Genomic DNA, 72,089 nt, shown 5'->3' on the forward strand with positions numbered 1-72,089 from the left:
CAAAACTGTTTGCCAACCTTACGATTAAATTTCATATTTGAAATCACCAATGAAATCTAACAACAACCGGCTCAGAAATGTAGTTTCTAAATGCTCGAATCATGACAAAAAAACTATTTTTCAGGCTGGATCAAGCTGAAAGACTGTTTCTATAGAAACCGGTGATTCTAACGGCCGCTGCAGTGACGCGATGACTTTACCAGTCGGCGATTGGCTCTTATTTAGAAGGCGGGACTTATTCCGCCATATTGCGCGTTACACTTTCTCCAAAACAATACGAGTGACACGTCTTGTGTTATTCTATAGTCTTTGGTAATACATATCAAAACATGTGGCATCTGCTATCAAATAATTCTAGATCTTTTCCTAAAACTAATTTCACTGTTCTGAACTGCAAATAGTCCTAATTATATTACTTTTGTGAATTGTTTGTTTAAAAAGTGTGCTTGTGCTATATTTCTAAACATTTCTAAAATAAGTGCCACTGGATTTGATCTTTTTTCTACCTATGCAATGACATTCATACATTAAACTTTTGAAGACACTGTAATTCAGTCTAGCAACTGAACATAAATAAACAAATAGAAGAAAGAAGAAGAAAAAAAAAACAGAACAATGCATTGAAAAGCTTTACAGTAAAATAGACCATGTCAGAATAAATTAAACTCAATTTTAAATCATAATTTTCTTTTTTATATCTACTGTACTACAAGGCTGACAGCAAAAATTGCATCAGTTCTTTTTTATTTGATTATTTTATGTTTTCATTGTTGTCAGCTATGCAAAGAAAGCAGACATATAGTGCATAAGCAGGATTTCCATGGCTTGTCTTGCATGCAGTTGTGCAGCCTCCACAAACCTTTTTGCTGACTTTGATTAATACGTTTCAGAAAATATAGTTTCTTGTATTATCATGAAAGTTAATAATGTTCTGAAAAGGGATGTGTATTTAGTGGAATGCCTTTGAAAAATGCAGTATGACCATTAATATCTCATAGTTCAGTTTATCGTTTACATATGCTTATAGATGGAAGAGCTTGGATGGAGTTTATGTTTGGTTGAATATATAGAAATTAACCATTTTATTAATGAAAAACTTATTAAATTGAATATGGATTTCATAAAAAAAACAAAAAAAACAATCCACAATGTGCCTGATTTTTTTCTTTTTTTTGCACAATACCTGTGATGAAGACATTTCATTGCTTACATGGATGTCGAGATGATTGTTTGAAATGTGCACTTTACCATTGCATCACTGTAACTGATGTCTCTTTAAATGTTTATTTGGAGGAGAATAAAAAATGCTGTCAACTGATCTTTTATTTTAATACATTTATACAGTATGTGAATGCCGACATAGTAGGGTTTTAATATAGCTCAGATAACATGCATAATTCATTCTCTTTGGCCCATACATTAGATTACAGCGGTTGCTCTTCTGTTTAAATAGCATCTTACACTATTAATGAGTTGAGTGTGGAACAAAAGAAATCGAAGTACACGTAACCGAGACTTCCAACTCACGCCATGTTCTGTCTCAGAGAAAATAGATGCTTTTCAAACGGCTTGTTTATGCTGGGATTCTTAAATTGGCTCACTTTGTCTTTGTTGGGAGCTAACAGAACTTTCCTGGTTTCTGTCATGTGGGAGTAAACATCCTTCACATTATCGCTATTCTTAAACACATATGTTCACATTCACAGCAGCATTTTACAGTATACGACAAATTAATCTGACCACCCAAAACTTTGTGAACTACTTGGCTACAAATATGACATATTTTTTAATAATCTCTAACAATTAACAATTGTTAGAGATTATTAAACAATTTAATAATCTATAATATCTTTACTGGGGCATTAAAACGACACTTTGTCACAAAAACAACAACAACAACAACAAAAAAACGGCTGAACTTCAAATTCGAAATTTTTTCTCAAAAGAAAATCAAAATGTATATATACAGTATACATTTCATAATTCGTCCAGTTAAAGATTATATAAATACATTTATATATATATATATATATATATATATATATATATATATATATATATATATATATATATATATATATATATATATATATAATAAACAAATGTACTGAAAAGAGTGTGCTCTCCCTTGATGGTGTTATTTTAGTATATTATTTATATACTATTAAAATTTTTATTAATATATATATATATATATATATATATATATATATATATATATACACTTTTATTTTATTGTAGTTACAGTAAATAACCCTGATGGGTTGCCATGTTTTATAAAAAGAAAATTTAATGACGTCCTTAATGCAAATTTTATGTTATCCAGTTTAAGGAAGAACATTACATAAAAACTTTTAATGTTACTGCCACCATAAAATGTGCAATTAACAGTGGCATCATAATCAAACATAAACCTTATGTCGTTATTTTGTTATTCAGCCCTCAAGATTCAACATTTTGAATCTCTAGTTCCAGTGTACAGTGACACTTCAGCAATGTGTGTTTGAAGTCAGCGCACCATCTTTTGATTTGCTAGGTTTACTCTACTATTACTGTTAACAGGTCTTTTTTAGGTAAATCTTGGGAAAGTTCAAGGTTGTGGACCTTGTGTGTATGGCATTTTTTGTGCCACAGTCCTTGACAGCTCATGTTTAACATGCTGATATGCCGCCCTCTCGCTGGTTTGTAGTACTGTTTGATGGTCTTATCTCTACATCTAGCTTTTATGATTTGATGTGTGGTTCTAAAACAGTAAACACTTTTTATTTGAGATTAACTACCAGATCCCAAACATAAAGGGGCTTTGGGTGATAGCTACTCTCCATTGTACCATAGCGGTTCTCTGAAACACATTTCATCTGTAATTACTCAGAATGTATTAAAGATAGCGCATTCTTGCATTTCAGACCTTTTAGTTTACTTTGGCTTGGGTTTATCAAACCACATACATAGAGAAAGATTAAGCAGTCACTATATTCACTTGGACACCTCAATATGACAGCAAAAAGTATTTTTGATTAGAAATTTCATTTAAAAAAATCCATTTAAATCAGCTAAAATGGACTTCTTGTTATTAAGAAAATGGCTGTTCTGTGTGCCATGTGACTCACAAAATAGCTGAAGTGTTTGATGATAGCGTTAAGAGTTTTTTAATGGAGCCATGAACGTGTCCTTCTCACAAGGCCATCCATACCTCCCCCACCCTCCATGCTCAGAACGACTGCTCCACAAACAGCCGCCAGCCTATGGCAAAGGTTTTGTTTATTTCAGTGCTGTCTGTTGACTCAGAAGGGCCCTCTTTAGATGGAGCAACAGCCGGTAAATGATTAAGAGCTTGTTTTTAGATACATCTGCAATTAAACCGAGACGCTGGACTTCATCATGTTTTGGTCAAATTTCATCTCACATGGGGTGTGACTCATGTAAATGTCATGGCATAGAGAAGAAATTATACACTCATAGAACCTCAAATGGTCTGTCAGGCGCTTCATATAGAACCTTTTAGGGGTTCATTTTATGGATTTAGTTTTAATTAACCTTAATTAAATTTTAGGAATTAAACAGCTTGTAAACATGCTTTATCACTAGAAAAAATGTGAAATTATGCAATCATTTAAGACATTTTTCCTTATATAAAACCTTTTTGGCATATAGTGTTCTTTAAAATTGAGACAAGAACCCTTGGGTTTTATACAGAACCACATTAAACCTTTTTTTCCTAAAAGTACACCATCTACACATTTGTATACTGAAAAAAAAAGAAGAAAAAAAAATAGAAAGATTTGACTATTTTAGAACTATTTTAATTCAGAAATTGCTAGTAAAATAATGGCAAATTTACCTTTAAAAAATGCTGGGTTGTTTCAACCCATGTTTGGGTCAAATATGGACAAATCCAACTGCTGGGTTTAAAAATATAATTTAAAAATGTGACCAATGGTTGGGTTTGTCTATTTGCTCCATCAAACCCAGTATTTTTTTTGAGTGTAACATTGAATTGAATGTTAAATTTTATAGTAATTTCTTATAATCTAATAATCTTTACAATGTCAATTTTTTTTACAGTGTATTGGTGACTGCCTCAACAAAATAAAACAAGTAGAATTTTAAATTTTTTTTAAATTATTTATTTAAATCATTATTTATTTATTTAGAGGACCTAACATAGTACAAAAAGTGCATAACATTTTAGAAATATCCAATTTAGTAAGTAAGCACAAAAAGGTCACTTTTTTGATTAATATATTAATGAAAATTATGAAGTAAAAATTCCTTGGATCTGCAAAGACTGAAAACATGTTCTTATAATCTAAAGTTAGGAACACAAATTATGCAAACGCATCTTGTCAATGTGCATTTCAGTGTATATTATGGAAGTGTCTTTGAGAAGCTCTCTGTGAAACAGATCGTCTAAAGCTTAATTCCAGCAATTGACACTAGTGTCACCCTGCCATGTGTTGCCAAATGTGTCATCATGCCCGTTTATAACATCATGAGCCAAGTTGCAGTAATTGGTTATTGAGCAATTCGTCAGACCCTGAAGTAGGCTATACTGTTCTCTTCAGATCCACATAATATGTAACGTGACCAAATTGCAATGCATAACTTTGAACCAAACCATCAAAGATCAAGCTTATAATTTGAAGACAAGTATAGGATATCAAAGTTTATAGTAATGAGCCAAAATGAAAATTTCTTTCCAAAAGCTTCAAATTGCATGAGAAACTAGCATTATTCAGTAATAATTTATTTTATAGTATGTGTTTGCATTACTGGGGAATGTGTTGGGCTGTACTGGTTATCTCTCGCTATTAAGGAGGTACTGTAAAGCTGCATTTGTAGGCCTTTCAGCCAAAGTTTGGAGCTGATGGGAGAGGGAGGGACTGCTAGTACTCATGAGGAGAAGCAGATAGATAGTTTAATTAATAACCACTGTCCCTTTTCCCCATAACCCCATCTGCTCAGAGAACTGTCGTTACACAGTATCAACTTGATGCCTCTTTCTAAATACTGATGGCTTTGAATATCAAGACTGGACCTCAGAGCACACCACATCTGTTAAAGCAATAGGTAAGAAAAAATATTTCTGATATTTGTTACTAAAATAAATCAGCTATGATGGCTTATATAACTTTTGGCGATCAGGATGGGTGTCGAGATTTACGGATTTGAAATTGCACTGTTATGGAGACCCTCCGTGTGTGCGAGAATGTAGGCTCATGGGAAATTATAGACTGGATTAATTACATATAAAAATGGGAAACTGGTTGTTGTGAGTGATGTATCAATCAATATCGCTAACGATTGAGGCCTGGTCTCATTGTGACACTGTGGCTTTTTCCACGTATCATAAATCACAGCGCTGTTACTTTTCTTAAAAGAACCAGTGTTTCATCTTGTATTATTTACAAGTAAGGTGTGAACATTATAAAACTACACTGCTGATGGAAAAAGAGCATTGCTGCTGGGCTTGATGGTGTCTTACCTCCAAAGTATTCAAAGAATGTCGCTAGAACTGTTTTAAATGAACATAAGCAGACATGCTAAAAACGATATTTTAATAACTTTTAAAAACAAATCTTCCATGAATACATAATAACCTGAAAATGAATAAATAATGAGTTTGTGTTCAGTTTATGCTTTCTCAAAGTAATAGCACTGTGAATTAAAGTAATTAAAACCTAATTTCAGTGTGCAAAAAGTTAAAGTAATTAAAACCTCATTTAAATTCCCAGTGTAGTTGAACTTTGGAACATTAATCTAATATTAGATTTAGTTTTAGCCACATACTGTAGGCGAACACAAAATGATCCCTCTCTACCTGTCAGCATTATTAAAGGTTTTTATAAACACTGTGGAGTGTTAAAAAGTTGTCTGGTCTAACCTGGCCTGTAGAGAAAAATGCATCTGAGATTACTGGATGAAATATTGTGGCGTGCTATAAAAACATAATGTGAATAATGAAAAAGAAGAAGATTTAGTGATTGAAAAGCATGGAAAAAAGCAAACATCTAGAAATTTAGTCCCAGATTGTCCAGAATGACCATAGCTGGAAGTGGAGCAAAGGTCACTGCAATCGTTTGTAGCATGTCTAGCATTTCCCATTGGAGAGAAAAAAAAAAAAACACACACACAATCTTTATGTCCTGCATATCTGAAATGACTTCTGCACCATAAGATTCACAGGACATTGTCCTCCTGAATGGTTTCCCATAATCACAAAAGGAATCTGAATGAAATCTGAATGATATTGCCATATAGTATAAAAGGTTAATCACTGTTTTTTGTCCTGAGCAGCAGCACCTATATCAAAGTGTAACAATTTATGTTAAGTGTTTTACTATATTGCGTCAGTACCTTAATTTGCAATAAAACCTGCCTCTATCTGTAAGTAAAGAAATTACTTCCTCCATTTGTTATTGTCTTGAAGAAACTGGATTTCCATTCTGGACTGAGGGAACTTTGAACACCAAGACTTAACACACAGGCTTCTGAATGAATGAGTGGGTGGGCCATGACGTCAATGTGGTGGGGCCTTTACAGATCCCACCCAGCGATGCGTTCCCCCTATCAGAGGGCTCACACTTTTTTGGTGAGTATATTGGAAATTCACACTGATTTCTTTCTTGTTGTTTTGCTAACCCTATATATTTTGCCATGGGTGATGAAATAAATCTCTAAGTCGGACACTATGAAACAAACTAAAGCAAAATTCTGTTATTAGCAGATGCAAAAAAGTGAAACTGTCACCTTTAATTTTACCACCACACGTCAGCATGTTTTGTCCTAGATGACATTTATGAATCCTACCTGTAAGGAGACAGGGAACTGTGACTGTCAGGTTAATGAGCAACTATAGCAACCTTTGTTCACACTAGCACTTCTGAGGTGTTCAAGTGTTCAGGAACAGTAATACTTTGTGAAAAGAGACACAAAGACACATGCTGAGGAGCTGAATGAACACACTGTAGTTGGATGGTTAGGAATCAAAACAGCAAATGATCATCAGTACCCTTACTGGGTCACACTGAAATGGCCATGGTTCAGGAGAAGGCTTCAGGTCAGTACCATCTCATGATACTGACACAGTGCTCATTATATATTATGTTACTGAAAAAGTGTGAATATAGCTTTTTAGATGCCGTTTTACTTGAAAGTTATTGAATTGCCAGGTTGCAATGAGTTTGTTGTCAAAAATATTGTCATTGTTAGCAACTGCACTACATTTGGGCAATGTTTTTCAAATTTTGTTTTTTTGTTTTCAAAAAAAAGGAAAAGAGCAGATGACCTGATGACTGAAAGAGTTAGGCTTGAAACATACTTAATGCAAGTAACAATTTTAGGTATTCTAACTATTTCCACCTCATTGTGCTCTGAAATTGGTCAGACCACAATTTATAGAGCAATACGTAACATGCTTGTAAAATTCTCAACGTTGCTGCAAGAGACACTAGCGGTTATTAGCATAAAGTGTCTTTTTTTAATGGTCATTTTCCCATTTAGGCCAACTAGCCTACTGTCTTGGTGGACTAACAATTTGAAGAAAATCTTGCTTAGCAAGTTGCTAAGCAAGTCAGCATGTTTACAGCAATTAACCAGAATAATAACAAATGCGATTTCGCAATGTAACAGAAATAGCAACAAATCCATTTTTCTTTGTTATAATGATATATGAGTGAAACGAATTTGCAAAAATTAAAAAAACGTAGGGTGGGGACTTGGTTATAGGTACATGATTGGATGGAGGCAGATCTGTATACAAGCTTGTACACTGTAAAATAAATATTTTCATGATTTGTTAACACTTTTTTTCTTTTGTCAAATCAACTTCAATAATTATTGTGGTTCAAATGATATTTTGAGTTTCTGTTTATTAAACCAATCCCCTTCATTGTATTAACTCAAATTTTTAATTTCAATGAACTCAAAATTTTAAGGAAACCAGGTCACATACTTTTTTTAAGTTAAACCAACAATTATTTTTTACAGTGTAGTTGATCAGGTCGACTTTATCGTAATGAGCTATGACGCGGTTCGGCGGCAACCAGTCGAAATGTAGAGGTGTAAAGTAAGTATAGTGTTATTATTTTCTCCAGCTAAGCAATTTGTTCTCTGTGTTCTCTGGAATCCTTTCAAGCGGAGGACTTCTACTTTCCGATTGGTTGACAGTTACTTTGACGCTCCCGCCAGTGGCAGTCTGAATGCACAGTAAGAAAGGGGCGAGGCTTAACAGACTAAATGATTGGAGAAGTACGGCATACGACATCAGAGAGAATGCATTGATGAATCTTTCAGAATGAGTTTTCATTTTATGCTGACTAGATATTCAAAATGAACTCTAGTGCCCCCTGGAGTACAGACCAAAACATTGGCTTAGCACTTGCGTAAAAACCATTAAGCCCTGGGTATACTTCGTTTTTTAACGTGCACAGTCGAACGCATAGCCTTGGAAAGTATACTTCATTTGACTCGTATGCACACAGGCATTCGACACATGCGCAGCTTTGAGCAATCTCTTGCCATGAGTTACAACCCAAGTAAATATATTTGTATTTTTTCATGCTAGAGTTGTACAATTGAGGGTACTTTCTAACCTCTTCGCACAATCTCTCGTCTATGTAGGCCTCCATTATCGCTGTAGCTTTCATGCATTCCGGACTGTTCTATTTATGTAGTTTTTCTGTTTAAGCACAGGGCCCCCAAGTGCATGGTTGCCAACTTGTGGATAAACTAATTACTGCAAAAAAAATTAAATGCGCATGTGCGACCTGCTCATACAAGTATGCGCGGTTACAACAAACGTTAACAATACTTTGAGCTTTACTTGTCTTGTTTATTAATAGAGCCAAAAAAACCTCTCAGCAAGTGAATGCTTTTAAACTACCCACAAAAGTTGCACTCAACTGTCCAATTATCAAATAAAAACAAATCAAAATTGTAATAAAAAAAATCTCATAAAAGTCTATAATCAAAAGCCATGCCTCAGACAGATATGTGAAAAAAAGTCCTTGGTTAATGATTTCTTGTTTTGTTTCTGGGTGTGTTCGTTATATGTACATTTCACACAATTCACTGCTACTATTTGGATAGAGGCTGGTTATGTTCCTAGATAGTTTTTAATACTCACTTATCAGGTTGTGAAAATTTTAATGGCTCTGAGTATGTCTGCAAGGTAACATTACCTCAGTGTGTTGTAGTTTCACTAATCGTCCTGTTGGCATAAGACCTATTAGCACTATGTGCTGGGCTAAATCAGTAAGGTGAACTTGATCTTTGCTTCTCCATGACACATGTAAACTGACAAGCACTGCTCACTCCTGCCATCTTCTCCTCAGATATTCTGGCAGAGCAGAACAGTCCTTTGCTACATGACCAGGAGGTCTTGCCCTTCACCAGCTATCCCAGCATGCAGTACACCTCAGTGGAGCCCTCCATGTCATCACCATCATACTACTCCAATCAGCACTGCTACTCACAATATGGTGGGGAGGATTGGTACTCTACATCCACTGTGTTTGAGATGAGGAAAGGACCATTGGAGGGTGGCTTTGATAATGAGCTCGACGAGTCTTGCCCTGTAGTCCCGACTGTGTGTAGAAGGTCCAGAAACGCAGCCCACTCCGGAAGGAGCAAAGGCGAGGAACTGTGTGTGGTCTGTGGAGATAAAGCATCAGGGTATCACTACAATGCACTCACATGTGAAGGATGTAAAGGTGAATCCCATAATCTACTGTATTTTTGGTGCTGATTTCACTTACAAGGCATTTTTTGGCATGCTCAAATCTTTTCGTAGGGCTGGGAACTTAATGGTTCCATTTGGTTCTGCTAATGGTTCTCGCATATCCATGGAACACCGCTACTGAATCAACTGTCTGATTCCTAAATTAATGAATCTTTTATGCTGGTTCTTTTAAGTGGAGCTGGGTTGGACCTAAACTATGTAGGATTGTGGCCCTCAAGGAACTGAGCTTGACACCCCTGTTGTAAGCTGTATGTGTTTGATTCACTTAAAAAAACCCTGACTCATTAGATTAATTATTTTCAGGAATCGGACACTGGTTGCACTGTATGTTTTTGATTTACTAAAAAATGATGACTCATTAAAGTCATTCATTCGGGAACCTGACTACACTGGTTGAGCTGTATGGATTTGCTTGACTAAAAAGAACCAGTAAGATTCATATGTTCGGGAATCGGACTAGACTTCCTCGCGCTGCATGGTTTTCAAATGAGCCTGAAAGATTTAATTAGCTGGATCAGGCGTGTTTAATTGAAGTTAAAGCTAAACTCTGCAGGGCTGTGGCCCTCCAGGAAGTCAGTTTGTACAACTGTAAAGGTTATACTAATATAGTTACAGGTTGTTCATATGACAACATGTAGATAAAGATATACAATATGAGTTTCTCAGTAATAGTTTATATGTAAATATGAATCAAATATGCTGAAATGTTAATATGTTGTTTGGTTAGTGTTGTTGTATAATACTATTAGCCAATTATTATTGGGTTGCATCTTTGTTTTACGCTCATTTATGTAACTTTTGGCCCTCTAGCGGTTAAAAACAAAACTGCATGCATTTTACGGAAGAATAGTGTTTTGGTTAGTGCTTTGGCTCTGCATGATTGTACGGATGAATATGGTTCTTTCTCATAACTAAAAAAAGAGAGAGATTATTCATTTACAACATTTCTCAGAAGCAGAAGTCATCGTAGTTGGGTAAAATTCCATAGCGGTGAATGAGAGGGTACATTAAATATATTTTTTGTGTTCCCATTTGCTCAAATAGTAAAAGAAAAACTCAACAAAAGTCATTTCACAACTTTCAAAAACAGGAAAAAAAACACAGAGAGATTAATAACAGCAGCCAGAAGAGAAAAATATATCAATTTTACCATCACTCCCATAGCCGCTGTATTAAACAACCTAGCAGTGTTAACTAGTTTTTTGTAATTTGATGCAAAGTTAATATAATACTAAGTATAGTGTTATAAATGTACATACATTTAAAAAAACTGAAAATATAAAAAAAACTTTGCAAGATTCACGATGCTTGCTGATGACTTCTCATTTTATTACGAGCTCTGGCACGTTCTCTTTTTGCCAGCAAGCTCTGATTCCCCGGAGATTCAAGATTTAGCGAGCTCCATGTCAACCTTTCTTGCTAGTTGTGTTGTGACAACTATGGAGTCAAATTAATGCCTTAAAGTTTTGCACAAAAATAAAGTTTTGCAAAACACAAAAAAGAATTGAGCAATAAAAAAATGTTTTGCAAACAAAAATAAAGAATTGCAAAGGAAAAATAAAGTATTGAGCGGAAAAAATAAGTTTTGCAAACAAAAATAATAAATTGCAAAATAAAATAAACTAGTGCAAAAATAAAAATATAATCAATTACAAAAATCAATTACAGCTGTAATCCTATTTTATCTTTGCCACATATTTTTCATGCTCAAACCTACTAAATCATTTGCAACGCTCATTTTATTCTGCGTTTCAGTCAAGCATGCGCTCACGACACCCGTTTTCTTTTGCGCTGCACTTTTCTGTGCGGATCTCTTTGTGGCACTGGTTTGACGTGGGGGTGGAGTCAAGAAACGGGGGCACGCCCCCGCGAAATGCATTGGAGGGGAACGTAATCGGCGACATGTGAAATAATTCTTTGACATGGTGAAAAATAATGAATGGTTTGTTTTTGTTGGTTTGTTTAGCATATGGCCGATTACGACCCCCTCCAATGCATTTCTTATAGTAATATGACTCTCACTGCCTGTATCCACTTTTGTGCCCTTAAACATTCGTTTTTTGGGGTCGACAGCTTATAAAAACTTATTTCTGGGTTTTTTAGCTTGTTAGCTGTACACCTTGTCACACAACACCTTTTAGGCATTGTTCTGTTTTTTGTAATGTGTCAGAAAAGACAAGAAGGCAGCCTGGAGACGGTTGGATTGTTTTTCCCCCGGTGGGCGTGGTTTTCAGATTATAATAAATGCGCTCTGTCTCTATGCTTGCCTGCGTCTCAATGTGCATACTATCCATCCTAAATAGTATGTGACACTAGTACTATTCAATACTATTTAGGGCGGATAGGGTGGATAGTATGCACATTGGGATGCAGGACTTGATCTGTTCTGTTCCGATCTGCGTCTCCTGCCGATGACGTGTTTCGCGGAGGCGTGCCCCCGTTTCTTGACTCCACCCCCACGTCAAACCAGTGCCATAAAGAGAACCGCACAGAAAAGTGCAGCGCAAAAGAAAACCAGTATCGTGAGCACACGCTTGACTGAAACGCAGAATAAAATGAGCGTTGCAAATGATTTAGTAGGTTTGAGCATGAAAAATATGTGGCAAAGATAAAATAGGATTACAGCTGTCATTGATTTTTGTAATTGATTATATTTTTATTTTTGCACTTCATTATTTTATTTTGCAATTTATTATTTTTGTTTGCAAAACTTATTTTTTTCTGCTCAATACTTTATTTTTCCTTTGCAATTCTTTATTTTTGTTTGCAAAACATTTTTTTATTGCTCAATTCTTTTTTTGTTTTGCAAAACTTTATTTTTGTGCAAAACTTTAAGGCATTAATTTGACTCCATAGACAACTAATCATGGTTGCCAGGTTTTAACAACAAACCCACCCAATTGCTACTCAAATAGCCCAGTTGCCCAATAGGCCCAAGTTCCAGGGGGTACAGTTGGCGTTTTTGGTGGGGTTCCCCTGGTAAAATTGCTATTCAGGGGCTAAATATCATATTATTTGGGTTTGTTTCAACCCGCGGACATGAAAAACAACGTGCGGCAACAGTGTAAAAGTAGCCCAATTCTGTGGGAAAACCGGGGACTTGGCAACATTGCAACTAATCTAGAAAATAGCTGAAGCAAAATTTCTCTATTTAGAGATATGAGTGGACATGCACTTGTGAGTGACGTACGTGAAAACTATTCCGCCCGGTCTAAAATAAACACTTATTATAGGCTTACCATAGTAAATTATGGTAAGACAAAAACACGTTTTGGAAGAAAGATTGGTGATGTATTGAATCATTATTTCAATTTTGAAAAAAAAAAAAAAAAAAATCTGACCAGCTTGACATAGCAACATTGGCTCAACCAATGGCGTGAGTTTGGTCCAGGACTATCTATCTCACTTAAAGAAGACATAAAGTGAAACTGTTTGAAAACATTTATTATTGTCGAAATATGATTTCATGCAAGAGGCCTAGAAATTGCACATTTTATTTTGAAGGCCAAACATAGCTTTGCCATTTTTATTTGATTTGATACATAACATGTACATTTGCACCCTTTGTTCTGTGACCTCTTTGAACCTTCATTGCAGTGTGCCTGGTCTTACAGTGTAGCCATAGCTACATAACTTATGAAGGACACAATAAATGACACGGAACCCCATGTGCCAATTTTAGCTCTTTGGAAAATCATTGGCTGAATGACTGCAAGTGTAATTCCACCTGCGCATGGACAATGCCCAAAGGGCAGATGCTGGGCTATGTGTCCTGAGTCCCACAGGCTTGGCTGGGTTTGCACCTTCACGTTCAGTTTGGATTGGGTTCCCTCTCAGCTTTCTGCTGAATAATGATGTAGGCAACCAGAGCCACACACCGCCATGCAAAGTTAATGTGTGTCATTGTGCTCATGGGCTCATGCTAGAATAATTACCTGTTCCAAAAACAACTGCACATGTTTGTCTGCTGCCTAGAACTGAAAATCAAGCATCCAAGAGTATCGGTATTACAGTACCGAACGTAATGTCTTAAACATTACACCATATATGTTACATGTACTGGCTGCAATGAACCTATTCCTTGATCTATGTTTACAAAGTGACCTTCTTGTTTCTCCTAATAGTTTAGACTTGTAGGGTAGCCACTGTTGCTTCTAGTATTTTTACTATGGTTTTTAGAATAAGAGAATGGTTATAGAGCAAATTATTCAGCAATGAAATCTGCACCTTAATGCTTTTGTATGTCTTTCCTTGCCATTTGTGTGTCAGACAACTAATAGGGAAAAAACTAAAAATAGATATTTACTAAAACAGTGGATTTCTGGGGGTTAATTGTGACCCCAAAATGGATTTCATGTCTGTTCTGATAGGTGTATCTTCTTAGTTCAAACAGCACAAACGTAATTCAAACAGTAAAAAGGTGAAAAAAAGACATGGACTACATTAAATGCATAAAAACCACAGGAATTCACGACATTTAGAAACCAAAATGTTTGTAATTAGTCTATGTTAAAAAAATAAAATGTTATATAATCTGTTGCATATTGTTTAGGCTTTGTACAATTTGTACTTTTTGTACAATTTGGTTTTGGTTATTGAACATTTCAGTTACTCAGTTATTGATGCAATGGTCTTTTTTACAGGTTTCTTCAGAAGGAGTATCACAAAGAATGCTGTATATAAATGTAAGAGTGGAGGAAACTGTGAGATGGACATGTACATGCGAAGGAAATGCCAAGAGTGTCGACTCAGGAAGTGCAAAGAGATGGGCATGCTCGCAGAATGTGAGTAAGAGCACTGTAAACACTGTAAAACTTGTTCCTGTTAAACTAATACATCAGCCTGAGAGTCACACACATCGTGTAATCAGATGAGACACTTTGAACTGTAAAACAGCAGTTTTCAATAAATGTTATTAATCGGAATAGTCAAAAGCAACTTAATTTACTTTCCAAAGAGAATGCCTCTAAAGTGGCACAGTATTCTGCTATGAGATGGTTTGAGTTAAAATAATATTGGATAACTTGAGATAAAATATTATTAGTGTGTGGAAGAAAAAAAAGCTGTTTTTCTAAGCTTCACGCGAATAGTGTATTGATTTTTACATAAATATTGCAGACGGATGAAATGGATGAAAATACTGAATTGTTTAGTAGAATCATTCTTTTTTATTAACATACCATCAGTAGTTCAAAAGATATTGTGTCTCATTCACGAAACACGAGCAGAACAAATTTTTGTGTAAATCATGTGTAAAGTGGTTCTGGCGTAAATTTTCGGATTCATTAAAATGTTTGTATTTTCCAAATGTTAGTTGGTACGAAAGAAATCTGCACCTGCTCCCAGCCACGCGTAAATAGTGCGTTTAACATCCGAACATTTTGCTCATTAATAAGGCTGCATTTTAATTCACCTTAATAAGGTACATATTTACACAGCATTTTGAAAAAATATTATATATAGTAATTACATACATTTTTTCTTTTTACTTTTATTGTGAGAACCAGTAATAGCATCTGCAAACGGAGCACTTTAATCAAATAATGAATTGATTTCAATACGGTTGGGGAAACTAATGGCCCCTTAATTGTTTTGGAAATTGTTTCCTATAAAATGGCCAAAATCCTTCATTTGGTGTCATAATATGATGCATATATAGTCCCATTTACAACTGATTGGAATTCATTAACACACACACACACACATTTCACTATCATTTCTGACGTTTACAAAGTATTTGTGAATCAGGAGAACAGTTTTCGGGAAGGTCTCTTTACGCGCAAATCACTCACATATTTACTCGTATATTAACGAATGTTTCATGAATGAGACCCAATGTACATAAACCTTGATGAGAAACAGATTGCTTGTATCCATTAAGTCAATCTAGTTTATGCATCTATTTTGTATTTGCATCATCAGGCTTGTTAACCGAAATCCAGTGCAAATCCAAAAGGCTGAGGAAAAACACAAAAGCCTCATCTGATGAAAGTATAGGAGATGATGTTGGTGATAGTAGAGATGCTAAACAGGTTGTATCTACTACAAAACCCTCCAAGGTAAGAGCACAGGTACTGTCTGATTGGGTTATTATTATAATCAGTGGTGATTGTCTAGAAAAACAAATGATGCAAAAATGTCACTTTTTGATCTGTTCAGCTTAAAGGGATAGTTCACTCAAAAATGAAAATTCTGTCATCATTTACTCACCCTTTTGTTGTTCCAAACCCTTAAGATTTTCGTTCATGTTCGGAACACAAAAGATACACAAAAAATATTTTTAATGAAATCTGAGCGATTTCTGTCCCTCCATTGACAGCTATGCAACGACCACTTTGACGCTTCAAAAAGTTCACATAGAGAAATTTGTAAAAACTAATCCATATTAATTGAGTGGTGTAGTCCAAATTTTCTGAAGAGACTCGATCGCTTTATATGAGGTTTAATTTAGGCTTTTATTCACATATAAACATTGATCAGCGAACATAAACAGAAGCTCAACAGAACCTGCTTGACGCACGAGAACAATCCTCTTGCGGAAGCTCAAATGTGCATGCGTAACTCATGAGAATGAACCTCATTGGTTCTCACTCATCAAGCAAACATGCTTGAGCTTCCGTTATCCACAATTGATGAGTGTATTGATGAATGTCTATATGTGAATAAAAGCCTAAATTCAATCTGTTCAGCGTATAAAGCGATCAGGCCTCTTCAGAAAATTTGTACTAAACCACTCAATTCATATGGATTAGTTTTACAATCTCTTTATGAACTTTTTGAAGTGTCAAAATGGTAGTTGCGTAGGCTGTCTATGGACGGACAGAAAGCTCTCAGATTTCATTAAAAAGATCGTAATTTTTTTCCCAAAGATGAACAAAAGTCTTGCGGGTTTGGAATGACATGAGGCTGAGTAATTAATTACAAAATTTTCATTTTTGGGTGAACAAAACTTTGCTTTTTATAGTATAACTTTTCAGGTATAATTGCGAACTAAAGTTAAGGGTGTTCTTGGAAACATTTATTGAAGTGCTATAAAAGGTTAAAGGGCAACCTCAATGATTCTCTTCACCATGGCGACAAAATCTCACTCTTCTCACTTTTGCCCACATATACGGTTACTTCTGAAAGATTATATGATGAAGGGTTGTAAAAAGGCTGTGCAGGATCAAACACTGGCTACACTCAAACACTGGCTAGTTATTAAACAATGACACCACAAATAAATTAATTATTCCACGTAGCTTGATTCCCCCGGATCCAAACACAGACAAAAAAGATCATACATTTTTGATTCTTTTGATACATTTTCTCATTTCAGGAAAATATAGAACTAAGCCAAGACCAGCAGGCTTTAATAAGTTATATAGTTGACGCTCACAACAAACATCGCATCCCTCAGGATATGGCAAAAAAACTGGTATGTCTGGAAATAAAAAACATCAACCTTATGCTCTTACTTATCTTATTTTAGATCACCTTCTTTTATCTTTTTATGATTCATTAATGTGGAAAGCAGTCAAATGCTACTGTTAAAATCAGTAAAAAACTTTGCCTCTTCTTATCTCTGTTAAATCATTATGTAACCAAGGTTATTGCCACCCAATGTCATAAAACAGTGGCTTATTTGCATGCTCATATTTTTTCCCTGCTTCTAACCTGTCCACAGCTACAAGAGCAATTTAACGCAGAAGAAAACTTCCTTCTACTGACCGAAATGGCAACTAGTCATGTCCAGGTGCTGGTTGAGTTCACAAAAAACATACCAGGTACTGTTATTTCAAATTCTAGAACAACTATTACTACAGTAGTTTGGAAATGAAATAAAATTTAAAATAAAAAACAAGATCACATAGTTTACACATACTTAATATTAAACTGATGCAATAAACTCCTCCAGTTCTAAGCAAACATACTCAGGTTCTCATTTTCTGAGCAGGTTTTCAGTCTCTGGATCATGAAGATCAGATCGCTTTATTGAAAGGTTCTGCCGTAGAGGCGATGTTCCTGCGTTCGGCCCAGGTTTTCACCAAGAAACTGCCCAACGGACACACAGAGGTGCTGGAGGACAGGATCAGAAGGAGTGGTAAGCTTATTATTTGTATTGCAGCATAATTTACAGCATGATTCATGAACTGCTTCTGTGGAGTGTTCAATGGAATCATGACTGGGATTGGGTTTCAAACTAGTACGCCACATACTTGTTGAGCCTCTCAAAGCTCAGAACAAAGTCCATAAAGTTCACTAGGTACGTTATATTATTAATGTATCTGTCCGCCCTAAATAACGTCAGGAAATTTGCCATCTTGATAATCGCGTGGTATATGTTACATGTGTAAAAGGACACTAAAGTCCAAATGGTTTTGGTTTCACATAAGTCTAAGCACTGGACGACTGCCAGGAACAGCACAAAGAGGAAAGCCCTCATATAGCATGCAGCTTGTGAATATCATATCTTTTGCCTTATATCATCTCATTGAATTTTGTTGAACATTTGGTTTAGAGTAGGATACACAATCAATTCTGTCTCTTAAAGGATTAGTTCACTTTCAAATGAAAATTACCCCAAGATTTACTCACCCTCAAGCCATGCTAGGTGTATATGACTTTCTTTTTGATGAACACAATCGGAATTATATTAATAAATATTCTGACGCATCCGAGCTTTATAACTGCAGTGAATGGGATCAACAAGTATGAAGCTGAAGAAAGTGCATCCATCCACATCCATCCATCATAAACGTACTCCACAATCCAGGGGGTTAATAAAGAAGTAAGTGAAGCGTTTGTGTAAGAAAAAATGTCTGTATGTAACAAGTTATAAAGTAAAATATCTAGCTTCCGCAGGACCGCCTTCCATATTCAACTTACGAAGAAAGTGTAACACGTCTCTCAGTTCAAAAAGCTTACGCTACGTCCTACGCTTTCTGCATTCAACTTACGGAAAAAGCGCAACTGACGCAACATCAGTTGTGCGGTTACGAAAGGTGGTCTGGCGGAAGCTAGATATTTTACTGTAACTTGATATAGATATTTTTCTTACAAAAATGCATCGCTTTGCTTTTATTAACCCCCCGGAGCTGTGTGGGGTACGTTTATGATGGATGGATGCACGTTCTTCAGCTTCATACCCATTGGTCCCATTCACTGTCATTAAAATGATTGGATGCATCAGGATAATTATTAATATAACTCTTGATTGTGTTCATGAGAAAGAAGAGTCATATACACCTAGGATGGCTTGAGAGTGAGTAAAGCTTGGAGTAATTTTCATTTCAAAGTGAACTAATCCTTTAAAAGCATGCCCTATGTTTACTCCACGCTGAATCACCTTTATTTCAAAGATGGTTGCTTTCAGCCTCTCAGTATTTGAAAAGCTGTAACAAACTGTCCAGTTAGTGATATTTCTGAACAGACAGATGAATGCAGAGTGGTGTAGACTGTTTGAGTCCTCCAGCATGAGCTCGGGAATATTCACGCAAAAGGCCAGCGGGGGAGAAATAGACGCACTGTCTAAAGAGACTATTGTTCTCTATCTAAACATCGAGAGGCCTATTGTCCCACTCTCTGGCTCTCAGCGCTTCTGACATTTCTCTGGCGTGAAGCCTCTGTGATGCATCAGGATTTTTTTATTTATTTATTTTTTTGCTCTCTTCTTTTTTTGGAAAGTTATGACAAAGGTTATCCTTTCATCTGAAGGGAAATGAATGAAACTGTGAAAGGAGTCTGCGTGCTGTGATCATTTCATCTCTCAAGAGTGACGACTGTTTGTATACACTGAGTTTTTGAACAGTTCGTTACAGTCCAGCACAGTTTTTCTTTAATATTAACATTATGGTAAGCTGAATTGTTAAGTCATGTTTTTAATGTCCCAGCTGCATCAGTGTGTGTTCGGTGTGTGAGCTCCCACTGTGGGTTTCCCTGATTGGTCGGTGTGTAAACCAAACCCTTTTGGCTCTTCACACTGAATGCTTTACATCAGAAAAGAGCTCTTGGCTTGCATAGGCAGCATAGCATGATAATTATATCAATGATAATGATAAAGACAAAAACCTCACACAAAACAGGAAAGCCCTTCAAATACAGGCTTCAAATGAACTGCTGTTACCGAGAATCCCACTGAATGTGGAAACGCACAGCTGTGGGGATCCGAGGCCAGATTCAGATCAGCTCTGACCTAACATACAATACAAAGCAATAAGGTCACGGCCCATGATGATCTGTTATTGCACGCTGAGGGAGTTTCAGAAAGTCTCTTCAAAAACAGACAACAAATGCACTACAAAATAATTTTCTTAAGATGTATTTTGTCTCAGTTCTCGTTTGTCTTTTTAAAAAAAAATCTAATTTAAAGCATAAATCTATCCAACTGGAGTAAGATTTATGCATAAAATTTAAAATATAATCTTATTATCTTACACAATTTTGCTTCATTAATCCTGATTTTAGAATGTTTAGATAATTTTTTTACTGGGAAGGTGGACAGTAAATACACTGGAAAATCATTTTCTTAAGATATTTTAAGGATATTTTCTCATTTTTATCCAGTCAAAATGTACAAATTTCCCTTAAACAAGAAAAACAAGACAATTAAATTGAAAAGAGCATAAGATGAAATGTAATAGGCATGAATTTTTATATTAATGATGGATGGTTGGATTCTGTCTTAGAGGAAACTGTGATTCAGTAAATTCACAGCACACTGTGCTGCTTTTAAATATAGGCAACACTGCCACCTTGAGGCCCCAGAATGCCATATGTAAAACATTTCATACAATTTTTTTAATTTTTTTTTTTTACATTCAACAAAGAACAATTTTACAACTTAATACTTAAAAGTCTGACTTATATTTGAAGACTTCAGATGCAAAAGCCTCTAAGTGCCATCTGAAATTTTCTTCTAAAATTAGTATTTTCATCAAGCTCGTATGTTTAGGTTCAGTAATTTGACTTTAATGGAAATTAATAGGCCCTTTTCATTGTCATTAAAGTGGAATAACTGAACATAAACATACAAGCTTGATAAAAATGCTCATTTTAGAAGAAAATTTCAGATGACACTTAGAGGCTTTTGCATATGAAGTCTTCATTTATTTATTGAAGCTCAAACAATTGCACTATTTATGGAGGTGCGATTACAGATCCACGTCGTAGTATGTACTTAATGTGATCTTTAGTCCAGGAAAGAAGGCATGGCCTTCATTTAACATTAGATCATAGCCAGTATGTAAATATGTGCATTGGGCTCAGCAGGTTATTTTTAAATGTAGTTATAGCTTCTAAGAAATATGTTTTGGAGTGGTTACAGGTGGCTGAGGTAATAAATAACTGTTGATTTCATGTTGGAATTACTGGACTTTTAATAGAGTGATTTAGAAAATAATTGCAAAGCTTGGTGTATATCTTCATGAATAGCTTGATTTCCTCCACAGGAATATCTGAAGAGTTTATGACACCCATGTTTAACTTCTATAAAAGCATCGGAGAGCTGCAGATGATGCAAGAGGAACATGCTTTACTTACAGCTATCACAATCCTCTCACCAGGTGAGCTGATATCTGTCGCTTAATGTTCTAGATAAAAAAAAGTTGCAGAATGAATTAATTAGTTTAGTTTTTGTTTAGTTTATTGTTATTTTAGCAAAATGAAAGAACACAATCATGCAAAACTTGTGACTTATGATCCATATATATCAGTTTGGATATTATGTTATCTGACCTCTTTCCTGTGGTCTCTTTGTGACAAAGTCAGACGTCCCTAGTGGTTTTTTGATAATGCATATCATGTGATGGAAAAGTTTAGTTTTGGCACACCTACAAAAGAAATCTTTTAAAGGTGCAGTACGCGATTTCTGAGAAACACTGTTGAAAGTGGATCGGACCGAGCACCATAACACACTTGTATCCAATCAGCAGTAGGGGGCGTATACACTCATAATGGGGGAGTAGAGAGAGTGAGCAAGAGGAATATTTGAAGAAAGACTTTAGAAAGAAAGATGGCTGAGTAGGGCTGGGCGATATATCGCATGCGATTGTCACGCGCATTTCGTCAGTAAAGCCGGTTCCCTGATTACCGCTAAATCGCCATCCCCTGCTTTCAAATGGAGCGGCATTTAATAGACAGAGCCGTAGGTCACTGACAAGCCACACAATATCGCATTCATATTGCAAATGAATCACCTTCGATAATGAACGCGATATTGCGTGGCTTGTCAGTGAACTACGGCTCTGTCTATTAAATGCCGCTCCATTTGAAAGCAGGTGATTCTTCCTTACCTTTCATACATCATCTTTACTTTATTTTCGTGAAGCATTATTTTGCTTTGCTTCAACTATGATAGAAAGACATTGCATTTTGGGGGTGAAACAACAAAGGGAGAGGTGTATTTGGACTGATTTCAAATATCAACACTTTCAACTGTGTTTCTCAGAAATTGCTTACTGCACCTTTAAACCATCTAAAACCCATTTTGGTTCTTATGTAATCAATTTGTACTGTTCCAAATATAAGTTAAATAGTACTGTAAATGATTAATAAGCTCACAATAGAGAAGCTAACAGATTTTTGTCATTGTTTTAAGCTTCAGAAGACCACAACAAAATTTGTTGCATTTGACTGAAACTGTTCTATCTAACCACAGACAGACCATATGTAAAAGACCAGCAGGCAGTGGAGCGTCTGCAGGAGCCCATGTTGGAGGTACTGAGGAAGGTCTGTAAGTTACAGCACCCTCAGGAGCCCCAGCACTTTGCAAGGCTTCTCGGTCGTCTAACTGAGCTTCGCACCCTCAACCACCACCACGCCGAAATGCTAGAGTCATGGCGCATGAGTGACCACAAGTTCACCCCCCTCCTCTGTGAGATCTGGGACGTTCAGTGACACAGAAAATGCACAGAAAAATGGGTGGGTGAAGGAGAAATGCCAAAGACTTTTAATAAGCTGCCAAAGAGAGGAGTTTACACACTTTTGAGATTAGTTGACTGTTAAAGTATGAAATGTAAACATTATATTGCCAAATGTCAAGTAAAACGGGAAGTAATAATGATTTTAAGACATTATCAGCTCTTCAAGAAAAGATTGATGGGCACATTTTGATATTGTAATGCCTTTATAAATGTTTACCTGGCCTTTGCTACTTGATTTGTTTAAAATCTGCTTCATCTGAGGATTACATGGCTTTTTACACGTTATGTCTGTTTGTGTATTGTGTAATTCATCTAAATATTTTAAGGTTCTCAAAATCTGTACTTCCTGACCTGTGGTCACTCTTTTCACATTTTGAGAATCATGTAACCTTCCAGTCTTACCACTGTTAAATTCTATATAAACACTATATGCAATGCATTATGAGTGCATTAATGCATACAGATTTATATGGACAAATATATGAGGACATATGTGTGACCCATATGTGCTGAGCACAAAACCATGTGCATTAATAAGGAGATACTGCACAAAAACAGTCATCTATCCATCCATCCATCCATCCATCCATCCATCCATCTATCTATCTATCTATCCATCCATCCATCTATCTATCACATTTTGGTCTGTATCTTTTTCAGCGTGCGAGTAATCAAACAAAATACGTTTTCATCATAATTTCATAAGCAAGTGAAAAAAGTGAGGGGTAAGTGTTGATCTGATGATGGTACATAATAAAGTTGATGTTATACTACATGGACAAAAGTGCACGGACACCTGAATGCACCCAAATGTGCTTTTTGAATGTTAATTTCAAAATTTTATTAATATGTGATTAGTCCTCCACAACTATTTCATTCTTCTGTCTTTCATTACCTCTTTTTATTAAGTGTCTTTAACTACTGTGTACTAACATTTAAGTTCATCATTTGTTTTTTATTGTACTTATATTTAAAAAGAAATCCCTGCATGCAATTACAGCTGTAATTAATTTCTGTAATTATTACATCTATAATTTGACCCTTCCCTTACACCTTTACCCAAACTTAAACCTAACTATATTACCAAACCTGTCTCTAAACTTACCCGCTTCACACCTTCATAGCTGCAAAAGTGTTTTGCATGCAACATGAACACAAGAAGTCATTACATTTGTCTTTTGTTTGTTTTGTTGATATAAGTACATAGTAAAGACACATAATATAACGTGTGACCAGGCTTTACACTAGATTTTGGAACACGAAGGGATTTGCTCCCATTCAGATACAAGATCAGTGAGATCACCAAGATATTGTTATTCCAAAACAGAAAGGGCCCTCTAAAGGGTTCTGTAGAATGTCATTGTATGCCATAGCATTAAGATTTGTCACTGGAATTCGCTTGAATGAAAAAGGGTAGTTCACCAACAAACAAGTACAAATCATACAGGTACAGTATACATGTACATCCATTCGACAGCATTTATGTGATCACGTGCCTTTGTTTAAAAGCAAATTTAGTATTAAATTAGATTTACCATGATTAATGAAACATTAAAATGCAACAATATTCCAATATATTTGATTTATATTGAAAACTATACACATATAAATCACATACTATGAGTAGCTAAAAAAGTAGCTAATTATTTTCAGGCTTAGATTCATAAACAAATGACTTGAGTCAGTTTTTAATGAATCATTCGGAGTTACAGAATCAGTCTGACAAATCCTTCGTTGATTAAACGGTCTCACTTTATATTACGTGGCCTTAACTAATATGTACTTACATCAAAAAGTAATTACAATGTACTTACTGTGTTCATATTGTATTACAAAACACTTTTGCTGCTATTGAGGTGGGATATGGGTAAGGTTAGGGGCAGGTTTGGTGGTATGGGCAGGTTTAAGGGTGGTATAATGTGTAAGGGATGGGTCAACAGTGTAATTATATATGTAAGTAATGAGGTACGAGAGGCTGTGCTGTATAGTGAATAATTCACGGCTGAAGGGCGTTGTTAAGCATGATAATAATAAATATTAAAGCCAAAAATATGTAACAATGCAACTTTCATTAAGTAAACTTTCACTAAAGCCTTCCTTCCTCCGGAAAAAATAGTCCCTGACCATGAACAGCAACAGAAGTTACATTATTACGCCATTAGATGGCAGCAGTCTTCATGAGTGTGTCAGTCAGTAGTGAAGACTTTTATATTGAAAAGACTGAATTGTTGTAAACACACGGAACAAGACGCAACTGACAAATGCTTTAACTAGCGCTGTCAGTCACGGGAAAACCCCTTAACTGTTAAAAGGACAGGATAATACATTGGACATTTAAACAGATTTTTTATTATGAACATAGGAAAATGCTAAATCTGAGGTCTGCAGGTCATAAACTCGCTCACTCAATCTTTTTCTCACGACACTCTATAATACAGTAAGCTGAACAATGAACAATATCAATTGAGAACATACAGTTTACGTTGCAAAGAGTGGTTGATAAGAGTGTTGTGTAGTGATACACAGAGCCGTAGGGTGAAGCAGTCATAGCCATGTTTTATCGTGAATAAAACACAGCTATTGACAATCAGAATCAAGGAGAGGAACTAACCATTTTATAAATGTAATTATAGAAAGTACAGATGTAGTTACATGCAGGTATTTTTTAAAATATAAGTACAAGGTAAAAACATGTATGTACACAATGATTTAAAGTAACTACATGGTAGTTAAGGCCACTAAATATAAAGGGGGACCGAATGATCTAACCAAATCCATCATAACAGCTAGTCAATCCAGTTCCATGTCAATGCATCATTAGCCTCTTAAACATAGCTGTATGTCTGTAATATGACAAGGATAATAAAAGATTAACTAAAAGAGATCATAGGCCTATTTGGCTCTTCAACTTTTTTAAAGTTTATAAAGTTTTTGCTGGGTCTCTAGGTTGATTATACCTCTCTTGGTGGGACAATGTTTTGGAACCCTTGTCCTGATGTATAGTTATGAAGTGAAATGACAGAATCATAGTTTTCCTGATCTAACAGTTTAAGAAAATTATTTGCCAAAAGGCCAAAGGCCAAATCTTTTTTTCTTCTTTTCAAAATATCAATTTCCTTGTTGTCTCATGAATGTTTTACTCATAGCATATTAATGGAAACCCTAGATCAAGAAGGGGTTTCTCCTTAAAATGTCATTTCCTTCTTCCTTGTACACTGATCAGCCACAATAAAGGTCATTAAAACAGCTCTGATGTGTGAAGGCATGGACTTCACAAGTCCTCTGTATGTGTTATGTGTCAATAGCAATAGATCCTTTAAGTCCTGCAAGTTGTGAGGTAGGTCCTTCATAAATTGGATTTGTTCTAGTATAGGTCTTTTCCCCAGGTAAATAACGCACATGCACCGGGCAATCCACCTGATCTTTCAAAGTTCTGATGCCCTACCCAAAATAAAAATGTCACTTGTCACGTAGTAAGTACATTTCAATTTGTGCTCATGTCTGCATGAATTCAAATGACATAGAACATTTCATTCGTTTTCTAGAGACAAGCCCTTGATAAGCCCTACTCATACGAACATGCAATGGGATCTATCAACTGAAACTATAGTGACAGTGACTAAGTAATAAAAAAACAGTATAAACATAAATAGTCTTATCACATTTAAAAAAAAAGTTGAGGAACAAGTTCATCTGTCAAAGTAACCAACAGCAACATTAATACCTGAAAGAGAGCGAAGCATTTGAGTCAAGCTATGACTTTATATTAGAGACTTTGGTTGCACGCAGACCACAAAACTCAAGGAAACAGCTCCAATGGAAGACAGTGACTGATTCTAAAACCTTCAGATGAAACGCAGGTTATATCCACGTCTTTCTAAGTTACCGAACCCTTGTTCAGCAAAGAGTGGCTCTCTCGCACTGTATGACGTTACAGAAACTAGTTGTCCATCCAGTTCTGTTCAGACACCAGCAGAATGCGGTTGTCACTGCTGTAAAATTACAATTAATTATTTAAAAAAATATTATTTTCAGGCAGCCAGTAGGCCCCTCCCCAGTGTAAGCGCCTGGGCCTCACCATTGAAATGCCTCTGGCCTTGTTCGGTGGTGAACAAGGTTCATCATGGGCACTCTGACTGGGCTGTGGCCACGCAGTCCCATATGCTGACACCTTTTATGGGCAGCATTACAATTTTAAGCAATTTTAGCTACAGTAGCTCTTCAGTGTTAACGGACCAGACGGCTCCTCATGTGAATCACTGAGCCTTGGCCGCACATGATCCTGATACCGGTTCACCATTTGACCTTCCTTATACTACTTTGGCAGGAACTAATAAATGCATACCGGGAACTCCCCACAAGACCAGTTGGAGTTGTTCTGACCCAGTCATCTTTGTTTCTTGACAAAGTCACTCCGATCTTTTCACTTGCCCACTTCCTGCTTCCAACACGTTAAATTCAAAAACTGACTGTTCACTTGCTGCCTAATATATCCCACACCTTGACAGGTGCCACTGTAATGATACAATCAATGTTATTCACTTTATCTTTCAGTGGTTTTAATATGGCTCATCAGTATATGTCTTGCATATCTACACTTGCGTTTATGTTCTTTGCATATGCTCAGTTGGGTTCAGTTCTGGGCTTTGTACTGTTGGTCAACTAGTTCTTTCACACAGACACCATTTCCTTATGCATATCGTGCACATGAGCATTGTCACCCTAAACTATTCCATTAGATGGAAGCACAGAATTCTCTAGAATATCACTGTATAGTGTGACATTACAATATTTCTTTCCTGTTAATTAGAAGGGATTTCCTACATTTGTTTGACCATGTAGTAAGTAGTGTATACAGTAGGGATGGGTTTTAACGGCATTACTACTCTTACTGTTACTGCTTATCGATCCGGTACTTTAATGGTATTCTTATTGTTTTTTGTTTTGTTTTGTTATATTTTTAATTTAAAAAAGAAACCAATTAAGAACATAATTAACATTGCTTTATATTCTAAAATGTAAAGTAATTTCTATAGCAATAGAAAAAGCAATGGTTGAACAAAACGAATATTAAACATCTATTTGTAAATGTAGCGTGCAGGTATTTTTTGTGTTTTATAATCATAAGATACAATGAGAACAAGAACAAAGAAACAAAGTACAAACAAATGGTCAAATAAATACAATAAATATACAATAAAACAAAGGTACAAATGAAATAAAGTGCTTTAATTTCTTGAAGGTCTACCTACTGTTCAGGTAAGTAATACAATTATAGCTAGATTAATGCTTATTTAAGCTAAAACTATTCATTCGAGAATAGTGAGTAATTTTCTCTTTGGATTTTGTTTGATTCACACATTAAATGTGCAATTGACCTTTCGCTGGGAGTTTGATCTAACCAATCAGAACGCAACATCCGCCATTTTGTCCGACAAAGCAGCCAGTAGTTAAAAGATTAACCTCGGTGGAGTTAAACTTGAAAAATGGTGTGTATTGACGTCTTTCCGCGTTTGAAACAGCATTCATTCTCATGTTCATGGACTAATAGGAAGAGATGATCGTTTTTTACGAGCGGTTGAGCTGAGGATCTACAGCAATCTGTCACGACCATGGTCACGACACATTAAAGAGCAACAAAACGGTTTTTATTGTTTGAATTTCTTTAATAACTACACGGTTTGAAAGGGTTTGAATTTCTTTAATAACTACACGGTTTGAAAGCTGGGACTTTAATATCATAATATTTAATATCATAAGTAACCTGCTCTGTCTTGTCTGTCGATGTGTGGTCAGTATCCTCTTTGTTCCGCGATGTATTTTTCACTGCGTGTGGAGTGACAGCGCCACGGCTTGTCGGACAAAGCAACAGTAACTAAGGGGGGCGGGGCTCGGCGAAAGGCTAATTGTCAGCATTGAAGTAATGATAGATGGGGCAACTTTTGAGCAATGTTGCAGAGAGTATTTAAGTATTTAAGAGTATTTAAGTGAATACTCCCCAAGCCGGTCATTTTAACACATTTTTCTGTGTAACTAATCATTTAAACTGCTCAACAGAGTAGTCATAGTCAATGGCTGGCATGATAGAATTTGCAAGATGTATGTCTATAGAAGTAATAAATAGTGGGCTATGTGCATTTTATTAATTTCTCTAGACAGCACAACTGGTAAAGTCAGAGCTAATCAATACTGCCGTCTTTCATAATTTAGCCCGTTTTATACCAAGTTTACCATCCCCATCCGGTAGTCACTTAAAATATTTGAGAAACCTCTTTTCGTCATCAAAGGGAGTGGAAAATTAAACTGAATTTGGACAGGTAGATGATTTCTTTGTAAGATAAACATAGAAGCAACAGCATAGAAACCGTGTTGAATAATAGCGTAGTGCTCCCTCCCATCTGGTTATAAAGCTCTGCTCTGTTTTACAGATGATTAAGCAAAGGTTTGATCTGCTGCTCTGCAAACATCACTATGGAAAAGCAGCAGAGACATGAATTCAGGTGATCATTTCTTTCATTTATCAAACTTTTATTAAATAATTAAAATTTAGATTTCCACAAACACTTAATAATGCAGCTAAATGCTTATTTTCATATTATACTTGTTTATATTTTTAATATATTGTGTAAAAAAAAAAAAAAAAGATTTTTCTACAGTCTCTCTAGCATGATAAATACCACAATTATAGTTATCATTGTATATATTTTTAAATTGCTCATTCAAGTGAACTTTCAGTTTTCCATTAAGCTATTCCCTTTTTTTCTTCCAAAACAGGCGATCTTGGGATGCATGCAGAGAAGTGCCAATCATTCAAGATGAGCAGATACCAAAGAAACGAGTGCAGTGTTTGAAATGGTTTTCGTGTGCCATTGTTGGCATACTTGTCTTTGTGCTTGCACTACTCAGTAAAGTGAGCTTCTTTCTTAATCATTGGCTAATCATTTTTGTATGATATGATAACATTTAACTTATCTATTGAATATTACACAAAAGGCTTGCTTAGACTGAAATTTTTTTTTTTGTATTTACAGACATCTTTTATCTTATTGATAACATTTGGGAACAATCAAACCGAGATTATAAGTCCCGAAAAAAAGCCCACAGCCCTACTTGGCATTGGCTTCGTTCTGGTCGGGCCGAGCGTTCTGCTTCTGCTCAAAAGCACATGGAAGTTCATTTTCAAGAGTGCAGCCATGCCCTCTAAAAAAACTGTTTTATGGGTAAGCAGACAGAATTTTTGATCAACAGATGTATAGTAGCAGAGAAACTGATTGTTATGGCTGTAACCTTTCTGACTTTGATTTGACCTTTTGCTCTAGGTCCTGTGTGTTGAGTTCCTGGTAGCACTGGGAGCTGCAATTCTAACAATAGTAGCCATGCCACACTTCGACATTATCACTAATGTGACGATCCTAAACAGTGTTAGCATCCTGTCAGCAGTGTTCCAGGTAGTCGCTGAGTGCCTCGCCAAAGAGAGGAAGAGGCTTATAATGCTCCCCGTTTGCTCCATTTTCTTCATCGTCCTAGGTTATGTGCTTTTTTCCGTCGGTTATCTGGTATTCGAAAGTTCTCCTAAGATAAAAGTATCAATTGGCCTTGCCATCGTGGGGACCATCTGTGTTTCTGTGAACTGGTGGGAAAACTACAGCACGCTCTTCTCCGTTTCATCTCTAGAGGACATTTCCAAAGACATCGCTCAGTCCCGTAATGTAGTGTGCATCATCTCCAGTTTGGTGAGAATCCTGATTACTTCAGCTGTGGCTGGAGCTTACGTTCCTCTGTCAGGTCAGGACTGGAAATCGGTCAAACTCGTCTTTGAAACAGTAGTTATTTCATTGGTGGCGATTCAGATCGCATCCTCTGCCCTGTGCCACTGGTTTGTAGTTGTGGCTTGCAAGATGCACGCCCTGCACCGCTGCTTCGCCTTGCCCATATACCTGGCCTCGATCACAGTTGTGCCAGTGTTTTTTATTTCATTTGCATTCAAACCCCCAGAGTCTAATCAAACAAACATTCAGGCGATATCCAGTGACAAATTGTTGCAGTTGATGTTGACAGATGCTATGAAAACTCTGCATGCCAGGAACATGGAGACTGGAGGACTGGCGTGTTTGATCTGCTCTGCTTTTAGCTGGTGGTTGGGACTCATGCTCAGTACATTTTACATCTGGTTCCTGAAGATCCATCGAATAGAAAGAACCCAAGATCTGTTTGTGCGACGCATGTATGAAGGAGCGTTTCTGGAACAGTCCATGTTGCTGAACACCCGTTTTGAAATCAGAAAGAGAATCAAGGAGAAATAGTGGTAAGTGTTTCTATTCTAAGTATTGTTGAATATATTGGTAATATATCAGCCAATATTAGATATTTTAAAATGATCTGTATCTATATTGAATATTTTATGGTGCATTCTCTTTTTTTTTACATTTATATTACCTTCATCATCTGACACATCAATCTATAAAAACACTAATTATTTAATGACACTGTTAATACTTTACATTATTATGTTGTGATGATTTAAAATGATTTATTTTATTTTAGTGGTTTATTTTTAATATATTGAGAAAAAATAATATTATCTATTTATTGGTTATCAGCTCTAACATGAATATTTATTGTCTTACTGATATCAGCCAGATTTTTTATTACCGTTTTTTAAATCAAAGCATTTTACATAGTAAATGTGTTCCCAGAAAAAATCACATATGAGATCTGTTTAAAGTGTTAGTTCACCCAAAAATGAAATTTCTGTCATTAATTACTCACTCTTACGTCATCCCAAGCCCATAAGACCTTTGTTTTTCTTTGGAACACAAAGTAAGTTATTTTTGATGAAATCCGAGGGTATCTGATCCACATATAGGCAGCAACGACATTGCACCTTTTGAGGTCCAGAAAGGTACTAAAGCCATCATTAAAACCACTGACGCGTCTACAGTGGTTCAACCTTTATATTATGAAACGACGACACAAAAGTACAAAAGTATTCTTGTCACTTCATAATATTAAGGTTGAACCACTGTAGATGCGTTGACGGTTTTAACGATGACTTTAGTACCTTTCTGGACCTCAAAAGGTGCTATGTCGTTGCTGCCTATGTGTGGATCAGATACCCTCAGATTTTATCAAAAATATCTTATTTTGTGTTCCAAAGACAACTGAAGGTCTTACGGGTTTGGGATGACATGAGGGTGAGTACTTAATGACAAAAATTTATTTTTGGGTGAATTAACACTATAATGTAAAGACATCAGTGAGATTAAAAGGAGAACAAATGGAGATTTTGCTTAAATATCCTTTTTCTCAGGTGTCATGTCTTACAAAAAGACTGTAATCTCACATGTATCCCCTTTATAGTTTTAAAATAGTTTCAGCATCTCAAATTGCGCTCAAATTTATACTCGTACTGTGTGTCAATTGATTCACTTGTTTTTGATTTTACATATGAGGTTAACAATTAAATGACACATATCTGAGAGCAACCTCTAAGCAATTTAAATTTTCCATTGGATTTCTTAATATATCCTCCTCAGCGCAAAAGAAACCATCAGAGTGTTTCTGTGTGCAACGATGTGGCATGAGACCTATGATGAAATGATGAAGATAATCATCTCTATGTTCAGGTAAACATTAACTACACTTACTCAGCTAATAAAATCTCTATTGAACTGTAATTGCAATACTATTTCTTTTACTACCAGGCTCGATAAATACAGGCCCAAGACTGACAAACACAGCGATGTCGCGTTTGAATTCCATATTTATTTTGATGACGCTTTCAAGGATGTTGATAATGGAAGGCAGCGGCATGCAAATGAATACGCTGAAATTCTTGTGGATGTAATTAAAGAAGTTTACACGTAAGAATCCTCCTTAGTTTTATCTGTTTATGTGTACTGAGAATTTATGTGCAAAAACTAATATTTCACATACATTAGCATTTTCAGTGAAGAGGATCCATGTATATTCAAGCAGATGCCACCACTACCATGGCAGAAGATCATAAACACCCCCTATGGAGGTCGGCTGGAATATACCCTCCCTAAAGGCAATGTGATGATGGTTCACCTCAAAGACAAGCAACTTATCCGTCACAAAAAAAGATGGTCTCAGGTGAGAGTCCTTAAATAAAGATGTAGTTAGATGTTTTAAATCCAGAACTTCTCTAATAATCTGTGTTTGCAGATAATGTACTTGTATTACATTCTTGGCTGGAGACTTAACAAAAAGTACTTTAAAAAGTTTGAAGCAGGAGAAGAACTGGAATCACTTAAGGAGAGACTGAAGGTTAGAAGCTTCACTTTAAACTTCACTACTAGTATTTCTACAGAATAATACAATGTCAGTTTTTAATACTCTTAGAGAGACAAGGAGAACACGTATATCTTGGCCCTGGATGGGGATACTGATTTCCAGCCGTCTGCAGTCATGCTATTAATTGACAGACTGAAACTCTACCCAGAGGTTGGGGCTGCTTGTGGCAGGATTCATCCAACAGGCACAGGTTGGATATATATTAAGTATAAACCATTGTTATCAAGTAATTTGTATTGTTTTTGATTACTTTCTTTAAAAAAGATGCATTTCTTTTTCTATTTTCATTGTATCTAAATGTCTAGAGTACAGATATACTCTACCGTTCAAAAGTTTTGATTAATTTGTTATTTTTAAAAGAATCCTAAAAAATGTATTTAGAGTCATTCAATTTATTTATTAAGCAGCACAACTGTTTTCAGCACTAATAATAATAAGAAATGTTTCTTGAGCATCAAATCAGCATATTAGAATGATTTCCGAAGGATCATGTGCTTTACAGTCTATGATCATGTGACACTGAAGACTGGAGCAATGATGCTGAAAATTCAACTTTGCTTTCACATAAACTACAATTACAAAATACATTAAAATAATAAATAAAAAACATTTTTTAGTTTGTTGGTAATAAGATTATTTCACATCTACCATAAACATTAAGCAGTACACTACTATATGTACTGTTTTTACTGTATTTTGATCAAATAAATGAAACCTTGGTGAGCATAAGAGACATCTATCAAAAAATAAAGTATGAGGCAGAGGAAGTGTGAAGAATAATTAAGCAGATAAATAAATGATAAATAATTAAAAAAATAATTCAAAGAGAATCAAAATAAAAAAATAAATACATTTTAAAAATGTAATAAAAAAATTAAAAAAGTAACCAAACAGACAAGCAAATTCCAGTTATGATACCTGTTGACCAGTGGCGTAGCAAGTCAGCCCCAGGCCCATATGCAAATTTTTTTTACGGGCCCTTGGCTTCGCGGACTTTAAAGGTGCTAAAGAGGTTCTTTTTGTCGACAGAGTTTTTGAAATGAGCGCATGGGTAAGAACAACCCCCCTCCTTCACAGCTCATTTAGAGGGAACGCCTCCCAAAACTCGTGCACGAGGATCGGAACACGAGTGTTTACCACCGGCATTCGCTGTGTTATTAAGCCGGGCACACATTTAACGACTAGCTAAAACACTCTGACTGTGCTCAACATACAGCGATTGTTTCCTGCTCCTGAAGCAGATTTATATACTTTCACATGGAATTTGAACACCGACTGTAATCGCAGACTGAAAGCAACTGGCTCTGACTGGACGCGTTTGAGCGCGCTCAGTCATAGTATCAATTTACATTCATAATCGGCCTTACACTTAAAGCCGCACTCACACTTAGTGGATTCATTATGTCGGACTCACCGCAGGTAACTCATAATCTGCGGTTGTTACTCCTGTCTCCTGACAAAAACAATGCATGCAGCGGCTGTGGAGTGTGGAAAGTTACTGGAGCGCGCAGCCGTGCACGTCTCTCACAACGAACGTCACGGCAGTGATTGACAAGCCAGAGGGCCAATCGTTTACGTGATGATCGCGTAAATGATTGGCTGATGTTTTTAAGGCCCTACCTCATGCACAGATGATGTATATTAATATTATTACTTTCAGTGCACCTAATAAATAGTCTTTTATCAGTTAGTAAAGACAGTTCCAAGTAATATTGCAAAAATGTATAAAACAAAACATCCTCATTAGCACCTTTAATACTGTATGAATAAGATATCATAACAGCACTTATATCCAGCACTCCATCATTTTTACTTTGCATTGCGGATCTATTTCAAAAATATCAAACAAATCCGCTTTTCAACACAGTCTACGCTTAAATTCGACCAATTTGACTTTGGAATTTCAGAATGATCATAGCATCATTTCAGATGCGATGAGTCCGAAGATTTTTCCAGTTATGAATTAATTATTCTGTCAGAGACTATTTTAATGCACATGTTTTACTCCTAATAAATTTACTATAAGTTTCTTCTCTAGATTTGTTTCCATTACATTTTATGTGCATTTTATTTCGTTGAATATAAAGTAGGCCTATCCACCCCAGCAAGAGTACGAGTTACATTTATTCAAATTTTGTGCAGTATCTTAAAATGTGCAGTAGTCATTTTTTCAGAAAATCAATAAGACTCATTTAAAATTCTGTATTACTGCCATTACTGCATGCATACGTTTCAGAAACCCGCTTTAAAAATGACAGAAAAGTCAAATACAATAGATCATCGCTAAGACATGGCATGGACCATTTTATGGCCCATTTATTCAGATTCTTAATGATTTTCAGTAACGTTACATTTAACATAGATAAGCTATAGCAAGTTATTGACAACATTATTTCTATTATACTTCATTTTTCTAAACATATGTACACAGGTTGTCTCGCGCAGAGACGCGCGTGCGAGACTTTTAAAGTATTTTGGCTGCAGAAAGACGCGTTCGGCGTGTGCACTGCGCACTATCTAATGGACTTTTGTTTTCAAGCACTCAATTCACTTTCGCATGCGCTGTTTTCAGTACACACACTGTCCGTGCCATCACAAAAATTGGGCTGCACGCGGACGGGGAGAGCGGACGTCCGCGAACCCTCCTGATAACAAAAATTTCTCGATGCGCGGACGGCCGATGTATACGTTGGGGTTAAGCCCGTAATAGTGGGCCCCCAATCCGCCCGGGCTCATATGCATGTGCATATCTTGCATGCCCAGACGCTACGCCACTGCTGTTGACCATTTTGGTGTTTAAAAACAGCGATGACGTGTTTTGTGAGCCTACCTGGTGGTCTTGTTGTGCCTTTGGATGTCAGAAAAAGATGGTCTTCATTTCCACTGAATACCGTCGTTGAAAAACACCCTTTGAAGCTAAACGCAGAGGTATACGGTTCCAACGGACAGACTGGACTGATGAAACCTGCGGCGATTAACGTTACCCTACTATTAAAACATGAATTTGACGTAAACTATATATCTACATAACATTCACGTACGCAATTCATAGGGGGCATAATGTATTAGCCCTACAGTTTCTAGCAATTGCTAGGAAAAAGTCAGTTTTGTGAAATATGAACTCGAAATCACCTGTTTTTATTCTTTTATTCCGTGGCGTCTTTCGTGAACACCAACGGCTCTGGTGAACACTCACTCCTTGAATCTCGCGCCGTTTTCTGCAGCGACGTAACCGTGACGTCTGCTCCTATTCTGCACATGCAAAAAACAAAAATGTTTATTTTTTTATTATTTGACAGATAAAATTACAGTTAAAAGTTTTGTATATTTTTGTTGTTTACAACAAAAAACATTTATCCAATTACACTGTGCGGAAAATGTATCTGTCCTTTGGGAGAATTAGTCAAATTAGATAAAATTCCAGTATAGACATGCACTCATCTTTGAAAACTATGGAAAACATTAAATATGGTACAATATTTAACCATTTCGCTGCTTGCCCTTGAGATCCATTCATCTAGTCTAAAGAAAAATGCACTTCTGCCTACTTGTTGTATAGATTATAAAGGCTATAAACTGACAGGTAACTATGCTTGAAGGGCCCATGGTGTGGTATCAGAAGTTTGAATATGCAGTAGGCCACTGGCTGCAAAAGACTGCGGAGCACGTGTTCGGCTGTGTACTGTGCAGCCCTGGATGTTTCAGTCTTTTCAGAGGAGCCGCACTCATGGACGACAACGTCATGAAGAGGTACACAACTAAAGCAACTGAAGGCAGCCACTACGTCCAGTATGATCAAGGTAATGACTTGAAGGCTGAAGCTAACTACATAACTGTGATATATGCACTTAATGTTTCTATGCACTAGAGGGCGCCCTAGTTCGCTCCGCTGTATGTTGTGTTTGAGTAACAAAAGAAGTCTTGAGTTCCCAGTAAACAAAGTGAGTTGATACGGCAATCGTCTCAGCGTATGATTCATGTTATATAAAAAGGGATAAATATAACATATTGGCGACGAGGACTATATCGAACTCATAATTTAATGCGACGGTGGAGATCTGGCTACTGAATATAGCAGATCTGACAAACGTAGTGAACTCTTGGAACAACAACCCGACGAAATGGCTGTGTTTATCGGTCATGGATGCCTTTGATGAGTCCGCCGAACAGTGGGCTACCTGTGTAGAAAGGTTTGAACAATTTGTTTCTGCAAATGACATTGCAAATGAGAAACGAGTTGCGGTGTTGCTGAGTGTAATGGGTTCATCTAACATACGGACTGCTGCGAAGCTTAATTGCTCCGGATAAACCTGGTGCGAAGTCATACAACGACATTGTGACTGTTTTAAAAGAACATTTCTCTCCGAAACCGATTGTAATCGCTGAGAGATTCAGGTTTCAAAACCGCAGCCAACAGGAGACAGAAACAGTAGCACAGTATGTCGCAGTTTTGAAAAAGCTGAGTGAACACTGCGAATTTGGGACGCATCTGCAAGATGCATTAAGAGATGTGTGCGGGCTGAAAACGGAGTCAATGCAGAAACGGTTACTGACAGAAGCGGCTCTCACATTCCAGAAGGCAGTGGAGATTGCAGTGTCTATGGAATTGGCTGTGAGGGAATCTCAACAATTAAGTGGCTCTTTGAAAGTGAATACACTGCAAGAGAAAGAAGGATGCAAGTGCTACCGTTGTGGAAGAACTAACCACAACGAGAAAGACTGTTACTATACAGAGCTGCAGTGCCACAACTGTGGTTGAAAAGGACACATAGGAGTGTGTAGAAATAAAGGGAAGTACACTACTGAATGTGAAAAACTAAAGTCAAAGAGGATGAAAAATGCCCAACAGAAAAAAAAAGCGCATCAGATGGACTCATTAAGTGATGATACTATAGATACAGAGCTTGCACTGCACGTGATGACTAGGAAGGAGGAATTGTCACACATCTGTCTAAAGCCAAAAGTAGAGGGGGAAATTTTGGAAATGGAATTAGATACTGGAGCTGCTGTCTCTTAGCCTGGGTGCCAGCCCGAACCCCGCCCACAACATTTTTTGGACGGGAAGTTCGGTCTGGACTCGATCCATTGTGGAGTAATTATGCTCGGCTCCCAGAAGGCCGAGCCAATCAAATTGCCAGGGCAGGCTTTAATCGATGATGGACAGGCTATCTGCGGTTACGTAACCACCCACGTCATCAAAGAGCGCTTGGGTTGAATTGGTTTTCACCAACGATGACTGCAGCTGGAGAAGTAAGATGTTTAGATTCCGCTATCACGTCTGTAATAAAAGAAAACGACAGCGCATTAATTTTAAAAGACGAACAAAGAACCGCAATCAAGGCATTTGTCGATGGGAAAGATGTGTTTGCCGTCCTTCCAATGGGATTTGGCAAAACTTTAAGTACAAGTTCAACATATGTCACTTACTGCGTTGCTCTTATTGGTTGTAGGTCTATCCAATTGAGTGCAGAGGTTTTTTTTTTTTTTACTGGTTCGGTTAAGACACGCCCCATAATTCAAGTGCAATGGAGCAGTATCAGACTCACATTCTGCCTAGAATATGAGTATGACGAAGTCAGGCTAGCTGTCTCTTTAATTTCAAGAGAACTTTACAATGCACGATTAGCTCATAAACCACTGTGCACAACAGACGTGATCCTGAAAACATATACTGGGGAGGTGGTGTCTCCACTTGGGGTCATAGAAGTCAAAGTGAAAATGAACAAACAAAAAGCGAAATTACCACTTTATGTTGTGGAAGGAACTGCCCCACCACTATTCGGCAGAGAGTGGCTCAAGAAAATCAAGCTGAACTGGCTTGAAATTAAGAACGTGAGAAAGGATGCACTCGAGACTGTGCTAGCAAAATAAAAAAATGTATTCAGGAAAGGACTGGGCTTGCTAAAAGGTATTGAAGCCACTGTGTCACTCAAGCCACAGTCTCAGCCACGAATTTGCCAAGTGCGCAATGTTCCCTATGCCTTGAAGCCAAAGGTTGAGGCCGAAATATATCGTCTAGTGGAGCTAGGGGTCATCTCCCCTGTGACATGCAGCGAATGGGCAACGCCGATCGTGCCTGTTCTAAAAAGGAATGGATATGTGAGGATTTGTGGAGATTTTAAGGTAACCGTGAATCCGGCCCTCTTTGTTGAGCGGTACCCAATTCCACGAATAGAGGATTTATTTGCATCATTAGCAGGGGGCCAACGCTTCACCAAATTAGATCTCTCAAATGCGTACCTACAATTTCCTGTGGCAGAAAGCTCACGTAAGTGCCTCACAATCACCACTTCAAAGGGCTGTTCTGTTACAATTGTTTACCATTTGGTATTGCTTCGGCCCCTGCAATCTTTCAAAGGGCCATGGATCAGATTTTACAAGGCCTTCCCAATGTTCATTGCTATCTAGACGATATATTAGTGACTGGGTCAAATGACGAGCAACATCACAAGAATGTAGACGCAGTCCTCGGTCGTCTGAATGACTTTGGGCTATGTGTCCAATGTGAGAAATGTGAATTCTTTAAAGATTCACTGGAGTATTTAGGGCACATCATAGATGCTCAGGGTCTTCATAAGTCACCAGAAAAGATCAGGGCAATCGTGGATGCGCCTGCACCAAAGGACGTCAGTCAACTTCGTTCATTTTTGGGACTTATAAACTATTACAGTCGATTCATCCCAAATCTCGCATCAGTGTTAGCACCCCTTAATGCTCTTCTGTGCAAAGGAAAGCAGTGGCTGTGGTCTCATGAGTGTGAGGATGCATTCGACAAGGCGAAAAAATTGTTGCTGTCACAGAACGTTTTGACATATTACAATCCACAGTTACCAGTCAGACTGGCCTGTGATGCATCGCCATACGGTGTTGGAGCCGTCATCTCACACATACTCCCAGACGGGCTGGAAAGGCCAATAGCCTTTGCCTCGAGAACACTGAGCAAAGCAGAGCAAAACTATGCTCAAACTGAAAGGGAGGCACTTGGAATTGTCTTTGGAGTAAGGAAATTCTACCAGTATCGGTATAGGCGAAAGTTTACATTGCTCACAGACCACCGTCCGCTGACAACAATCTTCAGTCCAACAAAAGCCATTCCATCCATGGCTGCAGCTCGGATGCAGCGCTGGGCTTTGTTGTTGGCAGCCTATGATTACGATATCCAGTATAGAGATGGTGCACACCACTGTAATGCAGATGGGTTATCACGACTACCTCTGCCAACCGTATCTCAAGTCAAGCTGGATACGGTGTAGTTGCTTCAAGTAAAGCATCTTGATTCCTTACCAGTGCTGTGTTCAGATGTTTGTAAAGAAACAAGATCTGACTCCACTATGTCACAAGTAATGGAGATGGTGGCAACTGGACGTTTTTCACAAGTCACAGATACAAACAATGTGCTTGTTCCGTATGTGAACGGGAAGGATGAACTGACTATGCAACAGGGTTGTCTCATGTGGGGTTGGAGAGTGGTCATCCCACCTAAGCTGAGATCCAGGGTACTGGCAGAGCTGCACACTGGACATCCGGGTATCGTAAGGATGAAGGTAGTTGCTCGTAGTTATGTCTGGTGGCCTGGTATCGATGCTCAAATTGAACAATTGTCAAAAACCTGTCACTCATGCCAGCAGACGCAAAAAGCTCCTGGTCCCTCACCATTACACCCTTGGAAATGGCCAGAGTCACCTTGGCAACGCATACATGTGGACTTTGCAGGTCCATTTGAAGGACACATGTACTTAGTAGTGGTGGATGCTCACTCCAAGTGGCCTGAGGTGTGTGTGATGGAATCAACTACATCTACCAAGACCATTCAGGTACTGAGGGGACTGTTTAGTCGTTATGGACTCCCAGAAGTGCTCGTTAGTGACAACAGGCCTCAGTTTACTTTGGATGAGTTCCAGACATTTCTCAAGGCTAATGGAGTGACACATACACGTTCAGCACCTTTTCACCCAGCTACAAACGGCTTGGCTGAACGCTTGGTTCAGACATTTAAGCACGCACTACGTTGTTCTAAGGGGTCAACTTCAATTCAACAAAGGCTGGACACCTTTCTACTGGCGTACCGAAACACCCCACACGCCACCACAAAGGAATCGCCTGCCATGTTGTTTCTGCACTGCAGATTGCGATCTCGTTTAGATATGTTGAAACCCAATGTTGCCTCTGTGGTTGAAAAAGCACAAAGCAAACTGTGCCAGCAACGTCAAGTGCATGCTAAAGACAGAACATTTGCTATGGGTGACAAAGTACTAGTTCGTGATTATCAGAGGGGAAAGAAGTGAACACCTAGTGTTGTTTCAGCAAAGACGGGCTCTGTATCATACACTGTCGATGTGGGACTTTCAGTTCACTGGAGGCGTCATTTTGATCAGATGTTGGCAAGTCTAACTGCCTGTGACAATGGAGATGAGATTGGACCAGAGGTCAGTGATGTTCCTGAGGGGAATCTGACAGATTCTTGTGAACATCCATTGTCAGTAGAAACATCACTTCCTAGTTTCGATCTTGTCCAGACTGGAATGGCACAGCCTGTGGATTCATTCCCAAATGAAACAGTGGAGGTGTTACGCACTCCACACAAAGAGACTAAGAGATACCCTGAACGTACCATTAAGCCCCCAGTACGGTTTAGCCCATAAGGTTCACCTAGGTTGTATAAGTGGATTCTGTTGTTTACATTTTGACAGTCATGGTACTAAGTCCAGTTTAAAAGAATAAGCACAACAGTTCATCTAATGATTATAGTGTTCACTCACAGTTGTTCTACATTTCTGGTATTACTAGAAGTATTGTATTACGCAGGTGTATAATTGTGTCATGTAATTAATATAGACATGAAAAGAAAAAGAAGAAGAAAAGATACACCTTTTCGTTCATGTTAGTGTATGTAACATTGTTATTGAAGCAAGTACAACAACATTATGTGGGGAGGAATATGTGATATATGCACTTAATGTTTCTATGCACTAGAGGGCGCCCTAGTTAGCTCCGCTGTATGTTTTGTTTGAGTAACAAAAGAAGTCTTGAGTTCCCAGTAAACAAAGTGAGTTGATACAGCAATCGTCTCAGCATATTATTCATGTTATATAAAAAGGGATAAATATAACAATAACAAATAATATCATTTCAGCCTAGACTAAATTAATTCACACTCTTTTTTGTGTAATGTCAGGTGAGGACCGCTGGTTGTGCACTCTGCTGCTGCAGCAGGGGTGGAGGGTTGAGTATAACGCAGCATCTGATGCCTACACCAATGCGCCACAGGACTTTAAAGAGTTCTACAACCAGCGCAGACGCTGGGGACCTTCTACCATGGCCAACACCATCGATCTCTTGGGCTCAGGAGGACTGACCTCTCAGAAGAACAGCTCTATCTCAAAACTATACATCTTGTACCAGATTATCAGCATGGCAGCTTCCATCTTGGGCCCTGCCACTATCTGTCTAATGATATCAGGTAAGGTTTTCCATAGAAAAATTGTCAATAATTAAAGCGCATTAGAGTCATTATGCTGTTTTAGCAATGTTTCTCCAATAACATTTGTCCAATTATTCTATTAAAGTGCTTTCATTTTCTTGCAGGAAGCTTTGTGTTCATTTTAAAATTGAATGAAAATATAGCTCTTTCTTTGGCCATAGTGCCACCTACTGTCTATCTCATCTTATGCTTCAAACTGAAATCTGATATGCAGATTACAATTGCAGCAATTATGAGTGTGCTCTATGCATTTCTCATGGCGGGAACAATTCTCTCCATCATAGGTAAGTGTCTTTTTCATGTTTAAAACACAATTTAGAACTTTTTTTTGTTGCTGTTCTTTAAAGAACCCATTCTTTTCAGTGTTGACATACACTACCAATCAAAAGGTCAATACGATTTTTTGTTAAATAAATGCATATTTTTATTCCACAAGGATGCATTAAACTAATAAACAATTACAGTTAATACTTTTACACATTGTTACAAAATAATTCTATTTCAAATAAATGGTGTTCTTTTGAACTTTCTGTTCAACAAAGAATCCTTAAAAATATATCACGGCAAAAATATTAACTGTTTTCAATGTCAATAGTAATAAAATTCAGCTTTGCCATCTCAAGAATAAATTATATTTTAAAATATATTAAAATAGAATACAGCCCTTTTAAATTGTAATAATATTTCAGAATATAACTGTTTTTACTGTATTTTTGATCAAATAAATGTAGCCTTGGTCAGCATAAGAGACTTCTTTCAAAAACCTTTGGTAGTGTATGTTTTAGTCCATCAGTATTTTCAGACTGCACATTTTAAATGCATGTCTGCTAAAAGAGCAACTAAAAGCTACAAAACTCTAATTTTGAATTAATGAGGTCTCTAAATATTCACGTCAAAAGAGCAAACATGTAAAGTAGCTCAATATCTTGATGGGTAACAAATGCATTTCTATCTGTAGGCCTAATACTTTCTTTCTTCATCTCAACTCTCATAGGTGATTTAGTGAAGCAAAAAACTTTTCTGACCCCTAGTGGTCTGTTTCTCATCGGCATGGTGGTGTTGTACATCATCACGGCAGGTTTACACCCTCAGGAGTTCTCACTGGTCATCTATGGATTGTTATATTTCCTCTGCATTCCCAGCGGTTATTTACTCTTAGCCATTTACTCTATAGTCAACATGAACAATGTCACATGGGGCACTCGTGAAACCGGCAGCCAGGCTAAGAGTACTGCGGTCGATACCATCAAAAAGAAGGTCATGAATGCCATATGTTGCAAATGCCCATGCTTGGAATCTGAAGAAGATTCGAGCCAGGAGATACTACCAGCAGAAACCATAGCAAAAACTGAAAAGACACATATTCCTTTGGAAACACAAAGGTAAAAAAAAAAAAAAAAAATGTTTAACTATATATATAGATATGAAAAAAAAAATTATCAATGAATTACTTTGAGATTACAATGGATGTTTTTAAAACTACTATTACTACTAATAGTGTATTTTCACAATGTAGGGCACACGAGCTCCCACTCCATCCTCATCAAAGTAAGTATGACTTCCATACTTAATATCCTAATATTCTAGCTGTTGACTTATTGAATTAGACTACCATTAAAACTATTATATTTTTAATTCCAATTCCAGCTTGGATTGAGCATCTGCAGATGAAATCTTACGACTTTCCCTTGCATGAATCTGCACTTCCAATGGTAAGACAAATTGGAAGAAATATTATATTATATTGTATTATATTATTGTAACAAGGTTAGTAGATATGGGAAGAAGGAGGCGGGAACCGGCGAACATTCAACGTAACTTTAATTCAAAATTAAACAAACAACAAAACGAAAGTAATGCCTCGTACTTCTGCCGGCCACACAAACATAATAAAACATAAAATAAAGTCCAGGCCTGGTCCTCTCTCGTCCTTCATTGTAGTCGCTCCTCCTTTTATGCCTCCGGAGCTCCTCCGTGAGAGACTCGAGGCCGGCACGCCTAGCAGGTGACTCTCATTATCACTCCTTGCGCCGTTCCCTCACGGCTCTCGCCCGCCCTGCTCGTCACATACCCCCAACACCCCTCGCAGGCCGGGGGGTACTCCCGCGACTGCGCTTACTCCCCCCCGGGGCCTGTCTCGGCGGCCGCAGCACCTGGGGGTAAGGACAGACGAGACGAGAGAAAGGAGACGGAAGCAAGGGGAGCGACAGGACGAGAGAGGGGAGAGAGGAAAAAGAAAGAGAAAAAAAAATTCTTGGTCCGGTTCCCCGACACACTGCCGCTCGGTCCTCAGCCTGCCAAGAGGCTCTTCCTCGCGGTGCCACATGCGATGGCACCGGACGCTTGGTGGACGGCCCGATCCTCGACCGCCTCCTGGCGGCCGGCGATGGCTCCTCCGGCTGAGGGCAGCCGGCAGCGAGTCCCCCGTCCCCTGCTCCTCCCCTTCATGGCGGACGGCAGCCGGCTCCGGCCCACGGCGGACGGTGGCGACTCCTCCGCTCCCTCCAGGACGGCAGCCACCCCACCTCATCCCAGGAGCACGGCATCCGGGTCTCCGTCCCACCTTTCACTGGGCTCCAGCACCACCGCCTCGGGCAGCCTCTCGCGGTCTTCACTCCCGCGCTGCCCGAACTCCGCAGCACCGCGATCCCCCTCAGCAGCGAGGGCTCTCCGACAGCATGTCCCTCCTTCCTCCCGGGTTTCGGCACCAATGTAACAAGGTTAGTAGATATGGGAAGAAGGAGGCGGGAACCGGCGAACATTCAACGTAACTTTAATTCAAAAATAAACAAACAACAAAACAAAAGTAATGCCGGCAGACCCTCGCGGACGTCTGCCGGCCACACAAACATAATAAAACATAAAATAAAGTCCAGGCCTGGTCCTCTCTCGTCCTTCATTGTAGTCGCTCCTCCTTTTATGCCTCCGGAGCTCCTCCGTGAGAGACTCGAGGCCGGCACGCCTCGCAGGTGACTCTCATTATCACTCGCGTCACCGGCCTTGCGCCGTTCCCTCACGGCTCTCGCCCGCCCTGCTCGTCACAATTTATATTATATTATATTATATTATATTATATTATATTATATTATATTATATTATATTATATTATATTATATTATATTATGTTATATTATATTATATTATATTATATTATATTATATTATTTATTTTGCAAAAAAAATTTATTCTGCTATAATACAAGGCTATATTTGAATAGCTTTCAGTGGAGAAACATTTTTTTTTTTTTGTTTGGTTGTTTGGTTGGTTGTTGTTTTTAGGCCATGTTAATTGTGCCCTTGGTTGCTGCAGATATGTGAGTTGCATATACATAATTTAAATTTACCGTTTCACCACATGCAGGATGAAATCGATTTCTGGAGAGAATTGCTGAAAAAATATCTTGAACCTCTTAAAGAGAATAAAGAAGAACAGGAAAAAATTGCTAATGATCTGAGAGAACTTCGAAATAAAGTAAGACTCATAAGCTTGTCAAGATGCAAAAATGACTTTGTACAGTGGGTACGGAAAGTATTCAGACCCCCTTAAATTTTTCACTCTTTGTTATATTGCATCCATTTGCTAAAATCATTTAAGTTCATTTTTTTCCTCATTAATGTACACACCGCACCCCATATTTACAGAAAAACACAGAATTGTTGACATTTTTGCAGATCTATTAAAAAAGAAAAACTGAAATATCACATGGTCCTAAGTATTTATACCATTTGCTGTGACACTCATATATTTAACTCAGGTGCTGTCCATTTCTTCTGATCATCCTTGAGATGGTTCTACACCTTCATTTGAGTCCAGCTGTGTTTGATTATACTGATTGGACTTGATTAGGAAAGCCACACACCTGTCTATATAAGACCTTACAGCTCACAGTGGATGTCAGAGCAGATGAGAATCATGAGGTCAAAGGAACTGCCTGAAGAGCTCAGAGACAGAATTGTGGCAAGGCACAGATCTGGCCAAGGTTACAAAAAATGTCTGCTGCACTTAAGGTTCCTAAGAGCACAGTGGCCTCCATAATCCTTACATGGAAGACGTTTGGGACGACCAGAACCCTTCCTAGAGCTGGCCGTCCGTATTGGGGGAGAAGAGCCTTGGTGAGAGAGGTATGAAGAACCCAAAGATCACTGTGGCTGAGCTCCAGAGATGCAGTCGGGAGATGGGAGAAAGTTGTAGAAAGTCAACCATCACTGCAGCTCTCCACCAGTCGGGGCTTTATGGCAGAGTGGCCCGACGGAAGCCTCTCCCTAGTGCAAGACACATGAAAGCCCACATGGAGTTTGCCAAGATGGTGAGAAATAAGATTCTCTGGTCTGATGAGACCAAGATAGAACTTTTTGGCCTTAATTCTAAGCGGTATGTGTGGAGAAAACCAGGCACTGCTCATCACCTGTCCAATACAGTCCCAACAGTGAAGCATGGTGGTGGCAGCATCATGCTGTGGGGGTGTTTTTCAGCTGCAGGGACAGGACGACTGGTTGCAATCGAGGGAAAGATGAATGCGGCCAAGTACAGGGATATCCTGGACGAAAACCTTCTCCAGAGTGCTCAGGACCTCAGACTGGGCCGAAGGTTTACCTTCCAACAAGACAATGACCCTAAGCACACAGCTAAAATAACGAAGGAGTGGCTTCACAACAACTCTGTGACTGTTCTTGAATGGCCCAGCCAGAGCCCTGACATAAACCCAATTGAGCATCTCTGGAGAGACCTAAAAATGGCTGTCCACCAACGTTTACCATCCAACCTGACAGAACTGGAGAGGATCTGCAAGGAGGAATGGCAGAGGATCCCCAAATCCAGGTGTGAAAAACGTGTTGCATCTTTCCCAAAAAGACTCATGGCTGTATTAGATCAAAAGGGTGCTTCTACTAAATACTGAGCAAAGGGTCTGAATACTTAGGACCATGTGATATTTCAGTTTTTCTTTTTTAATAAATCTGCAAAAAATGTCAACAATTCTGTGTTTTTCTGTAAATATGGGGTGCGGTGTGTACATTAATGAGGAAAAAAATGAACTTAAATGATTTTAGCAAATGGCTGCAATATAACAAAGAGTGAAAAATTTAAGGGGGTCTGAATACTTTCCGTACCCACTGTATGTGATTTCGTCTGTATGCCTTACAACAGTAAAGTTTTGTCTCCATACTGTTTTGCTTTTCTCTTTCATACAGGTCACATTTGCCTTTTTCTTCTGCAATGCACTTTGGCTAGTGGCAACTTTCTTCCTTCAGGCAATTGGTGACTCAATCTCCATAAAGATCCCAAAAATCTATCCCAATGGGACTTATGATGCAAACGAAGTGTTTTCCCTTGATCCAATTGCACTGATGTTTCTACTGAGCTTCGCATTATTGCTGATTGTGCAGTTTGTTGCAATGCTATACCACAGGTAAACAAGAACCAAATCTGATGGCGAAAATTGTCAGACCTTTTAGTTTTAATATTTCACTAAATCTTAAAGTGGAGATTATACAGTACATTATATATATATAAAACAAAAGTCTAAAGACTGAACATAAATCATTCAGTTTTTATCCTATTTTTAGTAATGGTGTATTATGTTCTTTTGTTTCAGAATCTACACATTAATCCATTTTGTGTCATATGCTGATACAGAAATTAAAGCTTGTAGAAAGCAGTCACATCAGGTGAGCCAATGGATTACACACTAAATTAACATTTTAAATGTTTTTTTTTTATTATTAACGATGTCCACGTTTCAATAGGTTGCACAGATCCAGTACTCAAACTACCAGCATGAGACGGATGAGGCCGACACAGCCTTATGTTTTCAGAACCCTTCTGTTTTGAGAAGAGCTGTGACTTCAGTATAACGATTTGTATTTAATTCTTAAGGTTTATCGCCCTATAGATACTGAAATAGTACAAATAAAATGTTCTGAATTATTTAATGTATAAACCTCAATGTCTTGTAGAGTAAAAAATGTGTCAATTAATGATTTTTTATTAATTACATGATATACCAATTAATAATCAGAATCAATCAGCAATCAATCAGCAAAGGGGGGGGGGGACTGCTTGAAAGAATTACTTTATGTGGGTTATGATAAATTGCAAAAAATATACTATTATATATTATATAAAATATACTACATTACACTAATATACAAAACACTTATAGATCACAGTGTTATTCCATTATCAACGTGACACATGAAAGATGCATTTTAATTTATGTATTAATTACTTATAAAAAGACAGATGGTAATGTTTACTTGTTTATGTTTAAATGCGAGTTTGGCATCTTGATTTATAAATGAATTTATAAGATATTTGGTTTCCTATACTGCCAATATTGATCCTCACAGTGTAGGCCAACACTGACCACAAACTCACACATACAAACAAACACACACATACAAACACACACATACAAACAAACACACACACACACACACACACACACACACACACACACACACACACACACACACAAGGTTAAGTTAACATTTATTTAGATTAGTTTATATCCAAAATACCCATGAGAAAGATCTTGGACACTTTCTTATAGGCCTATTTGTTAAACTAATATTTGTAAGTAATAAAAATTATAAGTTTAGATCAGTAGTTCATTTACATTCATATATATATATATATATATATATATATATATATATATATATATATATATATATATAATGAATTCCATTTTAATGTACATTCACTAATGATCTGCTATCCAAGCAATGTAATGTTTATTAATGTCATAAATAAAAGCTGTTACTATTTTTACAAAAATTTTTATTAAAAAAATATACAAATATTTACATTATAATTTGTGATGTGTAAAAGCACATAACAATAACACTATGTTAAGGACCACAACTATTCTTAGTACAAAAAACAAAAAATTAAAGGCAGAGCTATGAATTTTTCAGTAGGCCTACTGGTTCTCAGGTGAAAGTTCTGTCTCTGTACATGGATTCGACATCAGGATAGACCAGGAATCCAGAGAAGGTCGTGTAACATCCATGATTACCATGTTTGCTAGCATGTTTTTAACATTATGCTAACATGATTAACATGCTATTAGTATGATGCTAAAATGATTAGCATGCTACTAGCATGATCCTAACACATTTTGACTTGTGTCATGTTTAAACCCTAAGCTAATTGCTATTAGCACATAGCTATTCACTGCTAACATGTGTAGCATGTTGGAAGTCCAGTTTGCTAGCATGAGTCAAAAGAGCCAGCCACCATGTCTCTACGATGCTCTGGTGCAGAGCTATAGGTCTAAGATTTTTTACAGACCTGCATTTTTTCCCACAATATATTCAGACACACCTATTCAGTGGAAGTTCAGTGGAATTCAAAGATACCTGTTTTGCAGGGTTTTTTTTTTTTTTTTTTATCTCTCATACATTTGGCATGAGGCACAAGTTTTGTCTCACGATATTCATTTCCCGGCCAATAACAAGCAATCTGCTCATAGGAATTTCTGAACAACTTGTTCTGACTTGTTTAGTCTTACACAGATAGACTTTTCTTAATTTGGGTAACATTTTAAAATACTGCTCCACCATTAATGAATGACTACAAGAACAAATGAGTAAAGGCCCCGGTATACTTCAAACGAAATCGAAGAACAAACTGTTGAGATGTAATTTCGAATAAAATCAGGCCAAAATGAAGTTCGTTTTGTGTTCTTTTTGGAAGTTTGAAATGGCTTGCCAAAGCGAATTTTCAGGAAAAGTTCGCTCCAGCTGCAAAACACCTTTGTACTACCATTGGTCAGTGACGATAACGTAATAGGAAGTTTGTGCTGAGGCTCCGCCTTCACTCGCGTGGGACGCGTCTCTGATTCATTTCGTGTGTTGAGTTCGTTGAGGGCTGTGTTCCACTCCAGTTTTAGACACGCACTCGCGAACTTCCCTAAGCACTTCATCTCGGGGGAATCTCTGCCGCCATTTTGAAGTGCGTTCCACTTCGTGAAGTGGACGAGGGAAGTTTACATGGACAGACCCTCGCTCCCTCGATTTTGACTGAGGGAGCGAGTCTACTTTACATGTACACTTCAGGCAGCTCCATAACCCACAATGCAACACGATTATGACATATCACGTTTAATTTATCCCACCACAAACAACTCTATGATATATTAATTATTTTTTTAACATTAAAAACACACATATATATATATATATATATATATATATATATATATACATACATATAGAATGCTGTATTAAACAATTTTGTAAGGGGACAAAATAAATAATAAATCAGCTCCATTGCAGATTCCAAGTGATCAAGGGCAAGGGTTCCGCCAGCAGTGGGCAGTGGGCACTCGTGCCACGTAAGCAATGACGTACATCCGAGTCAACGAAACCGAGGGAAGTTAGCGAGGGAAGGATCATTTAAAAAACGAACTGGAACGCAGCCGAGGTAAGAGCTCCGCGGGTGAAAACACAAACACACTGTTCACAAGTTGTGCTTGTAAAAAAATGAGGCACTGTTTTTCATGTTTGATACTTTAAAGCTGCTTGATTTTAAGCAATCTATTAAATAAAGTGCTATATAGAATACGAACTGACGTCACGCCTCGTTGCATGCCGGGGCGGCGCCGCCATTTTGACAGGATCACCCTCTATTACTCGTACTGAAATTAATACGGATTCTTGCTTACCTTTTGTTTTGTTTCTGCGATTAAGTGGAACGTTAACATTTTTAATGGTATCGTTTGCAGGGAATAGAAGCTATTTTATCGCGTCGTATAATCATTTTATTTATTTATTTTCACTGAAGTTTTGTAGAATTTCGTTTACAATGTTGATCTGTTTACCGTATCGCACGCTGGACGCTTACCACTGCTTCAGCCATCGTATGAATATCCAAATAAATGTATATGATCAACACACTGAGAAAAGTCGATTCATTTATTTGTTGGAAACATTTTAAATGGTGCTTAAAGGAACACTCCACTTTTTTTGAAAATAGGCTCATTTTCCAACTCCCCTAGAGTTAAACAGTTGAGTTTTACCGTTTTCGAATCCATTCAGCCGATCTCCGGGTCTGGCGGTACCACTTTTAGCATAGCTTAGCATAGTTCATTGAATCTGATTAGACCGTTAGCATCGCGCTTAAAAATGACCAAAGAGTTTTGATTTTTTTCCTATTTAAAACTTGACTCTTCTGTAGTTAAATCGTGTACTAAGACCGACAGAAAATGAAAAGTTGCGATTTTCTAGGCTGATATGGCTAGGAACTATACTCTCATTCCAGCGTAATAATCAAGGAACTTTGCTGCCGTATCATGGCTGCAGCAGGCGCAATTTTTAAATAGGAAAAATATCAAAACTCTTTGGTCATTTTTAAGCGCGTTTTTCTTGTTAAGCATTTGAATGTCCCCGTCAAGTTCTGCTAATTCACGAGCGCAGTGAGAGTCAGACTTGCAAAGGTAATGTTAATTATTAAACCAAACGAAATCAAAACGTTCAAAAACACAGCAATGTCATTCTTTTATTGAGTGATAAGCAGTGGGTTTAATCAGTGCCATTAATAATAGATTTGCCATCTTCTCGTCATCTGCTCGACCTGCTTCCCTCTGTGTTTTTACAAGTAGAAAAGGCGAAAAAACGTTTTTCACTGTCTTGTTTTCTGTCAGAACGATGATCTGAGTTACTATCACAATTATCGATGCAGCATTAATGACATACAATGGTGACATTTTTCACAATCATGACAGAAAACAAATTACTGCACTAAACTCAATAACGGAAAGGCTGCGCGACCCTGTCAAGATGGGGAATAAACAAAGAAGTTACCCAGAACTCAATGCGGCGTGACGTCAGATTCGTATTCTCTATATGAAGACGTGACGTGACTGGAGTGCTTTGCAGAGCTCGTGCTAACATTCCCATGCTGTTATGATCAAATGCTTTTCTTATGCTTTCTATAATAAATGCTTGCTGTTTTCAAATTTTTGTTGTGTGCATATTTACATAATCATCTAAAGATGTTCGAGTACAGTATATTGCTGGTCACGCATTTCGAACTTCGTTTTACCCCTAAACGAAGAACAAAAAAGAACTTTGTTTGAAGGGGCCTTAACACAATATCAACATTATGGTAATTATTATTAACTAACAAGACACTCCGATTAATAAATTAGTAAGTAAAAGTGCTCAGTTGAATGAGGTACTTTACTATTAGCTAATCATTAACTACTATTTTTCATACCTCAGAGAACTACTAAGAACTGCTGTATACAGGTTCATAATTAATATGAAAAATTTATGTAATGATACACCAAAGGCTGCTTGCCAATATAAGCCAACCGCTATGTCTCTACAATGTTCTGATGCAGCGATATAGGTCATGCAAAACGGTTGCCAGGGTACTTTGTTTGGTTGCTAGGGAGTAGCTTGGCATCTGCCAGTAATGATCGCAGTGTTAAGTCTATGGGATTTTTCGGGTGATTTTTCACCCGCGGACCGAACAACGTACACCTGATCGCTTACAAAAGTCATAGCACACCATTCCTCAATAATCCGCACGATTTGATGCCTCATTCATGGGTCTAGGACAAAAGCTGCGGGACGAGTTACGCGGCGAAATTTTGTCCAGAAGAATAATAAGAAGTATGCAAGATAAAAATAATGATGCTTCACCTTTGGCAAGCACCAATAATAAGTATGCAGGAGAACAATATTGATGCTTTGCCAGATGCAAGCACCATTAATAATACCTGCATAATAATGCATATCTGTGCCCTTCTTTGCTCTGCGTTTGCATGGGGCTGGCCAAATCAGTGTGAATTAGCTCTAAGGGTTTCTTTGCCTTTCTGTCTGGCTCCGTTTCTTGTCTGAGGGAATTTTCCCTGTGTACACACTTCACATAACTGATTTGTTTGACTGTGCTTCCTCTTATCTCCATGCCTCTGACTACACCTTGTAACTTTTGTACATCTTCATAGCTACAATGTTCCACTGAATGAGTCTCAGGTTGAAATGAGCTGTCGAAGCTTTTAAACTTCCTAATATCACTTACAATGTGAGATGTAGCTCCAGCGTCTACCATGATGCCTTTCATCTTTACGTCCGAAAAATCCCATAGACTTAACATTGCGTAAAACTTTGACGAGTCATATCTAACGAGAATTTCGTAGAAACATGTTTGAAGAGGCTGGCAGGCTCTGTCAGACCATACTTAAAAATGTGGTGTAAGTTGTACCCCTGTTTTTCCTACTATGGTAAATTACATAGGGATTTTGTATTGAACATAACTGGATCAAAATGTCATAGGTCACATTCACACAGCAGCAGAATACAGTTGTCAGTCCTGTATTTGAGTCATTAATGCGGTTACGTTCACACCCAGTATGGTTATCTACGGGTGTGACAACTGCATTTTATAACCGAACTCTCACCCGTAAATTTTCATAACTCATAACCGCATTCTCAGAATTAATGAAATGGGTATTACAACATAAGCATTCCTGTGTCCTCGTAAACCAAATGGCTTAAAAAAACATACTAAACAGTGTTTTTTTCCTTTTCAATTTAAAAAATGTTGAATGTTTTCTGTGATGGGTAGGTTTAGGGTATAGGGGTAGTGTAGGGGGATATATATACAGTTAAAAAACCATTACGCCTATGGAATTAAACCACATATACAAGTGTGTGTGTGTGTGTGTGTGTGTGTGTGCGTCAAATGATATTTTTCCTAACAAAATTTTTTCCAATGTACTCAGACACACCTATTCAGTGAAAGATACCTGTTTTGCATATCCAATGTTTTGTTTTTTGTTTTTTTAACTCTCATACATTTGGCATGAGGCACAAGCTTTGTCTCACGATACACAACCAAATTTTTTGGCCAATATCAAGCAATCTGCTCATAGGATTTTCTGAACAACTTTTTCTGACTTGTTTAGTCTAACACAGACTTTTCTTAATTTGGGTAACATTTTAAAATATTGCTCCACAATTAATGAATGACTACAGGAACATATGATTAACACAATATCAATATTATGGTAATTATTATTAACTAACAAGACACTCCGATTAATGAATTAGTAAGTAATAGTGCTCAGTTGAATGAAGTACTTTACTATTAGCTAATCATTAACTACTATTTTTCATACCTCTTCGAGAACTACTAACAACTGCTGTATACAGGTTCATAATTATGTGAACAATGCATGCTGTATAATTTATTCTGAAGATCATGGTAACCTGCAAGCAATTGAGGTTATTGTGAGGTTTTGGATTGTAATGATTCAAGCGTTACTACATCCTTCAGTAGGAATTACTATCTAAAACCTTTAAAAACCCTCAAATGCTTCCAGTGATTTCAGTCATTATTAGGGAGCTATCATGGTTTTCACTTTAGATTACTGATACAAATAATTGGTAATTAATTTGGTAATATTTAAGTCATTACTAGTGTGTTTACCATGATCTTTACTTTGTAATTAATTATTCATTGTTCATTATTAATTTTAATTATAACCCTGCATATAGTAGTTCTTGGTAGTCCTCTGGGAGGTTATAGAAAATAGTAAAGAAATAGATAATTGTGAACTACTTCATTAAACTGAGTGCTATTACTTATTCGCTAATCAGTTTCTTGTTTGTTATAAGCAGTTACTATAATTTTAGTATTACATTACACAATTCTTTGTGTGTAGCTATTCATTAATGATGGAATGTAAAGACATTTTTTCTGATCCGCATACTTGAAAAAAAAAAAAAAAAAAAAACACTTGCTCATTTCATCATATTTGTCATCTAGGGTATTTTTTTTGGTTGCTAGGGAGTAGCTTGGCATTATGATATACCAAAGGCTGCTTGCCAATATAAGCCAACCACCATGTCTCTACGATGTTCTGATGCAGAGATATAGGTCATGCAAAACGGTTGCTAGGATACATTGTTTGGTTGCTAGGGAGTAGCTTGGCATTTGCCAGTGATGATACACCAAAGGCCAACCCCCATGCCTCTATGATATTTAGATTTGAAGATATCCCTCTATGCTTTGGGTTGCTAGGGTGCTCTAAATGGTTGCTAGGGCATGACTATGAAGACTTGAAGGTGATTCTTGCAAATTTGAAGGCTACTTTTTCGCCCACCCGATGTTACGCGCCAAAGTTTTGTCCGGAAGAAGAAGAATAATAAGTATGCAGCATTACAATAATGATGCCTCGCCTCTGGCAAGCACCATTAATTAACTAAAAGAGATCATAGGCCTATTTGGCTTTTTTAAAGTTTATAAAGTTTTTGCTGGGTCTCTAGGTTGATTATACCTCTCTTGGTGGGACAATGTTTTGGAACCCTTGTCCTGATGTATAGTTATGAAGTGAAATGACAGAATCATAGTCTTCCTGATCTAACAGTTTAAGAAAATTATTTGCCAAAAGGCCAAAGGCCAAATCTTTTTTTCTTCTTTTCAAAATATCAATTTCCTTGTTGTCTCATGAATGTTTTACTCATAGCATATTAATTTATGAAACCCTAGATAATGAAGGGGTTTGTCCTTAATATGTAATTTCCTTCTTCCTTGTATACCGATCAGCCACATTAAAATATTAAAATCACCTGCCTTATATTGTGTAGGTCATTAAAACAGCTCTGATGTGTGAAGGCATGGACTTCACAAGTCCTCTGTATGTGTTATGTGCTATTTGGCACAAAAACAATAGCAGCAGATCCTTTAAGTCCTGAAAGTTGTGAGGTAGGTCCTTCATGAATTGGATTTGTTCAAGTATAGGTCTTTTCCCCAGGTAAACAACACACATGCTCAAAGCAATCCACCTGATCTTTCAGAGTTCTGACGCCAAACCCAAAATGTCACTTGTCATGTAGTCAGTACATTTCAATTTGTGTTCATGTCTGCATGAATTCAAATGACATAACATTAGAAACATTTTATTAGTTTTTTTACATGCAAGCCCTTGATAAGCCCTACCCTAAAAAGTTGAGGCACAAGTTGACTTGACTTTATATTAGAGACTTTGGTTGCACGCAGACCACAAAACTCAAGAAAGCGGCTCCAATGGAAGACAGATTATATCCACGTCTTTCGAAGTTACCGAACCCTTGTTCAGCAAAGAGTGGCTCTCTCGCACTGTATGACGTTACAGAAACTAGTTGTCCATCCAGTTCTGTTCAGACACCAGCAGAATGCGGTTGTCACTGCTGTAAACTCCCATATATAAAATGGGATAATATACCACTGCCTGTGGACGCAGTAGGGAGGTGGGTGCCTTTTATTTTTACTAACCCCTGTTTTCTCTTGTTTTTGGTTAGTAAGGTAGTCTGGTAAGAGATTTGTTGTTTATTTGATGTTTTTGTTTGATTACTTCCCTGTCAGTTGAGCAGTGTTTGGACTATGACATAGTTAAGGCTGCTGTTCTCAGAGCTTATGAGCTAGTACCGGAAGCCTACCGACAACGTTATAGAAAATTAATGAAAACAGTCAATCAAACTTACACTGAATTTGCTCGAGAAAAGAAAAACCTCTTTGAAAAATGGTGTTGTGTTACTAAAATTGAGTCTTGAACAGCTTCAAGAGCTGATCTTATTGGAAGATTTTAAAAATTGTGTGCCAGAGAGTGTAGTTGTTCATTTGAATGACCAGAAGGTCATGACACTCTCTGAAGCAGCAGTAATTGCTGCTGAATTTGTGCTCGCCCACAAAAATGCTTTTCTGGTGTGCCATATGATTCCGAACCAGCGTACTGTAAACGAAAATGGCATGAGGGATAATTTCCAAATGGGGAAAAAAGCCGTAAGCCAGTCTCAAACCGCAATGGGGACAAACGTCTATGTTTTTACTGTCTCTGTGTTCTCTTCTATGAACATGTTTAATAACCCTTACTTGTGTGAACCAGCAGCTTTGGTTACCAGGTCCTCCACTACAGTACCTAGTGATCCTGTTCTTTCTAAATCCAAGAAACTGGTGGACACTTCTGACTTTTCAGACTCTATTATCCCTTTGTCTAGGTCTGCCGAGTATAAAGTCCGGACACTCCTATCATTCCTGCTGTTTCAGGTGGAACAAAGTCCCGTAACGCTTGGGAAGGACATTTTCGCTGCTATGCAGTCTTCTGAGAAGGATTTTTCTTCTGCTTACTGTTTGCAAGTACTGAAAGTTGTACTTACTGCTTCCAACTTTATTCTACCTTTTTCAGGTTGTGAACACAACTGGGGTGGGTGCAGTATTGTTATGAGCATGTCACTGGTGTAGATCAACTAGAAGACTGCTCTATTTTTGCACTATCCTAGCCATGTATTGGTAGAACCCCTTTCAAAATGTGTCCAAAAATGCTGCTGGATGCTTCTCGGCTCTGTGATGGGAAGATGGTTGCTTTTGTTGTGGTGGTTCTGTTGAAGATTTGTGCATGAACGCTGGTGCAAACTACAACGTTAGTGTCATGGTTGCTCCTATTGCTGCTATGTAGGAGCAGTTATACTGCAGGAAGATGCCTCTGGAGTTGACCAACCACAATCCCCTAACTTTCTTCTCGCAAATGTGTAACTCTAATCAACGCCTGATGTGCTGGTTCCTCCTTGTGCAAGAGTACAACTTGGAAATTCGTTATAAGCGAGGTGTAGAAAATGTCATAGCGGATGCGCTGTCCAGAACCAACAGTGCAGCCAGCTGACCTGTGAATATTTAATGCCTTTGTACGTGAGTAGATTTCTGTTGAATTATTACAAATTACAGTGGTAGTCTGTAATTTATGGGTGGGGGTGTTACATCCCAGGACGTATATCGTTCATTGTTTTGTAATTTTGTGAATGTGTATGTGACTGTATATTTATATGTGTATTTTTCCTAAAGCCCAACAGCTTGCTGGGATGTGTAGTTTACCCTGTTTTCCTCTGTTCCTCCCTGTCCTCTTGCAGGAGCCCAATTGATGCCACCTGTTCCTCGTTAGAGTTGTGGAGCAGAGCTTGCATTTATACAGAAGGAACTGGCTGTTCACTGGAGATAGCATGGCCTGTCTTCCCTCCCAAAGCTAATGTTGTATGCTGTAGTGAAAGCTTCTTTAAGAGAACCTGTTGTATGTGCTGTAGTGACAGTGTGTAATTTCCCCATTATCACTGCCTGTGGACGCAGTAGGGAGGTGGGTGCCTTTTATTTTACTAACCCGTTTTCTCTAGTGATGGCGAGATGAAGCCTCGTGAAGCATTGAAGCTTGTCAGCCAAGTGGTTCACAAAAGGGGTTAATTTCTCGAGGCTTCATTTCCTCACAATACCACCTGGTGGTCAAAGAGTGTAAAACAAGCAGATACATTATATGACCTGATGTGATCTGTGATGCACTTTATTTTGTGCCAGTTAAAGGTGCTAAAGAGGATGTTTTGTTTTATACATTTTTGCAATATTACTTGAAACTGTCTTTACTAACTGATAAAATAATATTTATTAGGTGCACTGAAAGTAATAATAATAATATACATAATCTGTGCAAGAAGTAGGGCCTTAAAAACATCAGCCAATCTTTTACGCGATCATCGCGTAAATGATTGGCCCTCTAGCTTGTAACGATCCATGTGAGAGACGTGTGCGGATTGGCCCTCTGGCTTGTCAATCACTGGCATGACGTTCCTTGTGCGAGACGAGCGCGGCTGCGTGCTCCAGTAACATTCCACACTCCACAGGCGCTGCATGCAATATTTTTTTTGTCAGGAGACAGGAGTAACAACTGCAGATTATGAGTCACCGGCGCTGAGTCCGACATAATGAATCCACTAAGTGTGTGCGCGGCTTTAAGTGTAAGGCCGATTATGAATGTAAATGGATATTTATGACTGATCGCGCTCAAATGCGTCCAGTCAGAGCCAGTTGCTTTCAGTCTGCGATTACAGTCGGTGTTCAAATTCCATGTGAAAGTATATAAATCTGCTTCAGGAGCAGGAAACAATCGCTGTATGTTGAGCATAGTCAGAATGTTTTAGCTAGTCATTAAATGTGTGCCCGGCTTAATAACACAGCGAATGCCGGTGGTAAACATTCGTGTTCCGATACTCGTGCACGAGTTTTGGGAGGCGTTCCCTCTAAATGAGCTGTGAAGGAGGGGGGTTGTTCTTACCCATGCACTCATTTCAAAAACTCAGTCGACAAAAAGAACCTCTTTAGCACCTTTAAGGCAAAGAAATAACGGTGAAGAGAAAAATCAATTTACACAGACTAATATATTTATTTGAATGTAATGTGTATTTTCTGGTTGTATATAATGACTGTTTAACATAACTGTGTAATAAAAATATTGGCTTCAAATCAATGGGGTTAATAAATGTGTGTAAATAAATTCTTTGGCCATAACAGGCGCAGAACGGTTTTCTCTTGTTTTTGGTTAGTAAGGTAGTCCGGTAAGAGATTTGTTTATTTGATTATTTAGGGTGCTTTCACATTAGCACTTTTGGTGCGCACCCGGGTTCGATTGACGTCAGAGTTCGGTACGTTTGGATGATGTGAACACTGTCTTCTGAACTCGGGTGCGCACCCGCGAACCGTACCTGAGTCCGCTTAAAAAGGGTGGTCTGGGGTGCGGTTCAAGTGAACTCAGGTACGGTTCACTTCTGATATGAATGCAAACGTATCAAATCGCGTAAGTGAACCGCTATTAATGCCGTAATATTTGATAAAAATGTGTGTTTGTGTGTGTGTGTGTTTAACTCACTTTCCCAATGAGCGTGACTGACGTGCTGCAAGCAGAGAGCTGTAGTGTAGCCTTTCTTATTTCTGCTCACCTTCCTACTACAGTCGCGGCAGATAGAGGCAAGTGTTGTTATGAACAAAACCAACGGTTCAAAAACAAAAATATGAAAGTGAGGAGAGCAACGTTATGCATTTTGCCGCCTTCTCCTGCACCGTCATTACTAAGCAACGGAGTAAACAGCTGCTGGTTTGATGACGCAAACGAACCGCGGGTCGGACCCAAATAATATAATGTGAACACAGTCCAGTGGGGGCAGGGGGAGGGGGGAGCAATCGAACTCTGGTTCGGTCCAGGCAATCGAACCAAGTGTGAAAGCACCCTCAGACTCCCTTACTCCCAGGTAGCTTACTCCTTTTGTTTGTTATTTTGGCTTTAACCCCCTCCTGAAGCTAGAAGCATCACAGAAAACCTTCTCATTATTTATCATTACTTATTTGTGTTCTCTCTATTGTTTTGCCTTATTCTTAACTGTTATAAGAGACTTTACTTACTTGAATAAAAAGAGTTAATCTGTGTTTGTGTGAGTTCTGGGAGTGCTGACAGAACCAACTCTCTCTCTTGTTTTTGGCCCTGTGTTTTTGAAGGGATACATTTTTATTAGTCTTTATTTCTATATGTTACACTCCCGTCACCCCAGACAAAAGGTGGACGTAACAGTAGCTCTTCAGTGTTATCGGACCAGACGGCTCCTCATGCAACTCACTGAGCCTTGGCCGCACATGATCCTCAAACCGGTTCACCGGCTGCGTACAAAAACTGGAAAATGCTGCCTTCTGAGGACACATTTCAAGGTAGAAGGCATCAAGGCAAGTCCGAATCCAATGTTAGCTTCACTTCCTGTCTCATGAGATACCTTCCTCAGATCGATTTTTGAAGGAAGCATAGATGCATCCTTAGCTGCCATTGATATCCCACAATCCTGTGCTTTCCATTCTGTGACAGTTAAGCTAGAAAAATAAAGATGGCGTCCGAAAGTTGCATTTGCTGCTCATTTTGTGTATAAATGTATGATTTTGATCAACATATTTCAATTTTGACATAATTTCTATCAAGAAATTACTGCTGTAATAATTAAATATTTGTTTAGTTCTCACCAAAGCTTGCACTATATTGCTGTAGATCATTAAACTCTTATGCTGCCTCAGAAGTCTGTCCGAAATCAATTTCGTGAGGTACCTTCATGCACAAACGCAGCCGTACAAGTCATTATACTGAGAAAGTTTATCATAATAATGACTTAGTATGTCAGAATGAGAATTTCTCGTAATAATGACTTAGTTCCCTACTGCGTATGGGGAAAGGTCTCCTTTTTCCCCGTTACTGAAGCCTTTTTCAATAACGCAGTGTAACTGCATTAGGTTCACTCATAGACAAGTTGTTGAACCAATGACGGCGCAGCATAGCTGTGCGGCCTATGGCGACAAGCCCGCAAATATTCCCGCCGAAACACGGATGACGCTCACGTCTAAGCCGAAGTGATGTCTCTGTTAGAGAAGGGGCCTATAGAAATAATCTCCCCCTCAGAGAGCAAGTCAGGGTTTTACAGCCATTACTTCCTCATCCCCTAGAGTGATGGCGGTCTCAGACCCATCTTAGACCTCAGACTCCTGAACCTTTCCCTCATGAGATGGAAGTTCAAGATGTTAATGCTGAAGCAGATCCTCGCGCAGGGGACTTGTTCTGCTCACTGGACCTGAAAGATGCATACTTTCACATCCAGATAGCCCCCCATCACAGGCGATTCTTGAGATTCACATTCGAGGGTGTGGCTTACCAATATACGGTCCTTCCATTCGGGCTGTCCCTAGTTCCTCGCACTTTTACCAAGTACATGAACGCGGCGCTTTCCCCACTGAGACAGTTGGGAATCTGGGTTCTCAATTATCTCGACGACTGGCTCATCCTAGCCCAGTCACGAGCCAAGCTGGAGCATTACAGATCCATGCTACTCAGCCACATGTAGTGCCTGGGTCTCAGGGTCAACTTTGCCAAGAGCTCACTGCTCCCCAGCCAACGTATAACGTTCCTGGGTGCAGTCTTCGACTCAGCCCATATGACGGCTGTAGCAGCTTGCGGCATCGGTCAGGAAACAGAGCCCTCTGATCTCCCTCTGAAGTTCTTCCAGAGGATGCTAGGGCTGATGGCTTCCGCCTTCCCGGTTCTGCAGCTCGGCCTTCTTCAGATGCGGCCTCTGCAATACTGATTGAAGTTCCGGGTCCCTCCTCACGCTTGGCGGCACGGCCGCCTGCGTCTCAGGGTCAATCAGGCCTGTTTGACAGCTCTGAAACCCTGGATGAACCCTGTATGGTTCAGTCAAGGTGTACCCCTACAGGCGGTGTCCAGAAGGATGGTGCTCTCAACAGATGCATCCAACACAGGTTGGGGTGCTCTTTGCAAGGGCAGACCGGCCTTCGGCTCGTAGTCTCACGAAGAAAGCCATATGTACATCAACTGCCTCGAGATGTTGGCAGTGATTCGAGCCCTTCACACGTTTCAGGCACACCTGACGGGACGCCACGTCTTAGGCCAGTCGGACAGCATGATAGTGGTGTCATACATAAATCACAAGGGTGGTCTTTCGTCCAGCCGCTTATGCACTCTGGCGGTGTGTCCTCTGGAATGGGCATTACTGAGGTTTCAGTCGCTCAGAGCAACTCACATGCCCGGGAGAACAAACTTGGGAGCAAATATGCCATCTCGGAGCAATGTCCCCTCAGATGAGTGGATGCTCCACCCCCAGACGGTTCTCACGATCTGGGAGTTCTTCGGGAAGGCAGAGGTAGACCTCTTCGCCTCAGAAGACAACTCTCACTGCCTGATTTATTTACCTGGCTCACGTCTGGCCCAGCACCCTCCTTTATGCTTTCCCCCGATCGCTCTGATCTCGCAGACCATCAGATGAATCAGGGAAGACAAGCACAGAGTTCTCCTGGTGGCCCCGCTCTGGAGGAGCCAAGTTTGGTCCTCAGAGCTGTTCAGGCTTTCCACGAAAGCTCTGTGGCCGATCCCCCTGAGGCGGGACCTCCTCTCTCAGGCGAACAGGACGATTTGGCATCCCCAGCCAGAACTCTGGGCTCTGCACCTCTGGTCCCTCGATGGGAGCCTGCTAACCTCCCCAGGGACGTGCTGAATACCATCTCTCAGGCGAGAGCACCATCCACGCCTCTACGCCCAGAAATGGTCGATCTTTGTTGGCTGGTGTTCTGCACGCAACATAAACCCAGTGGAGTGTGACGTATCTCTGATACTGTCTTTTCTCCAGGAGCGTTTTGAACTGGGTTGCACCCCTTCAACGCTCAAAGTTTACGTAGCAGCCATCGCAGCGTTTCACGCTCCTATCGCTGGCCAGTCAGTGGGATGAAACAACCTTGTGGTGCGTTTCTTGAGAGGTTCTAGGCGATTGAATCCACCTCGTCCTCTCACCGTTCCCACCTGGGGACCTCTCTTTGGTCCTCAGAGCTCTCAAAGGGCCTCCCTTTGAGCCACTGTGTTCAGCTGACCTCAGGCCCCTGAGGCTCAAAATCGCTCTGCTACTTGCACTAGCATCGGTTAAGCATGTTGGCGACTTGCAGGCCCTGTGAGCCCTCCATGCCTTGAGTTCGGGCCCAACGACTCCAAGGTCGTTTTGATGAGAAATTATAATGAGAAACTTCTACGCATGCGCAGAACAGCGGAGCAGAAGGGCGTGGCACGCTAGCGACATCCTCTGATCAAAGTCTCATAAATGTGAGAACAGCAAACATGGCACAATCAGATCTGCATTCGTGCACTTCTGTTTTCATTAAAGTCAGAGCAATCTACAAAGTGCAGTCTATATTATCATTAAATTAAGTTGAATTAAGTTAATTAAGTTATAAATTATCAGTATATCTTCAATACTTTTCCATGCGCACGAGAAGGTGGAACGCAAAGTGGTTTCCGTGGTAACGGTGGAAACTGCTGCATGAACCCGAAGGCTTTCAAAACTATCAGATTAATGAAGGAATAAGACATTTATTTGTTAAGTTTAAGTGCAAAGTCTTCATAAAATTTGTGGGTTTATGTGTTAACGTTAAAATTTTGCAGATGAGTAGGCTATTTCATGTGCAGATTTGCCTAGACATAGGCACTGCAAAGCTTTTCTAATATAAACCGGGTCCTAAAGCATTTGGCCAGTCATAAACCTTCATTCCAGTGATATTCCTACAGAAAACGCCTTTTAGGATGTTTATGACTCATTAGAATGTGTGCAAAAGACCGCTTTTCAGGTGAAGCGTTCTTTAACAGAGTTGGATATGTAGGTGTGTGCTGTTAGCCTATCTGTTTGAAATCCATGGATCACCACTCTGTGTTTTTGCTTGTTCATACACAAAAATACAAATGAATGTTACAAATGAAGACTATCCCGTCTCAAATAGGCTACTGATAATTTATCATGTTATTTATTTAATGATATTATAGATTACACCTTTGCAGAACGTGCCATGGTTGCAGAGTTCTCGCATTTGACCAGGCAGCGGATGTCGCTAGCGTGTCACTGCTCCGCTGCTCTGCCCATGCGTAGAAGTTTCTCATTATTATGAGAAACTTTCAAGTTATTATGAGTTAGAGTGACCAAACGTCCTGTTTTCCCAGGACATGTCCTGTTTTCACGTCCTGTCCTGGCGGTCCTGGTTGTTTTTTATAAAGTAATGGAAATGTCCTGGTTTTCTTTTTATTGTTTTTCATTGGGCCATTTAATTGAACGGTGTTACGAGATTTTCAGTTTCCGAAGGCGGAGCATACATTAATATAAATGAGTTTCACAGACATGCGTGATTGCACGTGGAAATAGTAGTTCACATTGTATCTCAAAACATTAGTGGATTATTCCATAAAGGTAACTATATTCTCAGCGTCGCGGCTGACTTATGCCTAAACTACTGTTGTTTACTACTTCAACAGTTTATAATGTTTTCATTAGTATGCATGATTTGTTCAGTCGTCTGTAAATAACAGATACTTCGTGTAACAGCAGAGCAAGCTATCGTCTACAATGAGTTCAGCTCGTTGCACTCTTCCTTTGTACCTTGCGATGTAACAGCTGACAGGCCTATATACATTTCTTTATAACTTTCATGCTTATTTGTTAAGCAACAAACTGCTAGGAAAGATCAGCTCTACAGCAAAATATAAATGGGCTTGTTTGGAGGATGAGGAAGAAATACAAGAAGAAGAGGAAAACAAGGATGAAGAAGAAAACTAAAGATCCTTTTTTTGTATCTGTAAATTTGTTAGAGCTATTTTTGTTAAATTTGGATTGCTAATATAGAGGTATTTTTTTTAGGTATTTATTTTTCTAATACAGAAGAGACATTATTTCTATCATTATTTCATTCGTTATTTTTTAAACTTGTCATAATAAAACATGTTGAGTAACCTCTGAGAAGCCTATCTGAATTTGTGTTTGGTTTTTTTTCCCTTTCAAAGTAAAATTTGTATGATCAAGGTTTTTTGATGGTCTAAACAATTATAGACAAGTTTGAAAACATTTAACACATGTTTTAGTGCTTTAGCAGGCTACACAATGAATCTATACAGTTAGCATGATGTTAGCTCTTAACTGCTGGATCATGCTAGTTTTTCAAACTTGTGGGTCCAGGGTGATTTGTGCCAAAGGGTCTGGGTTAAAGCCGAGGACACACCTAACGATTAGCTGAAACATTCTAAGACTGAACTGAACACACATACCGATTGTTTCCTTTGACTGGAGCCGATTTATACTTGCACATGGAATTTGAACAATGACTGTAATCGCAGACTGAACGCAACTGGCTCTGACTGGACTCGTTTAAGCGCGATCAATCATAAGTATTAATTTACATTCATAATCGGCCTTACAATCGTTAAGTGTGTGCGCGGCTTAAGTTGTGCCAGTGGCACAACTCACCCCTACTCAAGATTATTTTCAACATATTATTAATTTGTAATTGTACATTGTACTCTTACATTTTAGCACTTAAACTATGTGACATTCTGGTTTTTAGACCAAAACCCATCATGCCACGCACTTATAAAAGGAAGACAGACAGGGCTTCAACTCCTCTTGTGGAGTTGGACAGAGCAGTGAAAGAGATGCAACAGGGAAAGAACATACGTCAGGTGGCAAGGGAGATGAAGACCTGCAGGATGATCTTGAAAAGGTTCATGGAAAAGAAAAAGATAGGAGAAGTAACAAAGAAGGGGTATAAGAGAACAGGACTTGTCAACCAAGTTGAGTTTGCACTGTTATTAAAGAGAAGTTTTATTCAGTTTTAAAGTGGCTTAAGTCACAATAGGATGTTTAGAAATTAGCCTAGTCAGTTTACACCTCGTTCCAAATTATTAGGCAAGAGACATATCAGTAAGATTTCAGTAGAATAAACATTCAGATTTTAGTTTTTTTAAGAAAATGTTTGTTTGTTTGTTTGTTTATCCATGTCTTTTTAGCTAACTGGTATCAATCTCAGACAAAATAATTCGCCAGGTCTATGGAAACCCTACTTAGAGATTGTTCCACATTATTAAGCAAGTCACAGTTCTCATAGCCTGACTACGTCAGACTTCCTACTTCCACTCAATTTCATTTCGCTTCTGTACTCAGTCTGATACAGCGTCAGAGCTTTCTGTTTGCCACCGGTCTGGAAACAGCCGGGCCAATCAACGAACAGAGGGCGGGCTGAGAGCCGTGACGTAGATGCTAAGCGCCGAGTTTTACATTGTAGGTTAGAGAAATCGAAAACCGAAACGACCGCGGAAATGGGAAACGAGACACGGGATGCAATTCGCTCTGTTATGGAGAACATTCAACTCTTTTTCAAACTGAAGCCAGAACAAGAAGAGTGTTTGATAAACATTTGTTTTATCATGTGTTTACAACAGGTTTACAGTGGAAGTTCAATCATAGATTTGAGTTCGATGCATGATGTCTGTGCTTCGATGCGGCTGTACAGGCGCATAACATACGTCATAACTAAACGTATCTGATTGGCTTACGGGTAACCAATGATTTTAAACTTCAGACAAGCGCCCCCTAGCGAGAGAGAAAACACTTCTCTATTATGCAATTCCAGACTCTGTCTACGAAGCAAAGTGAAGTAGCAGAGTCTTGAAGGGGTGGATTCTGGAATCCACTGCCGCTTCAATATATATCTTTTAAGTTATAAATCAACATTTATATTTCCGTTAAATTATTTGAATGACTTCTTCAATGTATGTTAAAGGATCTATTTTCCTCTGTACCTCTCACTGTTTTGGGGAAAGTTTCCTGCTCAGAGCAGAGCTCAGATCAACTTCAGCCTTGAAGAAGCTGTGAATCATGTGTATCTGTGTATGTGCGCTCAGAGTTTTGTGCAGGTCCCTTTGTACTGGACAACTGGCATTCTGCTCGAGACCAGCAGACGCCACATCATGACCCCAAAAGGACATCCGGTACCTAAATCTAGGGTCCCCCTCGTCATCACCGTGACGAAGGGAGATATGCTTCTTACTATCTGTCCACGTGTGGAAACTTCTAATCTTGTCTATCTTCTCTTAACCAATCACAATCCTTTTTACCTTAGTAATGACGCAGTTAGTTAACTCTGTTAGAGTATAATTGGTGTGGAAATGTGAATGTATGCAGAGCGGCCTACGAACTCCTTGTGAGACTTGAAGCTGGCTTCTGCTGATGAAACTGCAAACTATTCTTCATTAAATTTTTCTTCAATTTATTATTTTTTTTAAACTTTGACTCCGGGTCTTTATTCAACATACCTGGTTTCAAGGGTCCTAAACTGTTTATCCCCAACAGTTTATGGTGGAGGATTGAGCGGGCAACCATTCTTCGGTGACATCCCTGGCTAAACAACAAACAAGGTAGGAAGCTGTTTTATTATTTGGTTAGGGCTGTCTGAGTGGAAGAGATTGGGGAAGGAGAACGGCAAAGCTTCGCTCAGACGTGAGTGAGGAGTACCGTAGAACCGGATTTGGAGGCCGGGGAGGTACACTAATTATACTAGCTTCATGATATTGATGATCATTGAATTTGATAGTATAAGAAGTCGCTGAAGCACATGACGGCAGGCAGCGCATCGGACACACTCCAATAGAGGGACACAAAGTGTTTAAAAAACACTGCGTGGTGTACAGAGGTACCCCTACAGGGAGTGTAAGACACTGGATTTGGAGGCTCCAGTGGCACCGTGAACCTAACTCTGTCTCTTCCACATCAGATAGGGGGACCCCCGAGCTTAGTGATTCAGACAGTTAGGGATTAAGTTATTAGTTAATTACAAAATAAAAAGAAACATTAAATAGATATAGGGTTTCTTGTTTGCCTGGGATGCATCTGGAACGATTCCGAGAAAAGTAAAAGAAAATTATTGTGACCCTAATTGGATTGGACCAGTATATGTAACTGTGATTTTGGAGTATACTTTGCAGTTTCATCAAGCAGAAGCCAAAGCTGTGTTGTTTAAAGATCGCCGCCTCCATCTATTTCAGGTGAGTATTAATTTTGACTAAAATATGGCCGACAAATTGAGTAACTTGAACAGTCCCGATACAGATAATGAGGTAGAAGAGAGTAAACGCTGTAAGCAGCTCTGCTCTGAAGCCCTCACTTCAAAGACATTGGCAGAGATTATTGAGAAAATGGTTAGTCAGGGTTTTGATTTTGATTGGAAAGTTAAACAACAACTTGACTGGCAACAAACAGGAAAGAACAAGAAAAATTCACTTTTTAGCCATTTGTGCTTATTCACATATTTTTAAAATGGTCAGGGCGCCATTAACCCCTGATGGAAAAATCCCAGAAGTAACTGAGGGATGGTTCAATTTGATTACCCAATGTGATAAAAATGACAAGGAGTGTTTTAATTGTGGTGAGAAGGGCCATCTTGCCCGTAATTGTAAAAATCCACCTAAAAGGTGTAGACAGTGTGGGAAACTTGGCCATATTGCAAAATATTGTAAACGAAAGAAAAGAAAGAAACAAAAAAAACAAAAAAAAGAGACTTCCACTCTGTCTGAGAGCTTGTGAAATTGAGAACGAACAAGAGATAACAATAAGGTCAAAAGATTGTAGTCTTAAGGAATTTCTTTTGAAGGGAAATCTATAATAATAAGTTTTATATTAAATAGACAAAAACAGGTTAATGTAAAATTACTGAAAACAAATCTAAAACGTGATTTACAGAAATATAAAAAAGGAAATAGAGGATGAAAATAGGGATGATTGGATGTTCTGAAAGTTTCAATTTATGGAAAAATATTTGAACAGTCTCAAGTATGTTTTCTTGTGATGAGCACATCACTACTGTGAATGTGAATAACTAAATGATGCTAAGTTCTAAATGTTTGATTTTTGATGGTCAAAGTGACAGAAGGTTTAAATGGCAAAAATGAGACTGCCAGTGTCACTGAGACTCAACCTGATTGGAAGTTTGTAATGTCTAAGTTCCCTGATATATGGGTGAAAGATAAATATAAAAATAAGGTTTATTTGAAAACAAATGTCAAAGTCTGGCAAAGTCTTAAGTTGGGCCAGAGTTACAAGGAATAGGTAAAGTTTGATGTTAAAAGTTATAAAAAGACAGTGTACCAGTCCTGAAATCCTCAGTCTCTCTCTCACTCAAAGTCAGCTAAAAGCTGCTATCTTAGCTTGTGTCATAAGTGATAACAAGATATTTATAGTGAAGCACAGTGTCTCAGTTGAAAATCATGGACACAGAGATGTGAAAAGAAATGATTGCCATAAAGAGGTTAAGAGGTTAAGTTGTTAAATTTGTTGTTAAATTTGTCAAAGGAAAACTCAATGAGTATAAAGAGGTCTCTAAAATGGTAATACCGACCTTGAATGATAGAAGTGACCATTTTGATGAATTTCATGTATGACCAGTAATTTTTTGTCTGATCTTTGTCACCACCATGTGCAGGGCCGATGGCTCCGGTTACAGATGTGACAGATGTGACTACACTGAATGGACAGTGAGAATTAAATTCTCAGTATATTCTCAGCACTGATATGTTGCTGCTGAGAGAATGCACAGTCTAATGATTTTAGTGATTAAATAGTGCTGTCATTAACCTGTCTCCATGTTTTAACACTATTAGGCAGTCCAATGGCTCTGGTGGCTCTTGAATGCAACTTCCCTAAGCTCCAGAAAACACCTGATTCTGGTGAAGAAAACTGTCAAAGATCTGGAATGGAAAAGAGCGGTAACCAGTGTGCACGAGGTGATTTCTCAATGACGGGTAAGATCCTCTTTGGCCAGACAGAGGACAACCTAAGGCAGGGGGTTGCCGCCGCCACTGGGCACTTACCCTGATGGGAGGTGTTTATGTGAGATGGGTATGAGAGTTGAGCGGATGTCTGTGAGGCCAGCAGCATCATTAAGGGGGGAGCTGTCAGAGGTACAGCAGTCCGCCCCAAAAATGTTCCTCTATACCACTCACCAGAAACCGCGTTCCTGAGATGGCTTGTTTTTCATTGTGACAAGCCCACATCTTGATGCAACTATGTCAGGGGACAAGACCCTGAGGAGAAGATTATTGATAAAGAGCTGATGGGAATGAGCTTTCAAGAGCCGACTGAGACCATGAGGTGATTGTCCGTAATTTCTGGGGAGACCAGAGTAAAATTAACATGATGTTGGTTGCCCTGTTGGCAAGAACTGTATAGAAGTTTTAGATTCAACAGTACTGTGAATCCCTAAATCCACGAGACTGTGTTGATTTTGAACTAATGTGTATCTATTATAGTTTTTACTCCTGCAGGTCATTGGACATGGCAGAGGATAATTCGTAGACATGGTGGTGGTTAAAGATAAAGACTGATTTTGAAGAGTCAAGAGACAGATAAGTGCATTCAGCATTTAAACTAAAGATAACCTCAAAAATGGCTACTAGCATAACATATTTTAGATGGTGGAAATGGTTTTTATTTGAAAGTTAAACATTTACATTTTAACCTTTGCGAAAAACAAAGGGTTCTATATAATAATTTAATATTAAATCCTGTCTAAGTTACAGACTGATTCTTTTGAAAAGATTATTAGTGCAGTAAGAGAGAGAGACTGTTGGGGCGGAGGAAAGGATACTCTGTCTGTCTGTTATCAGCCTGCTAAAGCTTAAACAAAGCAATGAGATTAGAACCAAAACAACCTAGCTGACTTTTCTGAAAACAAATCATAGTGAAGGGACATCATTTGAGACTGAATAAGAGTAAAACCTACAAGAAAACTGTTAAGTTCAAATATGTTTTTAGATTTAAATCCAAAAGCAAACATTGACAATGAGCAGGTTCATATTCATGTGTCTAGTGTGTGTGAGGGTGACTGGACTTTATGTTTTGTATGTGTTAGTTTGGGGAAATAATCTGTCCTCAGTGTGTATATGTCATTAACCTCTGTAATGAGTGTTTTATCATTACAGATGGGTTAAGTGAAATGACATATTTTGACAAGCCGATATTTCGGATTGAATCTTATGAAAAGACGATACAGAACATGGGACGAGCTTTAAGTGGATTGGATATCCAGCTCTGTCTGCTAATGATAATTATGACTTTTGTCATGTATGATGTTGATTTTAATTATTCTCTGGATTAGTATTTTTAAGAACATTTATATAAATTGGAATTATGGAATTAAAGATTGCCGTTCATGGGTTAAAAACCCTTGTCTAAATTCAACTGAGGGTCTAAATTTAAACACTGTCTTCTTTGTTTAAACAGAATGATAAACGTAAATGTTATAAGATTTGACGGCAGAGACAAAGTGACACATTGGCTAAGTCACTAGTAAATTATCCAGAGAAACCCCTCAAATTTATGGAAGGCCGGTGGGCAAACAAAGGAGGAGGGAATATAACTGATAAAAGTTTTATTTTTCATCCATTAAATGGATGCATGACATTAGATGCCTAGAGAAATATAATTTATGTAATAGGGGT

General features: G+C 38.3%; 2 protein-coding genes across 5 annotated transcripts; both read left to right on the forward strand.

The window, feature by feature from the left end:
- The first annotated feature begins 4,959 nt into the window (after positions 1-4,959).
- On the forward strand, positions 4,960-25,864 carry nr1h4 (nuclear receptor subfamily 1, group H, member 4). Of its 4 annotated transcripts, XM_067390208.1 has the most exons (10): positions 4,960-5,070; positions 6,431-6,592; positions 9,336-9,713; positions 14,386-14,526; positions 15,665-15,801; positions 17,061-17,159; positions 17,409-17,508; positions 17,679-17,825; positions 21,172-21,285; positions 22,380-25,864. In XM_067390208.1, exons 2-10 carry the CDS (start codon positions 6,496-6,498, stop codon positions 22,616-22,618), a joined length of 1,452 nt encoding a protein of 483 aa, XP_067246309.1. In that variant the 5' UTR covers positions 4,960-5,070; positions 6,431-6,495; the 3' UTR covers positions 22,619-25,864. The 4 variants fall into 4 exon arrangements, with proteins under 4 accessions (XP_067246309.1, XP_067246310.1, XP_067246312.1 ...); XM_067390209.1 differs by lacking the exons at positions 4,960-5,070; positions 6,431-6,592 and adding an exon at positions 6,889-7,060; XM_067390211.1 differs by lacking the exons at positions 4,960-5,070; positions 6,431-6,592 and adding an exon at positions 7,308-7,326.
- A 3,229-nt stretch (positions 25,865-29,093) lies between these two features.
- LOC137023293 (chitin synthase chs-1-like) lies at positions 29,094-48,483 on the forward strand. Its single transcript, XM_067390199.1, has 19 exons — positions 29,094-29,144; positions 29,419-29,554; positions 29,676-29,864; positions 29,964-30,949; positions 32,181-32,270; positions 32,349-32,507; positions 32,586-32,760; positions 32,833-32,934; positions 33,010-33,151; positions 36,561-36,761; positions 42,137-42,421; positions 42,547-42,726; positions 43,437-43,824; positions 43,959-43,990; positions 44,090-44,154; positions 45,803-45,913; positions 47,632-47,849; positions 48,036-48,108; positions 48,187-48,483. The coding sequence occupies exons 5-19, from the start codon at positions 32,218-32,220 to the stop codon at positions 48,292-48,294; spliced, it is 2,292 nt and encodes a 763-aa protein (XP_067246300.1). The 5' UTR covers positions 29,094-29,144; positions 29,419-29,554; positions 29,676-29,864; positions 29,964-30,949; positions 32,181-32,217; the 3' UTR covers positions 48,295-48,483.
- Positions 48,484-72,089: the final 23,606 nt, after the last annotated feature.

This window comes from Chanodichthys erythropterus, chromosome 7 (assembly GCF_024489055.1).
Source record: "Chanodichthys erythropterus isolate Z2021 chromosome 7, ASM2448905v1, whole genome shotgun sequence".
NCBI lineage: Eukaryota > Metazoa > Chordata > Actinopteri > Cypriniformes > Xenocyprididae > Chanodichthys > Chanodichthys erythropterus.

Bases quoted from the DNA above. Each gene is read 5' to 3' on its own strand.
- nr1h4 (XM_067390208.1), top strand. From the start codon at position 6,496: ATGAATGAGTGGGTGGGCCATGACGTCAATGTGGTGGGGCCTTTACAG. The intron at 6,593-9,335 runs GTGAGTATATTG...TCTTCTCCTCAG, and splicing joins AGAGGGCTCACACTTTTTTG to ATATTCTGGCAGAGCAGAAC. The intron at 9,714-14,385 runs GTGAATCCCATA...TCTTTTTTACAG, and splicing joins CACATGTGAAGGATGTAAAG to GTTTCTTCAGAAGGAGTATC.
- LOC137023293 (XM_067390199.1), top strand. From the start codon at position 32,218: ATGTGGCATGAGACCTATGATGAAATGATGAAGATAATCATCTCTATG. The intron at 32,935-33,009 runs GTTAGAAGCTTC...TAATACTCTTAG, and splicing joins CACTTAAGGAGAGACTGAAG to AGAGACAAGGAGAACACGTA. The intron at 42,422-42,546 runs GTAAGGTTTTCC...ATTTTCTTGCAG, and splicing joins TATCTGTCTAATGATATCAG to GAAGCTTTGTGTTCATTTTA.